General features: G+C 35.3%; 3 protein-coding genes and 1 long non-coding RNA gene across 7 annotated transcripts; all 4 read left to right on the top strand.

Annotated features, from left to right (window-relative positions):
• The first annotated feature begins 5,450 nt into the window (after positions 1–5,450).
• On the top strand, positions 5,451–7,764 carry LOC114319098 (lysophospholipid acyltransferase LPEAT2). Its single transcript, XM_082905616.1, has 2 exons — positions 5,451–6,416; positions 7,511–7,764. Exon 1 carries the CDS (start codon positions 5,587–5,589, stop codon positions 6,319–6,321), a length of 735 nt encoding a protein of 244 aa, XP_082761742.1. The 5' UTR covers positions 5,451–5,586; the 3' UTR covers positions 6,322–6,416; positions 7,511–7,764.
• A 17,265-nt stretch (positions 7,765–25,029) lies between these two features.
• Positions 25,030–41,839, top strand: LOC114319096 (F-box/LRR-repeat protein At4g14103). Of its 4 annotated transcripts, none has more exons than XM_028266099.2 (7): positions 25,030–25,317; positions 32,921–33,085; positions 36,842–36,875; positions 36,973–37,025; positions 39,050–40,033; positions 40,544–40,690; positions 41,376–41,839. In XM_028266099.2, exons 1-7 carry the CDS (start codon positions 25,087–25,089, stop codon positions 41,688–41,690), a joined length of 1,929 nt encoding a protein of 642 aa, XP_028121900.2. In that variant the 5' UTR covers positions 25,030–25,086; the 3' UTR covers positions 41,691–41,839. The 4 variants fall into 4 exon arrangements, with proteins under 4 accessions (XP_028121900.2, XP_028121902.2, XP_028121901.2 ...); XM_028266100.2 differs by having other exon boundaries at positions 25,072–25,317; positions 32,939–33,085; XM_028266101.2 differs by lacking the exon at positions 36,842–36,875 and having other exon boundaries at positions 39,046–40,033.
• A 6,851-nt stretch (positions 41,840–48,690) lies between these two features.
• LOC145807575 (uncharacterized) lies at positions 48,691–50,386 on the top strand. The gene is made up of 2 exons (XM_082906042.1): positions 48,691–49,708; positions 49,809–50,386. The coding sequence occupies exons 1-2, from the start codon at positions 48,729–48,731 to the stop codon at positions 50,248–50,250; spliced, it is 1,422 nt and encodes a 473-aa protein (XP_082762168.1). The 5' UTR covers positions 48,691–48,728; the 3' UTR covers positions 50,251–50,386.
• A 16,868-nt stretch (positions 50,387–67,254) lies between these two features.
• LOC145807530 (uncharacterized) lies at positions 67,255–71,029 on the top strand. The gene is made up of 3 exons (XR_014350673.1): positions 67,255–67,600; positions 68,102–68,564; positions 70,871–71,029. It is a non-coding gene; the product is annotated as an uncharacterized LOC145807530 (long non-coding RNA).
• Positions 71,030–72,089: the final 1,060 nt, after the last annotated feature.

Genomic DNA, 72,089 nt, shown 5'->3' with positions numbered 1-72,089 from the left:
AAAGCTAAAAGATGATTGAAAGAGTAAGGGAAACTTCAACAACACCGGAACCCAACTTTGTTCGGATCAAAACGAAACTCTAGGTGAGCTCTACCTTTTTAACAAAGGGAAAATGGTGGATGTTGTATTTGTAGAGAGAATGTGAGTTTTAGAGAGAAAGAAAGAGTCTCAACTTAGGATTTTGAAATGTTTTAGAGAGAGAGGGAGATGAAAAAGTAATGTAAAATAGCCTGTTTACGAACTGATATACGCACAGTTCGCTCAAGCGTAAGACTTGTTGCTCGAGCAACTAGACACAATAAGTTGTTTCGCTCAAGCACAAGAATCTTCACTTAAGCGTAGAATACAATCTCCCAAAAGTTTTACATACAGAAGACCGTCGCTTGAGCACAAGAAGTCTTGCTCGAGCAAAGAACACTACCTCCCCAGTATCTCTACAAGTCTGCAAAAGCACTGGAAGCTCACAAATCTCGCTCTAGTGCAAGAAGGTTTGCTCGAACGAAGAGGCCAAATTCTAGACAACAACAATTTGAACCAACTAGCAACCAACCTGTCTCAAACACAACCAAGACACTCGAATATCCAAACTCAATGAGAAATAAGGAAAAGCAAGATATGAATATCTAAATAAGATAGATGAAATCCAAATTCAAAACATCAACAGGTCGGGTCTAAACCAGGAACGCTATATAAAAAGTACTTGAATACTATAAGTTAACACCATTATATAATTAATATCATAAATAAATATTATAAGTTGCAAATTTCATTTTGAATCAAATTTGATATTAAAAAAAAAATCTCCAGTGCTCATCTTTTTAATTTTTATTTTTCATCAAATTTTAATCTAATAAAACCATCTCCAATCTCAAATTTATCATCAAATTTGAATTTGATGAAAAATTGTTCCTTCTTTAGCTCCAACGGTTTCATCAAATCAGTATCATATCCAAGATTTCACTTTTCTTTTATCAAACTGAGGACCAATATGTCTTTCATCAAATCACTGTTTATTAGCGTTGGATTTTCACCACCGGATGTCCTCCAAAAATGACCACCTCAAGGCAAAAGTTTGTGAAAAAATTACACTGCCCGGTCGTCCTCCCAGTCGTCTGCCTGGTCGACTCCCCGGATGAGCACCTCAAGAAGAAAAATTGTGAAAAATTTGCACTAGCAGGTCGACCAGCCGAACATCCGCACGGTCGACCAGTGGTTTGACAAAGCCACAAAACCTTCCGTTGGAGCACTTGATATCAAAAAGAATTTTTCTTCAAATTTGGCAAAAAATTTGATACACCGTTGAAGATGCCCCAAGAGATATGATAAATTCTCAATTACATGAAAAAATAATTCTTCCTTAATTTGATGTATATTTAATGAATAGATTATAAACGTTTTTTTTACATTTTTTAGGGTAAATTACATTGACACTGCCCATGCGGTTTAGATTTAATACAGATACTCCCTCCACATTTTTGAAAATTACACTTCACTCCTTGTCAACATTTGTCTACTGTTAAAATTAATAGAAAAAGTAAAAATTACCAAGTTACCCTTCAATACCAAATAAAAAAATAAAATCCTAACCAACTTCTCTAATTCTTCTTCCCTAATTATCTCCATCTTTGTCCTACAAACCATTATTGTAGAATTCAAAATCAAGACCAAAATTGTACAAAGGCATTACAATCCAAAAACACCGAATTCTAGTATAACATGCACAAGAAAGTTACCCCGTGCTTCACTTATTCTATACAAAAGAAGGCTTGTAAATTTATCAAAACTGAATATTTTCACTACAATTTTTTTGGGTAAATGTTGGACAAATGGTATGAGTTTCTCCACCACACACTTCCTTCTCACCGTCGGTAACCCTTGACTCTTCTTTCGCCACTCCCATCCTCATACCTATTTCCTCCCCATGATCTATATATAGCTTTGCTCTGCATCATTAACATTATGATCTTTTTAGTGTCAAATTTGAACTTCTTGGAGAGTTTCGGAAGAGAGAAAGTGAGCTTCGAACTCAAATCTGTGCAATTTCAATAGTTCAAAAATGACTCGATTCATCTAAGAGGGAAACAAAGAAACTAATTTATATATATATATATTGAAACACAACAAAGATCAATAATTGGTTGTTAAGGTGAAAGAAATTAAAGTGAAGATTTGACAGTATTTGAATGTGAGGAAGATGACCTGGTTATTGACAGTCTGAGAGAAATTTAAAAGGGTAAATTTAGGATTTTTGCAAAAAACAATTGATGATAGGGAGCTTCTATTTGCACACACTCTTTCCACTCTTTGCACACACTTAATGATATTTATTTTTATTACAATTTTATCCCTAAGTGAAATTACTATTATGGATATCGCACAAAATTCCAATAAACACAACTTCTCATTGCACATCCATATCCACTTCCATGTTGAAGCTACTGAAGCTCACAAGTCCATGGTAGCTACTCTATTCTTCCATACTCAGTTTGCTAAACCTCCACATTCCATCCTCATCCTTTCAAACCCTTCATTGTTAGTTTCCATTCATTAGTTTACACACACTAAACACCCTCATTCTTGATTCTTAGTTTTTAATTAGTTTACATACTAAACCTCATCCTCATTCATCATTGTTATGGAAGATTTCCCTTCTGAAAATTCAGATTTTCAGAAATAGGTAAATGTTTATGAGAAAGATAGCCAAGGAAATGTGAATTTTGCTATGTAAAAGTCGTTTTTTTTTTTTTGTTTTTCCCCAACGTCTTTCGAATAACCGAGGTCAAAATATATCAATTTATTCGGTAGTCTACTACCAAAATAATTATGTAATTTCAGAATTTTCTATTCGAAATAATTTAAAATTTTCGACATTCAACTTCCGAACCGATAAAAATAATTCGGACAACTACATTTGAACAGTATCATTTTGTTCGATACTATACTTCCGAATGAAGTAAAAAAAAAAAAAATCCATTTTATATTCCAAATTCGTAAATTGCATACTAAATTTGCAGTTTCAAATTACAAATTTGTCTTTATAATACCATTTCAAATTTGTAATGTTATACAAAACATGCAGGAATATGTCTCAACTCAAGGAAGTCAGGTTTGCGCGGATAGTGTGTTGGATTACATTACTCAATTCATAACTGAACCAGTTCACTCTACGAAATTATAATGATTGTGTTTTGAATTGCTCAACAAATGTAAATGTTTTATAATATTTATTTGACTTGTAGGTATTCAAAAGTAAGGATGAATTACTCAATTGGGTACGTGAAGTTGGAAAGAGAAATGGTTTGGTTATTGTAATCAAAACATCAGACTATGGTAGAGGGAAAAAAAGACCTAGGATGTATCTTACTTGTGAGAGGAGTGGCCAATATAGAGTGACAAAGAAGTTAAAACATAATGCAACAATACATCAAGAATAACTGGTACGAAGAAGTGTGGTTGTCCTTTTGATATAAAGGCTCACAGGTTTACCACAAATGATGAATGGACATTGACCGTAGTATGTAGATTGCATAACCATCCACCTGCGGAGCACCTTGAGGGACATTCATATGTGGGGAGGCTATCAAAGGATGAGAAAGCATTATTAAGGGATATGTCAAAGAGCATGGTTAGGCCAAAAGAGATCCTAGTAACCTTGAAACAGCAAGATGCCCTCAATGTAAGCACACTTAAAACCATTTACAATGTATGCCATCGAAACAGGGTGGTAGAAAGAGCTGGAAGATCACAAATGCAACACTTATTAAGTGAATGGGCCAAGTATAATTACATTGAGCGCCATCGATATGAAGAGTCCACGATGACTATGATAGACTTGTTTTGGGTACATCCTACTAGTTTGGACTTATTTTGGTCTTTTCCACATATATTGATTATGGATTGCACATATAAAACCAACAAATATCGTCTTCCTCTTCTTGAAATTGTGGAAGTGACATCAACTGAAATGACTTTCTCAGTAGCTTTCGCATACTTACAGTTTGAGAGAGCCGATAACTATGTGTGGGTGTTAACTACATTGCGTGATGTCATGGATAGTTTTGTTTTGCCAGCGATTATTGTCACTGACAGAGAGCTAGCCTTGATGAATGCCATACAGAAGATATTCCTGAGTGGCAGACATTTATTATGTCGTTGGCATATCAGTAAGAATGTATTGACCAAATACAAGAAAATGTTTGAGACAAAACAGAAATGGGAGAAGTTCAACCACGAGTGGAACTCTTTAGTGTATTCATCTTCTAAAATTCAATACGATGAGCGTCTTAAATCATTATTTAAGGAATTTAATAGTTATCCTGAGGTAGTGAACTACATCATGGGTACTTGGTTGGTTCCTTACAAGGAGAAATTTGTGGCGGCATGGACAGACACGTGTATGCATTGTAGCAATCTTATAACCAACTGGTAAGATTACTTTTGTTCAATAAGTTATTAATAAGTGTCATGTACTTGATTTTTATTTGACTTGCATTGAATTGAACAGGGCTGAGAGTGCACATGCAAAACTTAAAAGACAATTGGGTTCATATCAAGTCTCATTTGAGGCATCATTTGAGAAAATACACAGTTTGCTTGAGTTGCAACATACTGATATCAAGGCTTCGTTTGAGAAAAGTCTAACTGTTATGCAACATCAATTCAAGTCTTCTCAATTTAGGGAGCTAAGAGGTAATGTGTCTATTTCTGCATTAGAGTATTTGCTTGTAGAGAGTAAGAGAGCCAATTTCATTGGTATTGATGCTAAAGCTTATGGATGTATCCTTTACTGTAAAGATTCAATAATAATAATAATAATAATAATAATAATAATAATAAAATAAATAAATAAAATGTGGTGGTGATTGTTTGGCGTGTACGGTATGAGGAAAATGTTTTTGGGTTGGTGGAAAATTATTTGAGAGGGAGGCTAAGAAAAATTTGAATGGGAAGGGTTTTTATAATATATATCTCTCTCTCACTTTGGGAGAGTGGTTACATTCCAGCTGGGACTTGCTCACTTTCGGTGGGAAAATATTTAAATAAAAAAAAAGATTGAGGGGGAGTGAATGATAAAAAAAAAGAAAAAAAAAAAAGAGAAGTGAGTGCTGGAGTGGGGTTCATGAGAAGAAAAAAATATATTTTTGTGTGTGTTAAAGAGAGGCAACCACGTGGGGGGTTGCCCCTCCAATCCTTTCCCCTCATTCCTTTTTCCCTTTTCTTATTCTTTTTGTTTGAAGCATCTACAATGGTCTGAGATCGTGCGCCTCGAAGTTGCGCACCTCAACCGAATTATTTCTTTTCAAATCAGCGAATAGAGGGTTCCATTCAGCAGGCGTGAAGAGGATGGGGGGAGGGCATGGCCATGGCCATGATGAACGATGCTACCTTCATGCAAAACACATGTACAACTTGGTTAGAATGAAACATCATGCTTTCGGCATTGGTGTTACAGTACCTGTTTATGCTGTCATCTTCCAGCAAAAGAAAACTGTTTCTGCTTAGCTCTCTATCTCATCTCTCTCTCTCACTCTCTCTCTCTCTCTCTCTGCATGTGTGTACCTTCCACTCTTCACTTGAGCTTTAACAATGGCGGAACACGACCCCATCACTCCTCTACTACCCAAACACCGCCTCTCTCATCCCTCCGACGAGCCTCAACTGATTATACCCGTGGACGATGATTGGGGTTCCGAAGAAGAACCCCCAAATCAAATTCACAACTACGAAACGGATCCGATTAACAATACCCATTCAGTGATTGAGAACCCATTTGAGTTTCTCGGTGCTGGACCTCTCTCCGTGCCTTCCTCGACCACTATCGATCCCTTTCGCAGCCACACGCCGCAAATTAAAGAGATTTATGAGTGGTTGAAGATCCTGATTTGTGTGCCTATTGCGATTGTTCCGCTCGTGTTATTTGGTTTGTCTTTGTTGATTGGATATGTGGGTACCAAGTTTGCTCTCCATGGTTGGAAGGATAAACATAACCCAATGTCCAAATGGAGGTGTAGACTTGTGTGGATTACTCGAATTTGTGCTCGGTGTATCCTCTTCTCTTTCGGCTACCATTGGATAAAACGTAGAGGAAGACCTACTCCAAGGGAGACCGCTCCTATAGTTGTATCCAATCATGTATCATATATTGATCCTATTTTCTTTTTCTATGAATTATTTCCCACCATTGTTGCTTCCAAGTTCCATGATTCCATACCTTTGATTGGAACCATTATTAGAGCAATGCAGATTGTATATGTTAATAGGTCCTCGCCAACGTCAAGAAAGCATGTTGTCAATGAAATAAAGTTCTTAAGGTCAAATTGAAGAACACTTCAAGAATTTCGTTTTGACCGGTGGAGATTGAATTTCGGCAACGTCGAATTTTGGAGTTTTCATTCATTTTCTCTCCTAAGCTTGAGGTAGGGATTTTCTTTGAGTTATATATATATTTTTGCAAGATCTAGATGATTTTCGAAATCATCCTATGATTTTCGAAATCATCCTTTGATTTGTTTTTTTTTTTTAAATGGATTTTTTTGATTCAAGAAGATGAGTGATTTTGAAAGTGGGTTTACTTTCTTATTTCTTTTAAAATAGAAATTGAGGGTTTTGGACTATGTTGGTAAAAGAAAGATGTTTTTGGTGAGATCTTCTCAAATATTTGAAAACTGTTGGTTTTGGTGAGAAAACCTAAAAATTGGGGATTTTAAAAGAGATTGAAAATCCATGGGTGCCAAAGAGATTGAAAATGGTTGGTTTTGTTATATTTATTTTTGTGTGCCAAAATAAATGATGTTTAGAAAATTTCTTATTTATATTTGTATAAATGATTAATTTTGTGGATTATGAGAATTGCTGTTCATTTTAGAAATGATTATTCAGAATGTTGATATAGTCTTGAAATGACTAAATTGTTAAGAATACTTGAGAAAAGAAAACTGTGTTTATTCCTTGAATGATGAATTAGAATAAAAGCATTTGTATTCATCTTGTGAAATTGGCATATCATTTCATTTTATTACATTAGACTTTGAAGGTTGATTTGAAAACTTGGATTGAGAAAAGAATGTTAAGAAATAAGTTTTCATGAAATGATTTTGGGGTAAATATGTTGGTAAGTCATGATAGGTGGTGTAGATGATATTGAATAAGTTGGCCTGCGGGTCCGGGGTGAAAGACCGAAAAATCCGCGCGGATAGGTGTCGAGCCTTCTGGTTAATATCGGTAAAAAGGACAATTTGGTAGTACTCGTATAGTCTACTTGCAGACACCAGCCTAGGGATTACCAGAGACGTATTTACCACCCTTGAAATAAATTGTTAAGTTTTGAACAATTGAAATTGCATAACATCATTGAGCATGATGGTTTTCAAAAGATGAAATTGTAATTTATCTTCAAAAAGGACATAGCATGGCATGTGCATTTTATCTCTTGAGACTTGTATAAAATGTATATACTTTGTTAAGAATTTTCTACTGGGCTTTATGCTCATCTTACGGGATTTTTGTGTAGGAAAAGATGTGGTGATTCCACCCAACTAGGGGCGTGGAAGTATGTGTGTTGGGAGTACAATGCTCTCATTTTGCGTGACTCTGTTTTGTAAGCCAATGGCTGTATTTGTGTGGGTTTGAATAACCGATTTGTGTAACCGGGCCTTAGCCTTGGAAACTGTTAAACCCATTAGGGTATTTATTTGTTTTATGTTATTTTGATTTGAAGTAAATGTATTATCATTTGTGCATAAAAATTGGGGCGTTACAACTTTACCATACTCATGATTTACCTTGTGCCCATGAGATTGCTGACTACATTAGACAAGATCGTCCTATACCACTTGTTACCATACACTTACAGTGGAGGCAACTTCATATCTCCATATGCAACAAAGAAGAGGAAACAAAAGTGACTTGTCATGCAAAAGTAGAGTTATTTGTGAAAAAGTTCAATGAAAGTGATAGAACCATGCGGTTAGAGCTTTTGAAGAAGTTGAAAGAGATTGTATGTCTGGGAAGCACTTTTCTTGTTGAGTGGGAGATGAAGCCCAAAACACGTCCTTAGGGTTAGAAGAAGATCAATGTTTCTACCCGTCGTGACCTGTGTGCATTTGAGTTGGTGCAATTTGGCATGATTCATTCTCACCTTGGGACACTCAAATCACTACATTAGCTTCTATTCCGGAAACCAAGAAGAATCGACCTGTTAAGGGAAAGGATAAGGTGAATACGAAGGGGAAGGTGTACATTACCAGAACAGTAAAACCTGGTGCATATGTTAATACTTTTGGGTTGAAACCATGCATTAAGTTTGCCAAGGATGTAGCTGCAGATGGGAATTATGGTTTCAGGGCTATAGTTGTTTCAATTGGTCATACAGAAGATGATTGGGCTCAGGTTAGACGTGATCTTTTAGGTGAGCTGCACACACACAAAGCGGAATACATTACACTCTATGGGTCTTACGAAAGGTTTGAAGAATTAACAAGCATATTGTCATACTTTGAAGAGAGTCCTGGCTACTCACATTAGATAGCTATGCAAAACATGGGGCATCTTATTGCATCGTGCTACAATCTTGTGTTATACCACTTGTCATTACAGCAATGTCTCACCTTTTTACCTCTTAGAACAATGCCAGTACCTCAACTTGATAGACGTGAGATCGCCATTGGATTTGTCAACGGAAATCATTTCGTCCAGGTATAAAAGAAACTTATCATTTTGTGCATGTATAGGAAGTTATGAGGTATGACCGCTAACTCAATTGACATTTGGTGTAGGTTTTTTTGCAGCTAGGCCATCTAGTTCCTCTTATAGCTACTAATTGGCAAAAATATCGTCACCCTTACGCTGTCGACTGGGATGATGCATATGTGCGCCACATTCAGCATTTCAAGGACATCATTTATGATACTGTAACTACTCGAGAGATATTTAATGTTGTTGATGTCGAATGACACATGTATGCATTTGACAATGTCAGAACTATGGAAGAAATTAATAGATGTGTTTTTTGATGTTGATGCGTTCTGTGGCATGGATTGAATGTTATCAACCATTGTTACCATTACATTCTAATAAGAAAATATCATTTACAATGTCATCGACCATTGTTACCATTCCATTCTAATAACAAAATATCTTTTATAATGTCATTAAAAGATGTGTATAGCAATGTCATCTTACAAAAACACCACAAAAAATTCATCAACTGACAAATAACATGTCACGAATCATCTGTATGCCTATGACTAGGTCTACGATTGTATGTCAATGTCGGAAATGAAAAGCAACCTCCAGTACAACTAGGTCCAGTACAACTAGGTCCAGCTTCATCAATGTGCTGACCTTTAAGGACTACGCCACAGCCTCGATAGCCTGGTAAAGTCAATGAGGATGTCGAATTCTGTCCTCATAACCAACCTGAATGATAGGATGTGTAATTCTCAGTGCATGTGCAATACGCTACATTTGAAAATAATATCACATTTTAAGGAACATATCAACAAAGCAAAAGTAAGTTACAAATGCATAAAATAGGATAATATATTACATCGGCATGTTGGCTGAAATCACACAGTACGCTGTTGACGATTCACATTCTTCCTAAGTGTTCGAGATTGATTCAAGTTCTCATCGATTAGTTCCCTTAGCCACACGGCTCTATTATTCGGTCGTAAACAATTCATAATCCCCTATAAGGTAATCAAATCAGATAACGACTTTTAATAAGGGTCTCTTCAGATCAAATCAATGAAAGTTCTACCTGGTCATGTCAGATGAAGTTCTACCCAGTCACATCGAGTAAAAGTTCAAAGCATGAGTCATCAAACAAAAGTTCCATCAGTCAAACAAAGGTCTCATCAAACCACAGTTCTATCAAATTAGATCGGGTAAAGGTTCTAGCCTTATTATTTCCAAACGAAGCACATTTGTTCTATAGTTCATACTCCATTCGTTTAAGTGCATAGTCAGTAGTTCTACAGTTGTTCTAAATTCCTCGGTTCTCAAATCACATCAGGGTTATGTATCACAATAGTTCATATCGAAGAGTTCAGGTCATATACAATGTTACATTCTCCAAGTAAGTTCACATGTGAGTGCACAGGTATGTAATTGTTCATATCAAGAAGTAAGCGTCACAGTCAATATAACAATTTCCCAGAGTCATAATCCCAACGGTCAAGTTATCAACAAATAATCACATTAATCATTCTAAGCAAAGGTATAGTCATATATGTACATATCCAGAGTCTAATAACATCCACAAGCATAAGTATGCATATACATAAGTCCAAATATTTCCATAACATAGGTAATTGTTAGCAAAGGTCCACAGTGTCGCACATATAGTTCACATCAAACAGTAGGTCTCAAAGTATTCATTAACCACAGTTCAACCCCATCAATTCTAATAGTATTACAAGCATGAAAACATGCATGCACGTACGAGTCTAAAATCAGTTATTATTTAGGCATTTGTTCGCAGATTCACAAGCAGAAGTTCATTCTTTCAAACTGACATAGGTTCTCAATTTCAGAAATTCCCTACGTGACTGATTCATACATACAATTCGTGATCACGGGTCTAATCATTCGATGATGTCAATCAATATATAACGGTTCAATTCAAGTCATGGTCATACAGATTTTTCCAAGTTAAAGTCAATCATAATGTGTTCCCATGGCCAATAGTTCTAGCATAATTCAAAAGGTCGCACCTAACAGTTCATATTAAAGTTTTGCAATACGGTACGAAGATTTAACTCGGCAATTTCTCATTGTTCATAAGTCCCAATAATTCCCAAAACTTAGGTGATTCATTATAGGGTTTCGAGCATCTCATATAAAGTTAGTAAGTCTTCGAGGCAGTCAATAACTAGGATTCATAATTCTAATAATTCAATTGGTTCAGTTAACATTCCCACAATCTATATGAAGTTAAGAAACGAATGATTCCCACACAAATTCCCATATAGACAATTGCACATAGTTAAGGTAATACCTGCGTCAGTTGTTTTAGTATTCCGAGCATTTTCTGGAACTAGGATGTAAACCCTTCCTTGCCTCTAGGTGTTGTTCGGATGAGCTTGTGAGCAAGATTTAGCTAAGTGTCCTTTCTGTCCACATCTAAAACAGGCTCCTGATAGGTGGCGACAAATGCCCTAATGTTGTTTCCCACATTCTCTACAGATAGGTATATTGTTGATCACGTTGCTCCCCTGACTTTCTTTGTTCACAGTTTTCACCCTAGGTTTTTCATTCGCAGAAGTTGTCGAAGTACTAGTCATTTCGACTTTCTGTTTCTTCTGTTTCATTCTTTCTGATTCAGTTGATGATGTTGGTTTTGATATTTTCAAGGCTGCTATGTGTAGACGTCCCCGAACGTCCCGGGAGGAAATCCCCCTCCCGTTTTGTTCATTGGGCTCATTACAGTTCAGGACTCAATGTCACGGTCCTGTATCTAATCTCGCGGAGTGTAATGCAAGACCGATGAATCATCAAAGAGTCCAAATCCGGCAAATCGTTTTTGAAAACAGATTTTTTGAAAGAAGTGCCAAACATGGACTGCTTTTTCAGATACAGAGTCGCCACCTAAATATTTTATTTTGGGAAATTTAGGAAACCCTGGCTCGTTGCCTAAGGCCACGTGTCCGTCATCACAAAAGTTGCCTCGGCTCGGGAACTTGGGTACGATTGGGGAAGGTCACTTCGTGAGCACCCCCACTCGCCCGATCAAAGATCGGCCTCTACTAACCATGATATCTAGTTTTGAAAACATTATGCGTTCTTATTTCGGTTATTAGCCTAGATTTACTATGTGATGCGCACAGTATACAAGTATAGACTGGGTCGCCTGAATTGGAACAAGACATTTCATGTTTGTTTATTTGAAAACGATTTGATGGTGCTACCCGCAAGTAGGCTAAGATGTGGATTTGCCACCCTCGGGTGGGCTTAGAAAAACATGATTTTGCCACTATCTAGTGGGTTAAAACTCACAATTAATGAATTGTTCCAATTCAAATAATCCAACCTTCACCCACAGGCACTCAGGCAGTTATATCATATAAGCACTTAGCCTCATGGTAAGCATGCTATCATGGCAGTCACTCACACGCATGCAAGGATGCTAAAGCATAAAACTTACCCAGTACTCCAAGCCAAAACAAAAGCTATGTTAGAAATCCATGCATGATCTTAACTATACAGAAATGCCTAATGCAACACATGCAAAATGCAACTACAATATGCTCGGCTATTCTAAACATGGCATATGATGATGCTACAACTAACACGTATTCAATTTGGAATTGAAATACAAACGCAGTTAGTATGGTGCGCCGAGCCCGGTGCATGCAAGACAGATGAATGATGCAAACATGCAAGCATAAGTATGCTAATTGAAACATGCCTTAATCTAACCATCATAAGCAGGTAAATAAAATGGAGAAAGACGTGGGGTTGGAAGACATACATCACATGCACGCACACTTATTACAACATTGCCCTCGCTCGGAGGGTCCGAAAGAATAATACAGTCCGAATAAATAATACAGTCCGAATAAATATACAGTCTGAATAAATACAAAATCCTAATTAATAAACAAATTAATCTAGGAAAGCAGGTAAATTAGCACGCAAATCTATGGACCGCCTCAGCTCTGTTCCAAATGATGAATGATGCATGCTCGAGTTGTCTTGCGCAGAAATCCATTACGATGCCCCAGTTTGCCTCTGTTTGCAATTGTTTTCGGAATATTGCGCAACGCTCCAGAAGGCCGCTGATTTTTGATTTACTGCAACAGAGAGCAACAAAGGGGCATGGCAAAGTATTTCACATATGTATGCATGACTACTCTTCAGGGAGTGTAGTTTTCGATCCTCGTGCCACTAATCACGCATAGCGATGCATGATGGCCGAGGAGTCGAATTGCACGACTCAATATGAAATGAATGCACATGAAAACATAACAAGACCTAAACTCCATCATGGGTAATCCGGAGTGTCGGCGACAGGGAATTGAGACACGTTCCATCACTCGGAGTACGAAACGTCCCTCGTTTCCCGTGCTCGGGCTAACTCCTATCCCAAACACAATGCAAATGAGATGGCATACACAATGCGACTAACATACAACCTAGCATATGCAATGCTATGAAATGACATACACAATGTTCGATGTAACATGGCATACACAAAGCTCTAACACGCAACCTAGCATACGCAATGCTATGAATTGAAAAGGCATACACAATGCATAATGGACTTACACCAACATGAGTGGACCTCAGCCACACTCACATCAGTGGCCATGAGATGAAAATGAGACGACCGAAATGCGTGCACACATGCATGCATACCGAGGACCGAACCCAAGGCATCAAATGCCACTCTACCAAAGCATGGCAAGGGATGAAAGATAGCCTATGAACATGTAATTTCCAGCACTGAAACATGATGCTAAATCGTCCCGAAACATGGAAATATGGCACCCAATTCATGGAATAAGCCTCGAAACTCAAAACTAGGCACATGTATTGAACCACAAGTATACAAAGCAAGCATTATTTGATCATGAAGTCAAAAGACAGAGCCAAGGTAGTCCCAAAACATGCACATTTCTAATTTAGAGCATGGCCAAAAGATGCTAACATGATGGACTAAAATAGCATGCAAATTCGATTAGCAAGCATGGTTTACATGGCATGTATATGAAAAAAATGAGAACTCATCAAACTAGCCAAAAACAGTGAATAAAACATGCCAAAAAATGCCTAAATAATCACTGAAATGCAGCCAATGCATGCAAAAATGAGGGGCTTCTTTGGAGGGCCTTGCAAGGGGTTGTTAAGCACATACAAGATAAACACTTAGCATGGCAAAACCAACTCTGGAAATCAAATATGACAGCCTTAAAACTCACCAAATTGGCTCTAAAATGGGTCTAGGAAACATGCAAAGGAAAGCTCCTTTGAAAGGTCTTGGATGGGATTGCTCTACACATGCATTGTAGACATAAAATATGGCCAAAAAGGCCTTGGACAGCGCCAAGGCAGACCTTAAAACTCATAGAATGAGGCCTGAAACAAGACTTCAATGTATGTTAAATAGGGTCCCTTTGAAAGGCCCAAAAGACCACCAAACAAGACAAGGAGAGAGGTGGTCACCCCCCTCTAATTTTGGCCCTCAAAAATACATCTAAGCCACTGAAAATCCATTGGATTTCAGTGGCTTAGAGGCCAAACCATGGCCAATGCAAGTGCTCTAATGCATGGCCTTAATCATGAAGGGATGAAGCATGCATAGGGGGAAGATGACCCCAAACGGAAATGGGACCTTAACAAAACTTGAAGAGGATATCAAAAAAAGACTTTTTCCAGTTTATAGAAAATCTCGAAAATGCTCACAAGTAAGGCTAAAATAGGATCCAAAAATAGCCCTAAAAGAGAGATAGAGGATAAGGGGAAGTAAATGACCTCAAACAGAAAAGTGCCCTTAAACAAAGTTGAAGAGGGGGTCAAAATAAGACACTTTACAGTTTGGGTTGAAGCCCAAAAATGCTTGAAAATAAGGCTAACCAATCATGCAAAAAAATGTGAGTTTAGGGGAAATAGGCACTTACCCTTGAAGAGCAGATTTCCAGCAGCTTCTGGACCAAGTTGGTGAACCTTCAACCTCTAAAAATCAGCTTCAAGGGGCTGGAATGGATGGTGGAGGTGATAGGCTAGGAGTTGTAGTGTAAAATGGCCAAGAACAAGGATGTTTGGAGGCTTGAAGTGGAAAGATGGAGGTTTGTATGTATATATCTCAGCCCAAAGCCTCTAACCCTTGCAAATGGAGGTGGAGTGTGTTATATGGAGAGAGAAGGATGGGGCTTCTTGGAGAAGCCAAGAGAGGGGTTCAAAGCTTCTAAAGGAAGCTTAACCAAAAGGTCAAGCTTCTTGAAGAAGCTAGACCAAAAAGGGTCAAGCTTCCTCAAGAAGCTTGACCAAAGGGGCCAAACCATCTTTCTCCCTAAGCAAAGGGGTCAAAACCCCCTTTTAAGGACCAAAACAAGGACAAAACCCTCGAACAGTGGGTCAAGTGCAAAACAGTTGGCACAGCTGTGTTGCACTTGAGAAGAGCAAAAAACAGGAAGCTGGCCGACCAGCTAAGGTGGCCGGCCTGCCACTCCCCCTGGTCGGCCGACCAGGGGTCAAAAAGGTCAACAAAAAATTCTGGCCAGCCACCCCAAAAAGGTGGCCTCCCAGATGAGTGCAACACAGCTGTGGTATGAAAAGCCAGAAAAAGTGGCTCAAAAGTGAGAAAAACCAGCTTTCTGTCAGAAAAATCGGCTTTTGGAGAGAGAAAATGAGAAAATTGGTTTTTCAGGAAAAAAGGTGGCTGGCCACCATACTACCCCCTCCCTAACAGTGAAAATAGGTCTCTACCAAAAATGGATCAAAACGGATGCAAAACGAAGGTTCGGGGGCCAAAACGCGCGGTTCGGGCCCCTGAAAATAGGCTGTTAGGCACCGGAAGTGGCGTATGACCACGAAGGTGGTCTCCCGGGCCATAGTGTCCCTCTAAAGGGAGGAAATAAGGTGTGTGCCAAAAACCGGAGCAAACGGAGGTAGTTAAGCGGTCCCGAACCGAGGCACACGGCCGACGGCTCCGAAAACCGGAAACTAGGCTCCAAACGGGAAAAGTGGCCTACGACCACGAAACGTAGCCTACGGCCACTAAGAGATGGTCTACGAGACCTCTTCCTCTCTTCGGGAAGAGAAAACAGAGAAAACAGGACCTGGTTCGCAAACCGAGGCAAAGCACAAAAGAGCCTCGAAGTCCGGAGGCAAGGCTCTCAGCCGAGACTCTGAAACCTCAAGTCGAGCACAATATGCAACATCACCGAACGCTCAACTGGTGACGTCTAAGTCTTAAGGTCAATCAAAAATGGGGTGTCTACACTATGTTTGCCTCGGACATTAAGGCTCTATCAAGAACATCCACGTATTTTGGCAATTTTAAGACGCCAACTCGATCAAACACATCTAAGTTAAGCCCACCTTCAAATTTCCTTGCCTTTTTGTAGTCAGTGTCTATCATGTGAGGTGCATAACAGGCTAACTTAGTAAATTTTGTTTCATATTCAACCACAGTCTGTGACGCCCCAAATTTTTTTGGAACATCAAGGGAAATTAAATAAACAAAATGACTTAATAAACTAAAAAGTTGACATCTTAATAGGACATTCCAACTCTCGTACATAACCAAAAATTCAAATAATATTAAATAAAAACTTAAGATTATCCAAATATAACATCAAATGAAATTATAAGGTCTTTAATAGCTAATTTATAAGATAATAAAGTTATTCGACTTTAGTCATGATTTCAAGTCAGCCAAGGCTCTACGTTAGCGTCAACTCCATTTCAGCTTCAATTGTTTCCTCACCAAAACCTGGCATAAAACGCCAGGGCAACAAAAATATATGCCATGAGTTTTGCAACATAGTAAGAAAACATAACCAACCTACCATTCTTTTTAAGAGAAAAATAATGAGATTATAAACATAAGATAACAATATAATTGTAAGCATAAATTACAACAATTAAAATAATTTCAATAATTTTAATAAATTAGGTGACACTCGAAATCTCACCAAAGAGATTTAACTTACCAACCACTAAGCATAGCAACGGTTAATTTGAAACCCTCCATTGGTCAAATATTCAAGTGTTACCAACCGTAACTACCAGGGATGCCCACGTCCGGAGTTATATACCCAAGTAGTGGCATCCGTGGTCTGCCCCAAGGAAACGGTCTGCCAGGGGTACGTAACCTCCCTGTGTGCCACCAGCACATCCACCCTTATTCCAAAACCAAATACCGAAAATGGTTCAAATAAGTCCCGTGCCATCTTAGAGTTTCGCAACACAATTTACGTGAGAATTCTCAAAACCAGGGCTCACCGTGAACAACCAGTATTAACCGTCAATCCCTTGATTTCATACACTCTTTAAAATCAGAACTCATCCTGAACAACTGGTATTAACCGTCAACCCTTAATTTCGTACACTCTTTAAAACCAAGACTCACTCTGAACAACTAGTATTAACCGTCAATTGTTAACTTTGTATATGCCGTTAATCATTTCAGTTAATTTTGATATTACTCACAAATAATTCCAATTTTTAATCACAATTGATGTTATACCAACTCATTAAAATTCCCAACATAAAATATTACACATGTCATACAATAATAAATAAATATACAGCATTTAAATAAACAATTTATTTAAACCATGGTATGAAATAATAATTTAGATACAGAGAAAATAAACCAAAGTCACACACGTGCATGGATCTTTAATTTACAAGATTAGACTACCACAATATTAAATAAACCACAATACACCCATACATGGATTACTAATTTACTATATTTGATGAATTGGACCAACACAATAACTGATTTTTATCCGAATAAATAATTAAAGTCATGATTTTAAACCTGTCTAGAAATTTTCAGGTTATACCTTAGGTAATAAAAATTATAAATAAATTATTTATACAGTTCTAAAATTCGTGAAAATGTACAGAATATTCAATAAATATGTTTGGGTCATTTTTCAGAAATAAATTCCCAAAACTAAGTTATAAATAATTCTGTAAAATTCCCATAAATTTTATGACACAGATTTATCACATTTTCTTAAATTAATTCCATACTTAAATTTATAATTCAGATCCACAATCTAAAAATTTAGTATGAAATTAGACTTCTTAAATTTCATATTTTAGTTAGAAATTACCAGATTTGGCTTAATATAGAATTTTTAATAAGCTTTTAAACGTATACTAAAATTTGTCTTATAGTAGCAGATTTAATTATAAATTTGTATAAATTCGTACCAAGCTCAATAATTGTTAAGAAAATTCCTGGATGAACTAGACATCATTCTCAACAACTTTGTAGAATAAATCATTTCAAAATTTTGAGCATAAAATTGTCTAAAAATTCGTACAAGTTTCTGGCAGATTGAAGAGTTATATAATCAAACCAAATAAAATCTTTACTCATCTCTTTAATGGCACAAACTACACATGCAAGTCTAAATCCAAGATTATATCATGATTTTAAGGCTACTAATAAAGAAATGACCTTTAAATATTTAACATACCAATCACAAATTTACATACAACTATAAACAAAATTTTATCTAAAGTTTTAGCTATGTTAACATATGAACACAAATCTAAAAATTTAACAATTAAAAAGAATGAGACGGTTATGAGAGTTTTCTTACTATGTTAGGTTGTTAACGATTTATCGTCCGAATTTGATTTATGATTCTGATCGTAAGATATGATCGTCCTAGCTCCATGATCGTCTTGCTGAAATTTCACATCAATCGGACGCGATCTCACCGTTGATCTGCCATTGGATTCTCTTAAAACTTTTAGTTGTTGATCATCATCTTAGACTCAGAATTTGCAAGATCTAACCCCAAAAATGGATTCTACACATCGAAAAACCTAAGGGTGGTCATCCCCAAAGTCATAGGACCACTCGATTAACCTAAAGGTACTAGGGTGCACCGTAGCACCATGGGCCAAGAAACGCTGGATAAAATTTAAGCTCATCTTCTCCAACAGCCGTAGCATTCATGAACAGAAGACCCAGAATTTTAGTTTCAATGTCACCAGTTCACATGCTTGTATCTTCTTCATCGTAACTCCGTTTTGTCTTATTTTTCTGTCATTGGATTCACCTCACGGCTTAGTTTTTGGTTCACTACTCACACGCCTTGTTTCGTCTCTTTTTGCATGCCGTCGGATCTCCAAAATTTGAACAAAAATAAGATTGTTTTCCTACTGTCTCGGACATTTTTTTCGAACCACCTTTCGGACCCCATAACTTTCTTAATTCTTAACGGTTTTACTTCATTCTTTCGCCATTCTCTTCAACTTACTCCGTACTTCATCTTACATGACCTATTTTTCTCAATTCTTCCCGGAATGGATGGTTTTGGCATGCCGAAAGTAAGCCGAAAACCAACTTTTGAAATTCAAAATAAATTTCTCTAACTTTGTTTCTTTCTTCTCCATCTTCTTTCTTTTTCTATTTCTTCACCTACAACACATTTGTGAATGGTGGTTCTAGATGATAATTGAAATAGGTGATGGTGGTGGTGGCGGTCCGACGGTGCGCCAATGGTGGTGAAATTCACGGGTTGGTGTTTCGGATGGTGATAGTATTGGTTGAGGCCATGGCTATGGAGGTCGGGGGAGGAGGAAAAACATAGATAAAGAAGGAGAAAGAGAGTTTTGAGAATGAGAGGTGGAGGGAGAGGGAACCGAGAGAGATGAAACTGGAAGTGAAGAGAAAAATGAGGAAATGTGAGGAAAAGCTAGGCTCAATTTATGATGAAGACAAATTAAAAAGAAGGAAGGTGTATAGCTTGCATGTCCACCACATTTTCTGTAAAATGATTGCACGTGGAAAGTGGGAGGTGAGAAAACATGGGGAGCAAGCCCATGGTTTTTCTTCTTTTTTTTTTGGATTGGATTTTAGTACAGAAAATATTAGGTTTCAGTGTAATTTGATTACAAAAAATATAGGGAAAATATAATAAAAATATCATAAGGTTCAGAAAGTAATATTGAGTAATAATATAAAGTCAAAAAAAATATTTTATTTTATTTTATTTTGAATAAATGGTCAGTATAAAAATATACAGACTATTAAATTCAAAATATTGTGAATAATTATTTAAGAAAATTAAATATATATATATATATATATATATTTTTTATATAAAAATACGGGGTTTCACACAGTCATTTTGCCTTGTTTTAGTTGTTCAAATTCGGATACCTTCCTATCCCGGATGCATTAGGGAAAATATTTTTCGAAGAAAATTTCTTTAAATCTATCCCATGTCACACCCTCATTATCAGTTCGTACTAACATCCACCATCTCCTAGCCTCCTCTTTGAGTGTGAATGTTGCCAACAAAACTTTCTGTGCCTCAATACACGGAAATGCCTCAAATATTTTCTCAGTTTCTAAGACCCAAGTCTCAGCTTTCAACGGTTCAATACCCCCCTGAAATTCCGGTGGTTTCATCTTATTGTATTTCTGTGTCAGTGTTATCATATCATAATTAGCTGGTTCAGGTACGTGTATTTGCCCTTGTTGCTGTTGATTCAGATTTTCGGTTAAGGCTTCGACCATTCTTTCTAACCGGCTAATTCTAGCGTGAGAAGATTCAGATTCGTCTATATTCCTTGTCCTTTCCACTGGTTACACACAAACAAGTTACTTATTAATATAAGGAAAGTTCTCATTGTTCTCACATTTCATTTCATATCAGACACGTTTATACTTTCATTTCAATTCAGATACAGTCACACGATCCTTACTTTCATACGTTCACGTTCACAAGATTCCACATTCGATATTGAAATTAACATTACATGTTATTCCACTTAACTTCTTCGATCATGCACAAAGTTTCGTTTCAATTCATTTTCAATAAGGATGTGTTCAAAATAGTTCACACACTTAAACATGGTAATGGTATGTCCCTATTTCATTTCTAGGACATCCTATAGCTCATATGGACACGTGTGTAGGGTAGAACTCGTGCTCTGATACCGTTCTGTCACGACCCAAACCCACCCCTATAGATTTAGCATCGTAACCGGCCAGTAATCCTTGGATTACCAAAGGCCTCTAAACAGATAAGCATATAATAAGGGGCTAGCGGAAGCAAATACATAAATATAGTTGTCCAATGAGCTGTTCTGACTTATATGAAACAGAATATTTAAAAAATTTATATACAATAACTGGTAGTCAACCATAAATTATATCCACACACATTACAGTATTTTAAGTATAGCCAACGACATCAAATCAAGTCTTAAATAAACAGAAACCACAGAACTTAAACACATGACACTTCGGGAACCTCCACGTGAGGCACAATGGCTGGCTGACAACAGAATACAGATCCAGACAAAGAGTCTCCAGACTTGAACTCCAGAATGCTCACCTATACATATATATATACAAACAGTGAGCTAAAGCCCAGTGAATAACATTAAGGTAAAGAGGTTAGTGAACGAAATCCGAACATATCATAAGCGGAAAACCAATCATAGCATAATCATTCTCATATCATAACATAATAATGGTACATCCCATAGAACACATCACAGAACGTCTTCCGACTAGAGTAATTGGTTCCGGATACCGATTAAACACATATCACCACAATGAAGTGGCTAACGAGATCTCGTAAACTTATATGTCATGGACTCGCATTTTCATGCCGCCCCTATGACGTGGGACTATCTATGGATGCCATAATAGATTTCAAACTGGGGATGTTCGTTCACGTAAAACAGATATCATAACAGAAATCATACCTTATCACATGTCATTTGGAACATAATTTCATATAAACGTATCTTTACGATAACGTTACTCACAGTGGTTCTCGCAAATGGTTAATCAATCTTCAGACGTTGACCTACAATCACAAAAGTACATAACACAACATATCTCATTATTACACGTTCACATAGCCAACACAACTTAACTTTCATTACGTTGGTTCTTATTCATACTTAGCACATTGATTAAAACACACACGCACTTGCAGTCTCGGAACTTGGTACATTCTTTTCTTAGTGTGTTTCTAATCCATAACCTCATTATCAAAGCTTAATTAAGGCTTAGGAATGCCTAAGATGCAATGAGGATGCCAAAACATGAGTTGGAACATTTAGGCAAAATTTCTGAAAATAAGGTCCCAGCTCGAGCGTAGATTTCCTCGCTCGAGCGGACATGCAAAATGAAAGGGGTCCCTCGAGCGCACATTCCTTTGCTCGAGCGATCTGTAAATGACATGAAACTTCTGGGAGCTTGCAATTCACGCTCAAGCGGACTTTTGGTCGCTCGAGCGGAGTGCACGCACTCAGAGTGGTCACTCGAGCGTAAACTCCCACGCTCGAGCGTAGATGCAAATTCTGGAATTTACAGATTTGATCACCAAGCTCAAAACTCGAATTCAACCATCCAAAACACATCTTTTGGGCCCCAAAACTTGAGATAACATAGTAAACTTGTAAAACATGAAGAATTTAGGATCATTTCATAAAATCATGGCCTAAGGGTTTGTTAAAAACTCACAATTTCAACTTGAAATTCAAGAAACAAACATGCATGTAAAATCTTTTCTTCAAACTTCATGAAACTAGTAAATTGAGCTCAAAGGCTCCATGCATGAGGGAAATTCTTTTCAAAACATGGATTTAAGCTTTAAAATATGATGAATTACACATGCATGTGCCAAATAACTCATGATAACAACATAGATGCCCAAAATCAAACTTAACATGTCAAAACTCCATGTATTCATGCATGCATGTATGAATGGTAACTCAAATCTTCATCCTAAGCTCAATATACACATTTAAACTCACAATCTACATGTTAATAACTTAGATTCATAAATTTAGGAGTTGAATTCATACCTATAGTCTTGAATTAGTCTAGCTCTTGCACAAAATTGATGAACTCTAGTAAAATCTTCAACTTCTTCTTTAATCTCTCATTCCCTCTCTCTAGAATTGCATTCTCTCTCTCAAGATGAAATCTCAGATTTTTCCACTCAAGGGAAATGAAGGGAAATGAGCTCAAAAGAGCTAAATGTGATGCATATATAGTTATGATGATATAATGCATTAATTGGGACATTAGGCTAACCAAACACGACCTAATTAATCGTTCTAAATCAATTTTTAATAAAATTTGCCACAAGATTCTAAAAATTCCAAATAACATATTGGTGTAATCAATTTCGGTTTCGAATGCCGATAAGGGTTTCAATTTACATATTAAAGCGGAAAATCCAAACAGGTATTTCTACAGGCAACAGATAGAAAGCCAAATATCATACAAAATACAGAATAAATACATAATTTATTTTAATCCTCTCATTAGCATCATTAATTATGGATTAGTGGCTAATTACAGATCGGGGTTATTACATCTTGCTGCTACTCTTGTCACTGAAGATCGTACATCCCAACAAAAACAACAAATAAGCTCTAGCAGTGCACTGTATAGCCTCCTCAAGCCTGACTGAATTCGTGCTAGCAGTGGAAACCTCGTCATGTGTTACACGTTCAGTAATCTCCAATCCAGAAACCAGTAATGTAACTTCATGAAGATCCGTCACATCTGGTATGCTGATTGATCTGCCTACAATGAGAAGGTTAAGAATAGTGCCAACATCATCCAAGGTCAGGTCATCTCACCAACTGTCATATGAAATGTGTTCGTCTCAGGTTGCCATCTTCCAACAGAACCGGAGATTAGAAGCTTGTTGACGAACCGATAAGGGCAACGAGCTAACTGTAACAGCCCAGACCGCTCAATAATGGCTTTGAATCTGGTGTTGCTGACTACATGGCCATGTAAGGATCTTTGAATCCGAGTGATTATGACACTTTAGGGGCCCTCGTTCCTATAAAACAAATGAATATCTCATTAGAAACTACCATATAACACACAAAAAAATCATATACAAATGAATTTCACTTCTACTCAGGAATGTTTATCTCCCCCTACCAAACAGCTGCCGCAACATGACTATTGAAACTCCGCAGTATTTATGGATTAGTCGGTCCACCTGGAAAAGCATGAGTAAGGTCATTTTCCTGGACAGTAGGTGAGTCGGGTAAAGGGGCATCCTCTACGACAATGTCAGGTATATCTTCACCTTCAACTCGTCTTTGGCTTCGACTCCAACTTTGATCGGCATTGGGGATATCATATTCTACCAAAATTGGATCACGACCCCGGCCTCATCCTCACCCACGCCTACGCCATCGTCTCCGTTCATGGTCAACATCCAATTCACGATGTCGTTTATTTGAAGCAGTAAGTGGGACACATTGTTGACATTCAGAATCCATATTATCTGTAAAAATTAATATATTTAAAGAGTATATAATTGTAAAAAGAATATACAAAAGAGGAGGGAAAAAAAAAACACGAAATCGTTCGAAAGTTGAAAACCGCAAATATCTATTATGTTCGGAAGTTGAAAACTGAAAAACCAAATTCATTTTGGAAGTTGAATGTTGTCCAAATTAAACATATTCGGAAGTTGAATGTCGAAAGAATGAAAAAATTTCAGAATTCTACTGTTGAAATAAATGATAATTTTCGGAATGCTACTTTTGAACAAGTTGTTTATTTTTGGAAAACCAGTTCCGAATGAGGAACAGATTGCTCATTTCAGTGGGTTATGCATTTGTTCGTTTAAAAAACGGTAAAAAAAAACCCTACATTACAAATGAAATAAGAATGAGGATTAAAATAAGTAAACTAACTTAAGTTTTCCAAATGTGAAGAATTCCTTCAATGGTGCAATGAGATGTCTTCAATGCTTTAATGAGATGTCTTCAATGGATGGATGTAGCTTTTGGGAATGAAAGGTAGACTGTGAGAGATGGACGTGTGTGAGAGACGAGACTAATAATGGAATGAGTGTATGCAAAACCGTTTGGAGAGATGTGTTTGGGGGTCTGGGTGTGCATGAAGATATATGTGGAATAAAAGGTATGTGCAGTAAGCAAAATAATTTGGAATTAATTTTTTAGGTGTGTGTAGTGAAAAGGATGTGCAAAGAGTAGAAATGGTGTGTGCAAATAGAAGTTCCTGTGATGGCAGCATAAGACGGTAGTTGACAAATGATAGGTTTAGGAAACAGGCAAATTGTAAAGATATTATATATTTTAGGAAGGAAAATGTAATTTGTATTAAATCTAAATCACAAGGAGTGTCAATGTAATTTATCTTTTTTTTAGGGGACTATATGCATGTAGGAGTTAGGGAAAAAAATTACCAATATACTAAAAGGTGTAAATAATACTTGTACCCCCACAATTTTTTATTTATACTTTACTACAGATACACTTACAGTCTTATATGTCTGTAATTTTTTTCTTTAACTCCCACTGGCATATAATTCTCCTTTTTCTAATTAAAATTTATGGATGAGTACGAAATGAAATGGGTATATGGATTGGTACGAAATCAAATGGGTCGGGTCGGGAGGTTATGTATACAAAGGCTTCAGTACCAGTAACCCTCTGCGATCAATGGTGAGGCGAAGTCCGATGTACCGCCGGCGAAGCTGCTTCGTCGGTGACTTTTCGATTCCGGCGAGGTTTTCGCATCGCGAGCGACGGAGAGGCTTCGATCAATGCGAGGCTCTGATACCAGAATTTGATGAAGATGATGAATTAGAGGTACGCTAAAATCTGTTTTCCTGAAAATTTCATTATGGATTTGTTTCCTATACAGTCTTTATACATTGATTCCTAGAGATGTTCACTTTTGAAATGGATGTGATGGTTGTATATGAGATTGATAGCTAGCCACTACATTCAATTTGGTTTTTTCAATGCAAGTTAGTCTGTTTATATGTCATTGCTGTCTAGCTTATTTACCATCTAAATAAGTAGATCCTAAGCAGAAGGCTCTGTTTGAATCGTGGGTTGAGAAAAGAAAGGAAATGATTCTCAGTATTCTGTTTGGATGAGCAAGAAAGTAAAGTACGTGATGGTAGGGAGGCTTATTATGTGACTTATACTTTTCATTTCAAATGAAAATGTGAGCATTGTGTCATTAGTTTCTGCAGTGTCATTGTAAAGGTCCGAATTAATTAAGTAGAGAATATATATATATATATATATATATTGAATTTTTTAACCAAACTAAATCAAACATTAAGTTCTATCAAATGAAATTGACTATATCAAGTGGGTTGGATTTTTTGTTTTTCTAATTTTCTATTTTGAACTGTTGATGCACGAATCGAAAAAGTTGAAAAATAGTATTATAGCACAAAATATAAATATACTGCTATTTGTGTGTATATATATATATTATATACTAAAAAGTAATTGAGAAGTGACAAGGCAAAAGTTGATTTCCTATTTCAAAGTGTTTATTTAATAAAAAGGTAAACAAATGGAGCAATGGTTGTTTTCCAATAGCACCCAACCCAACAACTTACATACTTTTTTGGTTAATAGACCAAGTGAGGCCAGGAAGCTATTTAGTTTGGTTTCCAAACAGTCAATATATTGACTATAGCAGATTAAGTATTAAGAATTCTTTTATTTTTAGTGTTTATGTCTCTCTTTGATCAACAAAAACATCACGCAGCAGCAGCGAAGTGATCCAAACACATGCAATAGAAAAATGAGTCACTCTCATTTGGCGATGGGTAACTCTTGTTTTAGATTTGGTGACGGGTACTCTGAAATCAACTCCAGATCAACCCCATGAACACTGATTTGGAGATGGGTTTTGGAAAAATAATCATGGCAATTGGTCACGAAAAGCATGGAGATGACAGCCTCTATTTATTTCGATTATTTTATCGGACGATATGAGTAGAATCCTGATACAAGTTGAAATCGAACTATACGATTTTGTATCGAGCGATCCAAGTGCACGTTCGATACAGTATGTGATACGTATTTTTTTCTTACCAATACGAGCCATATCGTATGATATCAACCACATTGGTTACTACAATAATGCGATTTTTTCTATTTTGAGATTGAGTATCGCTATTTACCTCTACATTTTTAGTTTGGACTCCCTATTTCTTTGACCCTCACCTTCTAAAACTGCTCCTCACCTATATTTCTTTGGACCGCTACCATATTCCCAACTTTACCCTCTTTCTTTGCATCCCCGTCCTTCTCACCTCCCTTCTTCGGTAGCCCCCTTCTGTCGCCGTTGTCACCCCCTCTGACGACCCATTTCACCCTTGCCCACCACTCTAGTCCCTCTCCACCACCTCCTTCGCACCTCCTCGCCACCTAAATCGCATCTCTGGTGGTTCTCTTGAACCCTTCATTCGTGAGGACCACCTCCCTTTGCAATATGCCCAAATTTGGTTTGGCAATGTATGACCGAACCACTTCCATTTGTTCAGTGGTAGTATATGTTCGAACACTGCCATTTGTTCGATGACCTACATGGCTCAGATCTAGTTTGGTAGTCTATGATTGAACCACCACCATTTGTTTGGTAATATATGTCCAAACTAACACTGTTTGTTCAACATTGGTTTTCCAAACCAAGCGCAACAATTTCGACCTCTCTCTCTCTATTTGTATCCCTTACGTTGTCAATCTCTCTTTGTTCCAGTCTAAGGTCATAGGGAATGAGTGATTTGATTGCGATGGTTGGGGTTGCGATAGTTGACATAACGATGGGGAGAATCGTTAGTAGGAGAGAATGAGGTGAGGTTGTATTGGTGATGGGGTCGCTAGAAAGTTTAAGGGTTATATTGTGGGAAGAGAGGTTGTCGGAAGGAGAGAACAAGGGATGTCGCCAGAGGGTGTCACTAAAATTTCTTGGTCGGAATGGAGGTGGAGATGGGGGTGGCAGTGGGATTAGGGTTTGAGTTTGGGAAGATAATGATGGGGATAAAATTGGAAATTAATGTTAGGACAAAGTTGTAATAAAAAAATTTGAAAGAGTGGGGGCACCAAAGTAAAAAGTTTGGGGCATTTAGCAACACTCTTTGAGATTGAATTCGTCACTAATGTAGGATAAAAACTTAAAAGACTAAAATCTAACTGTTCATCTTGAGGCATGGAAATATAACATCTTCAATTTTCTTGGCTATTGATGCTATTCATTACTTCGGACCAAAATATGTGAGTTATAGTAAAATCTCTTTAGGTGCAATGATAGATGCTGGTAAAATAATAAAGGGAGACAAGCTCAATTGGAGGATACTAAAATTTTGTGGGTTTCATGAGGTAAAACTTGAAGAGCTGAGGTCACGAATGAAGCTCTAGTTAGAATTGGATCCTTGTTAGATATTCATGGAGACATTGCCAAGTCCAATTAGTCAAACTGTTTCTCCTATACCATCACATCCACTAAGATTTACTGGTAAGCTATGGGTCACATTTTCTTCAATACCTTTGTAATTTCAGAACAAACCTATACAATCCACATAGTACTACTTGTGTTGCTTGATTAAAAACACAAAATGGTGGATGGGTTTCAAATTTTTAGAATAATTAAAACGACTTTACATCTAGGAAGCACGAACACGAACACTTGACAAGATGATGTCAAAAAAATGAGGACACGTACACGATGGGACATGACAATGAAATATTATTTTTCTCTTATTTTATTTGCTATGTAAATTAATATTATATCCACAAACAATCATAATTGACAAAGACTAATAGTAATTCGATATTTAAAAAAGAAAATTCAAATTAACACTTATTGTTGATATCTTTGTTATGGATGATTTATTAAGCATTTAAATCTAAGCAAAAGTAATAATCATCCAACATTCATCAAAAACACTAAAGAAAAGAGGAAAAAAAAATCTAGTTGGCGTGTCCCTGAAGTATCCCTAGTGTGTCCACGACATGCCCTCATTGTCTTCCCTGGAAAAAAGAATTTAAACGACGGGACATGCCAAATGGCGTGTCGCATATGTGTCTCCGTTCGTGTCTGACACTCCTATGGCACTTGTTTTGAAGTGTCAGTGCTCTATAGCTTTACATTTTACAAGGAAAATAGAAAAAAGAAAAAGGGAATAAAATTTCTATAATGAGGAGATCTTTATATTATTAATCAATATCATCTTATTCTGAATCGTGATATCACCACTCATAATTATTGAGATCTTTATGTAACGTTTTCATTCTCCTGTTGATCTGAAGGAAATAATAAATTGAGCTATCCTCATTTGACATCTGACACAAATTAAATATCAACCATGAAAGCTCGCTTGCATTCTCACTTATTTTATTGAACTTACACCAAACATATTGTTAGAATATAATATGTAAAATGTTGCTTTAATAATTAGGTTAGTATAATAATTAGTATGCTTTAATAATGTACCTTTAATAATGTTGTTTGGTTTGTGCTTCTACTTTCGGTTTGTAATTGTTCTCCCTCTCCTCTATAAAGGAGAGAGCTCAACACACCATTAAACATTCAACAATCAATAATACATCAATTTTCACATGGTATCAGAGCAAGGTTAAGCACTTAGTATTTTTCGCTTCACCGGTGGGCGGCAACCTCGCCTTGGCCGCCTGCCGGACCTCAACCTAGTCCGCTAAAATTTTCTACACATACCTTCATCATCATCTTCATCCAGCCCATCCTGAATATGTTTAACTGGTGGCTTTGGTTTGACAGCAACAATCAGCGAATCTTCATTATTCAGTTGGACGAATTCATCTAAACCATTTTTGTTGTCATGCAACACATTCCCTTGCAAAATAAGCCTCAAATTCTCAATAGGTAAATGAGCCTTCCCAGCAATCAATCTTCTCAGATCCTGCACTTTGATGAGGGAGGGGACATTGAGGAGAGAGGGAGGAGAAGGACCGATGGTTTTGAGAGAGATTTGAACCATTGTCTTGTCTTCTCCATTGCCGCCATGATTCTTCTCGATCTCAACCATGGCGTCGTGGCTTGAAGATCTTTCAGCTACACAGATTTTCCAGCAATGGCGTTCCAACTTCCTCAAGTCGGATCTGACTCTCCAGGTACTGGGAAATGCTAAAGGTGCTGTTGCTGTGGTTATCTCCATTCTAATATTTAAGAATCCCATCTCAGCAACAGGGATGCTGGGCTACTTGCTTACTGTCATCGGAGTTGTTCTGTACAGTGAAGCCAAGAAGAGGAGCAAATAAGACACTCTTTTCTTGTAGCTTATTTTTTTCTGAGGTGAACATTTCATTTTACCTCTTTCAGAGCCAAGTGACCTGACGCTCCACGGCGAGATATCCACGGAACGGAAGACTCATTGGGCTCTCTTCTCTTCCTCTCTCTAGCTGGGTCTCTCACGAGACACACCCATCACCTCTCCCTCTCGGCAACTCTCTCTTTCGGAAAACACACAGACAACCTCTCCACCCACTTTTTACACACACCCATACTCCTTTTTTATTTTTAAACCCATCTTCACCTTACTTTTTTCCACCACCACTCATTTCTTTATTTTTTTCTTTTACTCACCCATGTGACCCACGATGCAACCTATACTTTTTCTTTTCATTACACTCTTGTTCCCCACTTTCTTTATTATATATATATATATATATCTCTTTTTATTATATTATATTAAAAAAAAAAAAAAAAAAAAACATCATCATCTCTCCTCCGTTTGATTTCCAACTCCATTCTTTTTATTTATTTTCTCCAAACCACTTTCCTTATTTCCCCCATCTTTCATTTTTGATTTCCAATATATTTTTATTATTTTTTCTTTATTTTTCTTTCACATTCTTTTTAATCTTTTTCCAATTCCCTTCATACCATATAACTTTGCACACCAAACCATATTTTATTCATCTCAGGGATCCACCCCGATCACAATTTTACACAAAAAAAAAAAAAAAAAAAAAACTACAACAACGACAAACCACCACACAACACCAACAGCTTTGTTTTCTTTTCTGCAGCCGGCCACCAACCGACCTCACTTCTTCGCCTATTCCGCCGGTCTTTTCTTCTTGCCTCCGTCCTGGGCGACCCTTGACGGTGCTGCCTCCGTGCTTCCTAATCCACTGAGCACGTTCACTCCCCCCTGCTCCTCCCCTGCAGCATATGGCGGACCTCCAAATCGGAACATCACGGTGGCCTTCCGCTTCAGCTCCTTGTTTTCCGCCTTTAGCACACTTATCTCTGCTCGCACATCCTTATACATGCGCTGGAGCAGAGCCAGTTGGGCGTTTAATTGCTGCACCTCATTTGTCCTACTCTGCAGCCGGTGCGACAGGTTTGTGACCGTCGTCATGGTCTCCACACATGACTTCAAAGTATACTGATTGGTTACAATATCCGTTTGCACTGCCATTTTTTGCTCCACAGACCGCATCGGAAAGTTCAACGGAGCAGAACCAGAGGCGCTTGGTTGAGGTTCACTGGCCACCGCACCAGTTATCTCTCTTGTTGACTCGTTGAGGTCGGGAAAGAGAGTGAGCAGACCACGGGACGAAGAGGCCATATTCTGGGTAGCTGCACGGGAAGACGAGGCCATGTTATGGGTTGCTAAGTGTTTCAGAGAAGGGTTGGTTACAGAGTGCTCCAGCGTATCTCTCTCAAGACAACGAAGAGTTTCTCAGAGGTTTTTAGCCTGTTTTTTGTCTTAGCCTCTGCCTCAGCCTCAGCATCCGTCTTGGTTAAATAGCCAAGGCAGACACGCGCATCGCGCGCTACTTGACGCCAGACGACAAAACGGGCGTGCAAGCCAATGTGGTGACGCGCCTCGCCATCATGTCCGGCACATCTTTTTATGACTTGGGCTCGCCTTTTGATGGCACGCCTTTTTATGGATTGGGCACGCTTTTTGATGGCACGCCTTTTGAAAGATTGGGCACACCTATTGAGGGTGCGACTTTTTAAGGGTCCGATAAGACTATAAACTGTCCCGACATTGATTTCGGTTAGCTCCTTCATGGGTCCGACAAGACTCTGTAAACTGTCCCGACATTGATTCCTGTTAGCTCCTTCTTGGGTCCGACAAGACTCAGTAAACTGTCCCGACATTGATTCCGGTTAGCTCCTTCATGGGTCCGACAAGACTCTGTAAACTGTCCCGACATTGATTCCGGTTAGTTTCTACAAGGGTCCAGCAAGACTCCGTAAACTGTCACAACAACTGTCACAGCATTGTCTGCTACAACGGTCCGACATGACCCCATAAACTGTCTTCTACATCGGTCCAACACGAGCCCGTGTCTTCTACATCGGTTTGCCATAACCATACAGTCTTCTACAACGGTCTGACACGACCATACAATGTCTCCTATCCATTTTTTATTTTTCAGATTATTTTTCTGTTTTGTTACTCTCTCCAAACTCAAGTTGGTTGGTTCCTATCCTCCTTGAGTTTGAGGGGGGCTGTTAGAATATAATATGTAAAATGTTGCTTTAATAATTAGGTTAGTATAATAATTAGTATGCTTTAATAATGTACCTTTAATAATGTTGTTTGGTTTGTGTTTCTACTTTCGGTTTGTAATTGTTCTCCCTCTCCTCTATAAAGGAGAGAGCTCAACACACCATTAAACATTTAACAATCAATAATACATCAATTTTCACACATATTTAACATGGAAAAAGCTAAGCAAACAATTTTTTTTTTTTACAAAAATAACATACAAAATGATTTGCTTGTGATATTTTGAATTACAATGATGAGCTTCTTAGTTTCAAAGGAATGGATTGGAATGAGGGGTTGACATCCAATTTTAAATGATTCATTACCTTTTAAATGGATCATTTTGCCATTAATTTTTATTCAATTTATTAACAGATGTTATCAATTGGACTAAACTGATACACTACGTGAAAAATTAAAAGACAAAATTAATATAATTTAAATTTCAGTGACTAAATTGACACGAGACACATTAGAAGGTCAGTGGGTATAATTTGGCCTTATTTGATTTGTAATATAATTTTGTTTTGGCTTAATATTTCATCTTTTATAAAGGTTCTTGAATTTGCTGATGATCATAAGTTGCCGTTATACCCAAATTTGATTTGTTTGGAGCTGGCTGTTTACAATTGTTATACCTAGAGATGGCTACCAAACTTGCCTGATAGTGTTCGTAAACTGCAAACTCTAGCATTGATGAAGTTAACTTCACATGTAAATTTTTTAAAATTTGTAGCATGTTTTTTGTATCTAAAAAGCTCAGATATGAACACTTGACATAACAAGGACATGTGAAAAATTTCAAAATATGTAGCATACGACACATAGGGAAGACCTAGATTAGAAGTGTCTGTGTTTCTTTGATTTACAGTTTCTGAATTTCTCTTTTTTCTAAGATCCTCCATATGATGAAGATGATGCAAATCATGATTTCGACTGGATTGAAATGCCAAAAACATCTAGTTGTTTGTCTTGCCTTGAAGAAATTAAAGTTTATGGATTTAAAGGGGACGATGATTAGTTGGAAGTATTTTCTGAAAAATGCTGAAGTACTGAATAAGGTAAGAATTAATTCTTTCTAAATGAATTTATTTTTCCATTGAATTTTTTATTGCTTCGTATTAGGAGAGTGCTAATTAGCTATCTTCGCATGATTGATTGCATTTTTATATTGAACTTGGATAAGTCGTCATGTTGGTGTCATGTTAACTTTCCTAATATTGTACTTGTCATCCTCTATAAGTTTGTTTTCGGTGCTTGTTTTTATAGGTTGACAAATTTATTAGGGTTGGTACTAGTTGGTTTTGTTTTTTGTTTTCTTTCCATGGATTCCTAGTAGCTCTTAATTAATAGCATCACTACTACGGCTTGCATGTCATATCAGTAGTAGCCACTAGACAAAAAACTAGTTCAAAAATGCAAGAAAATTGATTTTTGAATGCAGAGCTACAAGAAAACATAAGCTAACCATCTAATGTAAACAATAATATCTCAACCCAAGGAGTAGTTTTCTACAAGAGGAAATAGCAACTATCAATCTATCTGTTGAGATCAATGATTTACAGTCTAAAATTGGCAAGTTGAGGGTTCAGTGGTAGTGATATAGGAGGATTCTTGTTTGTGATTTGATGATGGTGTTGTGCGTAAAAGTTCATTGTTGATGATGAATATATAATGATGATAGTTGCGGTGTTGGAGATGCTGGAATCTTGGTGAAAGCGTGAGGGACAATTAAGTGCAAATGACTCCTGGAGCATGGGAACAAGTGCAAGCTTGCGTTTGATTGAAGTAAAACACACATTTTTAGAAGTTAATGTCCAATAGCAAAGGATTCATAGTATACAATAAAAAAATAAAAATTAAATATTCTTATATTTAGCCTTTTAAACTAAAGTGATTAGAGTCTTGTGCACTTATACAAAGGTTGTAGGTGTAAATTTTACATAGGTTTGTTCATATTTTTAGAAAACAACTATTAATGGATAATATGATAATCAAGAGACCAATAAATCATATGACATTTAATTTCTAAAAAATAAATCATATGGCATTTAATCATAACTTTTACATAATTTCTCTTGTACTATACAAAATATTCACAACCATGATATTTCATAGTCATGATCAAAATGAATTGCACTAGAATGGCAAGTTGTAGCTTCTACGCGTAAAGTAAGCAATGGAATGCAATCTTGAAGTGTATAATCATCAATGTCCCATTCAATACTACTATGATCTAAAAGTTAAAATTAATGAATTATATTTTATTAAAAAAAAAACAGTTTAAGCATATTAAAAAGTGCATAGAAACTGTACTTGAAATGGGCTTTTCTAAATGCGTGTTGAGGATGGAGGCAATATTGGCAAGCTGCCACCATTAATAATACCAATGCTCTTGTTTTCTAATTTTTGTTCTTCTTTTCTTTGAATCTAGTGCATGGGATTTGCAAATAGCAGTTCATTTTTTTTTTTTTTTAAATTTGTAACTCTTTGCTTTTTGGTAACAATTTCAAATCTTGGAATTAGGGAAGATTTCCAAATCTAATATAAGAATTGATCGAAATGAAAAATTTGGCTTTAAGGGGTCTAATCCAAATCTTATCCCTAATTCAATACCAAATCTTTGAACCACGTAATGCCCTAAAGTGTAAGCTTCTAGTATGAGTTCGAATTTTGGTGAAAGCTATGTAACTAAAGCCATTGCCTTCAATTGGCATGTAGAATAATAACTATGTCCTAGCTATTTCCAGCTTTTATTCAATTAAAAAACAAGTGATTTGTATATTGTAGCTGCATATGCATATTTGTGGCAGTGAAGGTTGGGCCAATGGTGGATTAGCAATGTCAGGAGCAACTACGGCAGAAGTAGTGCTGCAAATGTTTTCACTAACACTTGTTGTCATTAATGATGGAGGAAATGCTTGTTTTATGGTTAGCAGCACCAATGTTGTTAGAATCGTACGATTCACGATCGACACAAGTCTCAACCAAAAGGATTCGAATTATGTTGTTGAATCAAAAATTGAGTGAATTGTATGATTCATTTTTTTTTTCTTGCTTTTTTTTCTTTCTTTTCATAATGCATAAAACAAATTCGTTTTTGGCACTATCAAAAAATTAAAAAGAGATCAATTAGTTATATCAATATTTGTGGTTTTATATGTATATACGTATAAGCAATATAATTATATGGATAACTATTTAATTTTAGACACTGCATGTGTATTTTTTATATGTCAATACATATATAAAATTCTATATTATATTAAATTAAACAAATCTCATGACTCATAATTCACTATTTTAACAAAACAATTCACGATTTGACAATAATGTGTAGCACCAAATACCATTGCTTATTAATCATTTCGTTAGATAAGCATTTTCCTCAAAAGCACAAGTTGTTATGAAATGAGTAAAATAATATATGTCCAACTCTCATGCCCTCCCATTTGGGCAATTCTTTATTACACAAGGAGAGGGGCAGAAAATGAATGTGTACACAAATAACATAAGGTGCACAAGAAAAACATACGGTGAATTGGTAACAAATACATGTGAAGAAACTTAAACCCAAGGCCGACAAAAACCAAAACTCTGATACCATATTAGACAACCATTTATTCTTATAGCTTCAAAAAACATGCCATACTCGTATCGGGTACTTACCGGATTTCATATGGTACTTCTACATACGTACCTATACAAAACATATATCTAAATTTTTTCTTCTTAATTTTTGACGTATCCAGACGTACCTAGTATATACCCAAGTTGTACCGTATCTCAGTTGAAACAATAATTTCTTCTACTACAAAGATAAAATTTCTTTAATTAGACTTCTTTTTTATTTTTAGTTTTATGCTTAACATGATTTTAAATTAAGCTGTGGTTTGTAAGTTACTTAATATATTGACATTTAATTTTGATTTTTACCTTTATATTTGCATTAAATGTTAATTGTAGGTTGGATGTTAACAAATTAAACCATTTAATCAATTTTTACATTACTCTAAATTAAAAATAAATATTTTTTTATAAACATACCAAGCCGTATCCGTACCCTACTTTTTTTTGGATTTTACCATATTGACGTATCTGTACCAGTGCTCATACCCGTACCCGTGCTTCATAGGTTGTCACATATGATATTCCTTTATGAATGTTTACTTTGTATTACATATAGTTGTTTTCAATTGGTATTTAAGTTCCATTTTATTTTAACGGAAAAAAGAAAAAATAAAATTGGCAGATTTTTTTCTTTAATTTTAATTTTTAGTGTTTGGTTGCACTTAAAGTTGGATAAAACTTTCTAAGGAAGAATTTTTACACCATCATGTCAAAAAATGACTAAGCAATCCAATTTTGGTAGGCAGTGTTTATTTAAGTCGTGATGCCCTAAATCTTAATGAGAGAGGGAGAGAGAGAGGGTTTGCTCTGAGCTGTCCAACAACAGCTACGATACCACCGGTGCCGCCAACCATTTTCCGATGGCTGTGGTTTTCTTTAACTTCTAGATCGACGCCTTCCTGTTTTAGCTTTATTTTTCATTCAATTTCATGGTTCTAAGCATTGAATTAAACAGGTTGTTTTAAGTTTCTTTGTCTTCAATCAACTATTGGTGGTTTTTGTGATTATTTTCTTTGGATCTTGTTTTATTTGGGTGAGTTCAAGCTAGTGATTTTTGGATCAGGCTCGGGTACTGTCTCTTAGTCTAGACCTAAGTACTTCATTAATTTTTTATGGATTTTTTGATGGATCGCAATCAGATCAAAGCCTAATCTCATTTTGTTTCCATGCAATTTGTGTTGGTTTAGATCGCTCTAACTATCTGCCTCAGATTTGGAAGCTGTAAGTATTCCGCCTTTGTGCATTTAATTTTTGTGTTGGTAAAATGTATCAACTAAAGATCCTTCGTCTTTTTTTGTCATCTGGGTTGATTTTTCAGATTATTGCGGCGCTGAGCAGCCAAGTTGTTGGACTTTTCAAGTTGAAAATTTGGTAAAGACGGACACACTATTTCTGAATCGGTTTTGAGCCTTTTCAACTACTTTTTGTTGTTTTGATGGAATTTTTTTGTTTTTTTTTTTTTTTGTTTTTTGGGGGGGGGGGGTACTGAGTTTAGTTTGTTTTTGTACAGAACATTGCACAAATTTTTATTGGGTACAAATTTACAAATATCAGCCGTTACATGTAGTAGTGGCTGTTGTGTAACGGGATTTTAGTCTTCCAATACCGTTATTCACTGATATATCGGCTAATACTATCTGATATTATTTGATGTCAACCAATATATGACCGTATCATTGATACTAATGCATATCCCTATATCATTTTCTAAAACCATGACTGGGTATGAGTATTTTCAACCTCTTCAATGGTTGGGATTCCATTTTCTATGTGTTGAATCTGATCTGCTATGCAACTTCTAGGTTTTAATTGCTTTTATAATTAGCTGTCAGCCTGTCATATTGTATCCATCCAAACGTAGGATTGATGTGACTTCTAACTTGAAAATTAGCAGCAAGATGGCCAACACTAAGTATCAAGTTTTAATGTGAAATGGGGAAATGATCCTCGTTAATTGTAGTGGGAGATGGTAAAAAATTGCATTATTTGTTTCTTGTGTTTGATCCCTCCCCTCCTTTGGTGACTGTTTGTGATACAGGGTTGGATATCACTTTAAATTTCAACTTGCTGAGATTATTAATATCACTTTGTTTTTGTTTTTTTGATGAGCAAAATCTCCCAAATACCCCACCCAAGTGCCCTTGCCCCTACGGGGGGGCTTCAACCCACAATTTCTCCTATGGAAGTGTTGGGGTGATGCCACTAGGCCACATGGCCATTTGCTATTAATGTCCATTGTTTTTGTAAGAGAAATTTCTGTTTTCAGAAATGCTTGCATAATCAGATGGCTATGGCTTCATTAGTTTGGATTTTGCAGTTGTTTTAATGAATCGTGGTAAATGCGGGATAGGACCCTGCACTCTTTGTTGCAAATGGTCGGTGATATTTTCTTATTGTGATTCTCATTGCTAGCTTTAACATTAGTAGCTTTGTTGTAAAATGAACTTTTATGGCCTTCAGAACAAGTTGCTTTTCAGGAACCAGTGTGAACTTTTTTTGTGACGTTAGTTGAATGGTTAAAATATTTTTACCTGATTAACCATTATATAGCTAACGTACATTACTACACTCAGTCTTTTTGATGTTTGGTTCAATTTTTTTCTGATAAATACATGGCTATGCTTGGGTGAGTGCATAAGCCTTATTGAGCAAGGCAACTTGTAACAGTTGTCTTATTGCATACTCTCAACAATTATATGCTGAAATTTCAGCATGTTTGTGAAATGAAAATTATAAAGTTCACCTTAACCATGTGGGTTTTATGAATAGATATTATTTGATTCGCCAATCTAGATTGTATGAACCAGTCATTACTAGCTTTTATAGATGCTTCTCCATATAGATTGTCTTTTTTTGTTCTGGTTTTCCCTGGTTTCTAACACCATGGTCGGGATCATGGTTTGTGCTATTGAGCAAATATGGGTGTGTCAAGGCAACTGAAACATATTCGCCTTGTTTGGTTTGTTTTTCAGAAAAATTTTTGGAAAAAATTCTCTACAAACAAATTTTCAAGAGTAATCAAACCAAGCAAATTTTTCTAAAAGAAATCTCAAAATTTTGTTTGGTTACCTACTTTCCAAAATTACTGTCTCTCATACACATCAAATCAATCACTTTTTTTAGAACTCTCTCCCCAAAACAATTTTTCAAAACCATTTTTGAAAAAAGGCAAATCAAACAAGTTTTTGTACTTTTTATCTCAAAAACTACTCTACAAACACAAACCAAACACACCTATTATTTTTATTATCAAGGAAAGTGAAACATATTGTGGAAAGTTAAGGTCTTTTGTGATGTTGAAATAGACTGCTGGTTCATAAATTATAATCATAACGTTATGATTCATGAACAATTGTTCTGATGGATAACTGTAATACTCTATTCTGTTTAGGAAGAGAGCCACAGAAACCATGACTTCAATGTCGAAGCATCTGCAACCTTCAAAGAAGGTAAATATTGGAGATGGAGAAGATAGAATCAGCAGCTTGCCAGACTCACTTATCATTTACGTTCTTTCTTTCATTCCAACCAAGTATGCATTCAGAACCACCGTCCTATCTAAAAGATGGAAGGACCTATGGGCATTTGTCCCAAATCTTGACTTTGATGCATCAATGCTTGATGTTCCAAAGCAGACTCCTGATGTTAAAAGTTTCATGAATTTCATAGATTGGGTACTTTTCTTTCACGGTTTGCCATGTATTAGAAGATTCCATCTGAAATGTAGTTGGGGATTTGATGTATCCCGTCTACCTACATGGATAAGTGTTCTTACTGCGCGTGGTGTTGAAGAGCTTGATGTCGAATTGATCACAAACCAGGAGGTTCTTATTTTGCCTCAAAAGCTCTTTTCTTGCAGGACACTGGTGGTCTTAAAGCTAATAAGTGAACTGCATGTCGATTTTCCTGCCTCGTTTTACTTGCCGAATCTCAAGGTCCTTCATGTTTCACTTAGTTATCCACAAAATGGTGTATTGCAGAAGCTCTTCAGTAACTGCCCCCTGCTTGAAGATTTGCACTTCAGTGCAGAGGTAGAGGATGAGTTAGAAATGATTTTTGATGTCTCTTGGCCCGCTCTAAAGAAATTACAGCTCCATTTAACTACATCTCAAGAATTTGCATACTTTAATTGGGAAATCAAGTTTCCCAAGGACATGATTGTCATTGATGCACCAGTTCTTGAACACCTGACTGTTCATGATGATTACTTATCTTGCTACTCGCTGAAGAACCTATCCTCTTTAGTTACAGCATATATAGATGTTGGACACTGCTGTATAGATCTGCTCGCACCGGAAGATCGTGCTAATAATCTGTTCATGCTTCTGGAAGGAATCACTAGTGTCAAGTCTCTATCACTAGATTCAGCAGCCATGGGGGTATGTTTGCTCTATCTTTTCTTAATGAGGTTATTTCATTATTTGACTCTAATTTCTTGTAAGATATTTATACTAATATTTGATTAGGTTAATTATACATCCTTGTAGTTCGTCTCTTGTCAATTTGATCCTTACAGTTCTAATTGTATCAATTTTACCCTTAAATTTTTTATGTTGTGTCAATTTAGTCCAATAGGTAATGCCTCTATATATATTGGACTAAAATCAAGGGGTAAGATAGTCCATTCACTTTTTAAAAATTGATTGAGGTGTCAACATTCAATTTGAAATGATTCGTTTTGGCTTTGATTTCTATTCAATTTGTTAACGGGTGTTATCACTTGAACTAAACTAATACACAACATGAAAAATTAAAAGACAAAATTGGTATAATTAAATTACCGAGACCTAATTGACACAAGACACACTACAAGTACCATGGATAGAATTTTGTCTTATTTGATTTGTAATATAATTTTGTTTTGACTTATTATTTCATCTTTTATAAAGGCTCTTGAATTTGCCGATGATAACAAGTTGCTTCTATACCCAAATTTGACTTATTTGGAGCTGACCGTTCACAATTGCTATACCTGGAGACGGCTATCAGACTTGCTTGATAGTGTTCCTAAACTGGAAACTCTAATATTGACGATGGTGAGTTTAATGTTAAAATTTCTTCTCTTCTTATATGTTATATTTAAATAATTGTTATATGTTATATTATATGTTATATTTAAGAATAAATAATTGTTATATGTCATGTATATGAATATTTAAATCAAAAATAATAATTTTTAAACTATAAAGAAAGAGAATATGTATAATTTTACATAGTTTTTGTTTTATCATTAGATTTTAAATTATTTTATTCAAACTTGTAATGTGTTAAGAGTGTAAATGGTTTAGCTTGGTCAGAATTAAAGGAGAATTTAGCACCAAATCAAACCTTTCAGTTTTGTTAGTTGAGAAATCGAAATAGACTGCATGATACGGTTTGGTTTTAGTGGTTTCGTCGGTTTTATGTGGTGGTGAGATTTAAAGGGTTTTATAAAAATTAGTAAAATCTTACATTGAAAATCAATGAGAAAAAAGTATGAAAGTACTACAAGTATATTATTTGTTACTCATATTTTAATATTTAAAAAATTAAAATATAATATTTTGGTTGATTCGGTTTGTATTGGTATAAAAAATTTTAATATTGAAACAAACAATAAGGTAAGAAAAATAAATTGAAAATTGAAATTTGGGTCAATCTTTGAATGGTCGGTTCAGTATGTCAATTTTTCTTACACTCTCACTGTGGCTTCTGAACTTCTTTTTTCTCCTTTTTTCCTAGGATTTTCCACACGCTGATGATGATGATGTGCCTCATAATTTCGACTGGATTGAACCATCAGAAAGGCCTATTTGTTTGTCTTGCATTAAAGAAATTACAGTTTCTGGATTTAAGGGGGACGATGATGAGTTGAAGCTATTGAAGTATTTTTTTGAAAATGCTGAAGTGTTAAATAATGTGAGAATTGATTCTTGCAATTTTACTCCAGCTGACCAGGAGAAATTTTTCAAGAATTTGGTAAATTTTCGAAGGGCTTCAAAGGTTTGTGAAATTGAATTTTTTGGTAAATCGAAAGAGATGTCGCCAATTTTTTAGCCAATATGTGTCTGCTAAACTTTTATTTGTATTTTCTTTATTGAGAGATGATAGACTTATTTTAAGGTTGTATTTGCACTCTTTGATTGAAAGGTGATAAAACTTACTGTGAAATTCGCTTATTAGTTATCAAAAAAAATTTTGGTTCTATATATTCTTTTTAATTGCATATTTGTCCTCGAAAAAAGAAATTGAACTATTTGTCTTTTGAGTTTCATTTTAATATTTGAATTTTTTTATTAGAGTGCTAGATAGATTTTTGGGTGAAATATTAATAAATTCAAATAGTGATCTTATAAATTATTTGGTCCTCCCATTTTTTCTTATAAGCTCAAAGGTCTCATTTTAGTATGAATTATATCAAAGACTAAGTATAAACACGTATGTTTTAAGTGTTAAGGGACAAATATAGATTTTCTCGTAATGTTGAAATTGCTAAACGTAATACTTCAAAAAAAAATTTATTAGTGTGTTTTTTCTAAATGTAATACTTTAATGTAACACTCTAAAAATGTGGCATACCAATGTAACACATTAAAAAACTCCTTAGTATAACACTCTAATCAATGTAACACGCAAAAATTCTTTAGTATACTTTTTTTAAACGTAACACTCTAATGTAACACACTAAAAAATTCTTTAGTGTACTTTTTTCAAACGTAACAACGTAATATTTTTTAAAAAAATTCTTTGTGTATTTTTCTCAAACGTAATAATCTAATCAATATAACACAAAAATTTCTTAGTGTACTTTTTTTTTAAAAAAACATAGCATTCTGATATAACACTCCAATGTAACACTAGAAAATCACACTAACAGGAATGTAAATTTCCCTACTCGATAACCAGTCAAATCAAATAAATATAACTTTTCAAAAAAAAAAAGGAATTATAAAAAAACTCTTAAAATTAAATAAACGGCCTTCAAACTCTTGACTTTTCAAAACAAAAAGGATTTTTACTGTCGAATTGATAAATTTTCCTAAATTTTTTTATGTGATTTACATTTTAGCATGTGATACATTCTTGTCACGGATGAAATATCATATGGCAACCATTTACTCATTTTATTTATTTATTTATTTATTGTTCCTTTCTTGGTAGGTAATCTCTTGTTAAGTTACAAGAATGTACACTTTCTTTGACTCAACAAAAGGAGCCTTTTCCCAATATAAGTCGTTTTTACATTGTATTTTCAAAACTAGCCTAACTTCTGACGGAATTTCAAAATTAAGCTAAAGCGTCATTACTATTCGCGCTTTTACTGTTAGGAGCGCGAAAGTAGATGAACAGGAAAATCGCTATTACAAATAGCGACTTTGATTAATAAGTCGCTGTTACTAATAGCGCTTATAGCGTTACTTTTTTTCCCAATAAAAACGCTGTTCTTAACAGCGCTTTTTACACAAAATTTTGTTCCCAAAAAACGCTATTGCTAATAGCGATTTTAACAAAAAAATTTTTGCAGAAAAAACGCTATTTATAATAGCGATTTCAGTTAAATGAAAACGCTATTTCTAATAGCGATTTCATTCCTCATATATACGAAGCCCCCCCCTTTGCATACGTTTTTCAGCAGAACACGTTTTTCAGACTTAGGTTTTTCGGCATCTCGCTCTCAGCTCACTCTCCATCTCTCACCCTCCTCCATCTCAGCTCGCTCTCGCTCTCTGCTCTCACTCTCTGTCTCTGCTCTCTCTCTCTCCGTGGTATGACATTAACCCTAATTTTATGTATTTAGTTTTTGTGTTTGTAAATATGTTGTATTTTTCTGTCAATGTTAGGGTTTTACATGTGAATTATTAAATGTGTTAGGGATTTTATCATTGTGGTTATGAAATTAGGGTTTGGAATTTTTTGAAATCAGGGTTAGGGTTTTTCTGTCGATGTTAGGGTTTTTAAATGTATTTGAATTTTTTGGAATCAGGGTTAGTTTTTGAATTTTTTGGAATTATTAAATGTATTTTTCTGTCAATGTTAGGGTTTTTATCATTGTGGTTATGAAATTGAATATGGTTATGAATGTTTATGCTTTGTCAGTGTGGTTGTGGTGATGAAATTAGGGTTCGATATCAGATTGTTCACATTATTAGGATTGTTCAAATTAGGATGTCATTTTAGGGTTCACATTATTAAGGGTTGTAATGCTTTTGAATTTTTATGCTTTTGAATCATAAATCGGGTTTGGAATTTATTTAATTTTTTGAATTTTTTAAATAAATCATAAATATGAGAATTGAGAATTGAGAATTGAGAATTGAGAATTGAGAATTGAGAATTGAGAATTGAGAATTGAAATTTGGAATGATGAAATTCGTAAATCATCAATTTATATAATTGATAATTGTTAATGTCATATTATGAAATTCATATAATTGAGAATTGAGAATTGAGAATTGAAATTTGGAATGATGAAATTCGTAAATCATCAATTCATATAATTGATAATTGTTAATGTCATATTATGAAATTCATATAATTGAGAATTGAGAATTGAGAATTGAAATGACGAAATGTTTATATTTTTAAATTTGAAATCAGGAATTAGAATTTTGAAATTATGCTTGTGAATCAAAATGTCTATATTTTGAATATTGAATAAACCAACGTACATTTGTTGAATTGGAATTTTTTTTTTTTGCTTGTGAAGAGGAATTAAAAGGAAATTAGGGTTTTAAAAATAATTTTTTTTAATTAAGAATTGCGATTAAAAAATCCGAAATTCATATAATTGATAATTGTTAATGTCATATTATGAAATTCATGTATTTGAGAATTGTTGATTTCAAATTATGAAATGTGTATATTTTGAAATTTGAAATTTGAAATCCGAAAATGGAATTTTGAAATGATGCTTGTGAGTTTTTTTTTTTTTTTTGCTTGTTAACAGGAATTAAAAGGAAATTAGGGTTTCAAATTATGGTTTTAAAAGTAATTTTGTTTAATTAAGAATAAAAATAGTAAAAATTGTAATTCATATAATTCGTAATTGTTAATGTCATATTACGAAATTCATGTAATTGAGAATTGTTGAATTGGAATTATGAAATGTCTATATTTTGAAATTTGAAATCAGAAATTGGAATTTTCAAATTATGCTTGTGAATCAAAATGTCTACATTTGTTGAATCAAATTATGGTTCAGAAATTGTTAATGTCTAATTTCTACAAAATATAATTATTAAACAAAAAAATATTTAATTTTGAATGTATCATGTATTAAAAAAATATTTAATTTTCTCTCCACGAAAAGATCATGTTCTCTCAAATAAAAGATCATGTTCTCTGAAATATTTAATTTTGACTCTATTTGATTAAAAAGAAATATTTTTATTGGTTTCTCAAAATATTTAATTTTGACTCTATTTGATTAAAAAAAAATATTTTTATTGGTTTATCAAAATATTTAATTTTGACTCTATTTTATTGAAAAGAAATATTTTTATTGGTTTCTCAAAATATTTAAATTTGACTCTATTTGATTTTAAAAAAAAAATTTGGTTTAATTTCGTTTGGTTTATTTCACTATATTTGGGGTCAGACAGCCAAAATATGATTAAAACATTTAATGAGCTGAATTTGTAATACATATAATAGTATTCTAGTACAAATTAAAATTTTCTGAGAAAATTGAAGAAAATTTGAAAAAGTTTTTGAAATGGGTATTGAACGAACTGACTTATCGTCTTTTTCACTTTGTGATTGTCCACTACCATTGAAAAGGAAAATCTAAACATTATGTTTTAATAATGTTTATTCATGTTTGTATAATATATGCATGAAAAGAGTAATAAATTTAGAGTAGTTACAATATATGCATGAAAAGAGTAATAAATTATTTTAATTAATAGTCCATAGCAATTTCGTACGTAAGAAGGGAAAAAAAAAAATTGGCACTTTGATGGGTAAGCATGTGTTTTGTAATACCAAATAATTGGTACGGATGGCCCGATAGATTCACATGGATAACTATCCAAAATGTAGTCCATACATTTAACCACCAACTTCAATTTAATTATTTCTAATTTTTGGCCATTATAAATTATCTCTATAATTATTTTTTTGTTTTTGTATGTGTAAGAAAAAAAAGGAGTAAATAAATTTAATTTTTTTCTTACTTTTCAGAACAATCCAAAATGATCCAAAATCAGGTTTTCTTACTTTTCAGAACGATCCAAAATGATCCAAAATGATCCAACATGGAAACACTTCAAATAATTTTTCAGTTTCTAGCATCAAAGGATTCAATCACATCATCACTTCTTGTTCTCTCCATTTGCTATAGGTAAATAGAGCACTAATAAACATAGGCAAATAGCTCGTTTATAGTTTTGACAATACTCAATTTCATTTCATGTCTAATTGTTTCAGACATGTCGTGTAATTTCACATACACTAACACATCCTAATTCTTTCTAGGACATCTTGTAGCTTATATGGACTCATGTGTACGGTATAACTCGTGCTCTGATACCACTCTATGACGACCCAAACCCGCTACTATAGGTATGACCGGCCAGTAATCCTAAGATTACCGAAGGCCAGTTAAATAGATTTACAAAATTAGGGGTTGGAGGAAGCAAATATCATAATTATTCTGTCCATAGAGGTGTGCAGACATATATGCATGAAAAAAGTAATAAATTATTTTAATTAATAGTCCATAGCAATTTCGTACGTAAGAAGGGGAAAAAAAAAATTGGCACTTTGATGGGTAAGCATGTGTTTTGTAATACCAAATAATTGGTACGGATGGCCCGATAGATTCACATGGATAACTATCCAAAATGTAGTCCATACATTTAACCACCAACTTCAATTTAATTATCTCTAATTTTTTGCCATTATAAATTATCTCTGTAATTATTTTTTTGTTTTTGTATGTGTAAGAAAAAAAAGGAGTAAATAAATTTAATTTTTTTCTTACTTTTCAGAACAATCCAAAATGATCCAAAATCAGTTTGTTGTTTTAATTTTATAAGAAAGCCTCTATGCCCTCTACAAAATGGACGAGGGTTACTAGTTCACATAGGAAATAACTTTGTCATTAAGGTCCGTAATGGCACAAGTTGGAGCAAATCAAATTAACTTATATTTTTCATAAATCTGAACAATTACATCACCAGGTTAAAAAAATCTTTCTCAATGTTTGCACCCTGTATTTTATATTGTCCAAATCAATCGTGTCACCCTCTACTAAATATCTCTCAACCTATTTTATTTTTCGCCACTAATTCGAAAGAATTAAGACAACAAGTATACTTCTTCTTATGTGTTTTTTAGATTAAGACAATAGAGCAATGACAACAAAGAACATTCACGTTGAAAAGATAAGAGTCTTCACATAGGAAGTAAATGAGACACAATCTATAACTCCACGTATAGATGAAATCTCAGCTGTTCTGTTATACGAATAAAAATAAGTGAAAAAAATGAGAATATAAACAGTAATAATCCAGTTGAGACACAAATATATAGTTGACAAAATACAAATTGAATTAATGTTTCACCTCTACAGTTCCTTCAACCCTGGAAAATATAAATTGATAAAAAATTAGAGGGTTGCTTTTATTTGTGGCTTATGCAAATTTTAATGTTTATTTTACAAGTACAATTCGATATATGTATATTGTTGATATTTTAATATTTATTGTTTCATTGAAGCAAGTATATGGCAACTGTTCCAATTATCTTTTACTGGGGGGGAAACATAATTCGGGATCCCAATGAAGGTGTGTCATATGATGCTGAGCCGAAAGGGATATATATGGTGCAACTTGGCACCACACTTGGCAATTTGGAGGAGATGTTTATGTCCAAGGTCGCAAGTTACGGAGAAACAGTCCGATTGATCTTCAAATGTAGATATCCTTATCGCCAGTAGCAAGCAACCAGCAAATACAAAATATTACCGATAAATGACGATGAGGCGTTGAACACCGTTTTAAGTATCGGTGGAAATTTCGAACCACCAAATTGTTTGGAAGTGTACATTCAGAAAGAGGTTTTACAGAATCTTCCGAATATAACACAGATGGATTCGCATCCGTTCACTACATTGCAGACACATGGGGTTGACACGACAGCATTTCAGTCTCCTATGTATGAATCAAATGAATGTTATGCAGCTGGCTACACACAACAGACATTTCATGGCCATGGTGGAGAATCAAGTTCACATGGTGGATATGAGACTGAATTTCACAATAACACCCAAGATGTGCCCACCTATAGCCATCATACGACTCTAGTTGAAGTTGCTGGTAATATGGCTGAAACGGTTAATTTTGTGCAGTTTGCTGACAGTGACATGTACGGTCCTGATGTCGCCCTAGACAATGATGAGAATGAAATGTGTGATGAAGAAAATTTATTGGGCGGATCAGATGATGATGATGATGATGATGAAGAAGATGATGTCGACGCTCCCGTTAATATTCAAAATGCCCCCATTCCACCTAGACCTGAAATCCCTTTCTTTGAAAACATTCACATGGGTGGTGATTTTGACATTAGTAACCGCGATGTCGTTCCCCGTAACCGAATCTGGAATGCTGAAAATCCAGAGTTGGACAAAGGGATGGTTTTCGTTGATAAGAAGCAACTCGTACATGCTGTGAAATTGTACCATGCAACAAATAATCGAGAGTACAAAGTCGTAACCTCCAAGCGAGACGTTTGGGTGTGTGCTTGCAAGCACGACTGTAGATGGTGGTTGCGTGCATCTCTTAGTAAGAGACATGGGCTTTTTGAAATAAAGTAGTATAGGGGTCCTCACCATTGTTTATACCCACGAACGAATAGGGACCACACAAATATTAGCTCCAGTTACATTGCTTCTCATCTTTTGGGACAAGTTGCGGTGAGTATACAAAATAAATGTTTACATTTATATACACATTGTTTATTTAAAGTGTTCACACCAAAATTGTGTCTTTAAAGTGTTCACACCAAAATAATCTGACTCATAGGTATTGTTGTATGCAGAACGAATCTGATATGCCCATTAAGAATGTCATCGAAGACATAAAAAAGTCCATGAACTATACTATACATTACAAGAAGGCGTGGCATGCAAGGGCAAAGGCAATTAGAATGGTATTCGGAGATTGGGATGAATCATATATGATGTTGCCTAAATTCATGTATGCATTACAAACATCTAATCCTGGCACCATCGTGCAATGGAAGCATAGATATACCGGAAATACAACCATTATGCCCGTCTTCCACTTTGTTTTTTGGTCTTTCAAACCCGTCATCGATGGATTCAGACATTGTAGGCCTGTTATAACCATAGATGGTACATTCTTATACAGGAAATACACTGGTGTATTGCTTGTAGCAACGATTGTCACCGCCAATGGCAAAGTACTACCGTTTGCATTTGCTGTTGTCGACAAGGAGAGTTTGGAGTCTTGGTCGTTCTTCATTTCAAATATCAAGGAACATATTGTCATGGACCGACAGGGAGTGACTTTGATATCCGATCGAGCTGAGAGTATTTTAGCTGCTGTGAGGCGGCATTGGTTGAATCCCTCGCTCCAATTTGTTGGATATCATCGGCACTGCCTTCGACATGTTTGTAGTAACTTTAACACTACGTTCAGAAATAAGGAGCTGAAACAACTTCTATGGAAAGCAGGAAGTGCTCATCAACGACGAAAGTGTAATGGTTACTTACAACAAATACAGGCTATTGACCAAGAAGCCATCACTTGGGTTTACAAGATGAATCCTGAGGAGTGGGCCCTTTCGTATGACGGTGGACATCGCTGGGGGGTATTGACTAGCAATGATGCAGAGTGCTTCAATAGCGTCTTGAAAGGTGCAAGGAACTTACCTATCTCAGCTATGGTTGAATTTACATTTCGGCGGCTTGTAAAATATTTTGACGAGATGGGAGCCCAAGCTGAACTAGATGTACGAAATGAGTTCCAATACCCTAGACAGATGCAAAAAACTATTGAGGATGGCATCGCAAGGGCAAATACTTTCAAGTTGATATCATATGACAGGTTAGTTTGTAATATAAATTAAATTATTGTTATTATGTTGTCAATTTAACTACACCTAAAAACATGAACTTCATTAGTTTCTATTACAATTTTTTTATAGGCCACGCCGCGTGTTTGAGGTGCAAACATCTTTTCGCCATGGACGAGGTCGCAATACACAAATTGTGCGGATGAATCAACCCACGTGCAGTTGTGGAAAATATGAGATACGACACTATCCATGTTCTCATATGCTCGCTGTAATGTCTGAATGCGGTGACAATCCATTCGAGTACGTTGATCTAGTATATAGGCTTCCTGTATACATGAGGGTTTGGGAAACTAAATTCAATCCAATACCGCATCAAGATTATTGGGCTGATCCGCAGTGGACTTTAATGCCTAATGTACTGCGTCTGCGACAAGTGAAACGGGGTCGTGCATCTATGTCTCGTATTCCGAATGAGATGGACATATCAGATAGGCGTTTGACCGCTCGTTGCAGTGAGTGCCAGCAGACAGGTCATGACAGGCGAACATGTCCAGCGCGACTTGGTCGATGAAGACTATGTAATACTTACATATTGTAATAGATCTTTTTGTAATTCTTTATTTGTAATAGATCATTTACTTTTCTTTTGTAATTCATTATTTGTAAACGGGGTCATACATTTAATAGAACATTTTTTATTTGTAATAGATCATTTCTGTTGCTTAATTCTTTATATATTGTAATTGTTTTATTTGCTTGACAAAATTTACAACTATCATAGTTTTTATTCTCTACTTCATTCAAAATGTTTATTACAGAATTTTATTTAAAATCACATAGTTCTTCTTTCATTTTAAGATTTTAATATTTCGACTGATTCAAGCATTTTGTACATTTAGAATTTATGAATTATATGTACGTAATTTACAAATTTTTTACTTTATTGCAAAACAAAAATTACAAAATCAATAATGAAGTTGTCGAATATGCCATAAATGTAACGAATTTTGTCAAATATGTCAAAATCAATAATGAGGTTATGTCAAATATGCCAAAATCAATAATGAAGTTTTGAAAAAAAAATGATCATTCCATTTTGTTTGTAAATATTGACATACAAAAACTATCCACATGTTATTGGTCATTATTAAGCTTATGTAACTGAGATCGTAAAATGACTTTGTAAAAGATTTTTATATTAGTCCGAAGCATAGATAACGATAGGTTATGTTGAATTGCTTATCATATTTAATGGCACATAATATGCAAAATTTTGATTTTAGTTAATTGCTTCCATGTTAATGGCACACAAATTTATACTTTTAAAATAATCGACCACATTTATTTTCCAAGTCGTCATGTACATAATAATTTGAGCTTAATTGATATAGTTAAATTACATGCTCACCAATACAGTTTTTCAAAATGTATTTGTTTTTCAACTGTACAGGCTTCATGGCACATCTACCTGATGAGGTCCCCCTTTTGAGTCATCCACATCGGGCTGACAGTATATGGGAGGACCCGGTATGCAATAACGTTTGTTGGACTTTACGCGTACAATGGAAATACACTGCATTTTGTTTTTCATTTCCTTGATTATGCTATAATTTAAAATACTCATTCTGTTATGCAGGACCAGTCACGCACCGTGGTGGCATGCCGACGGGGAGATTCCGGCCTGTGGGATCGTCCATTGGACCATAGAGTCTTGCAGTGTCTACTACGCGCGGGATTCTATGGTGTATATCGTATAGGCCATATCAGACTGGACCACCCACTCATTACTGCTCTCGTCGAGAGATGGCGCACAGAGACTCATACATTTCATTTCCCGACCGGTGAGGCCACCGTCACATTGCAGGACGTATTTGTCCTATACGGTCTACGGATTGATGGGCGAGCAGTTACTGGACTTGACCCATCATTGACGACGGAGCAGTGGATAGCGCTATGTGCTGAGCTATTGGGAGTAGCACCTACACCTGCAGACTTACAGGCAGGTAGAGTGAGGGTGAGGTGGCTGTCGGAGCATTTTCAGGGTGATTTTCCAGATGATGCTGCAGATGAGTTAGTACAGCAGCATGCGCGAGCATATATTCTTTGGCTTATTGGGGGGGTACTTCTCCCTGATAAGTCACAGAACCTGCTCAAGCTGATGTATTTACCACTGTTGAGAGACATTGACGTCATCGGCCAGTACAGCTGGGGCGCCGCGGCTTTGGCATGCTTGTATAGGATGTTATGTCGAGCCACTCAGGTGGGTGTGACTCAGATCGGAGGACCCCTTGTCTTGCTACAGGTTAGTAATAATTTTATTACATGTCAATTCATATTGTATGGCATATTTCAGTATTGTAATTGCGTTCAAACTATTGCAGATTTGGGCGTGGGAGAGATTGATTCGCATTGCCCCGTCTAGGCAGCAACTAGTTGGTCCTGGTGAGGTTCCCATCGGGCAGGGAGACATGCAGATGCCGGCCGGACCTCGAGGTAGCCGGTGGAGGGTTGACATGAGCCACGAGGTCGTATCGACCCACGTAGTGGTGGTGTATAGAGACCAGCTTGACCGGATGATAGACGGCGAGGTATCAAATTTAAATACCTAAATTTTAATTGTCATATGGACTGTATATGTTTATGAGCGATTTTTAATAGACTTGTCGTTATTGTAGTTTATCTGGCAGCCTTATGCTGATGTCCTCCACACGCTCCCAGACTACTGCCGCCTAGGTGAGGATATATGGATGGCGAGAGTACCACTCATTTGTTTTGACGTGGTTGAGTGGCATCTCCCTGATCGTGTCCTCCGACAGTTTGGTCGGGTCTAGGCCGTGCCGGATCGGTGTGACACCGAGTGGCGGTTGCATGCGACGGATAGACGTGGCCGAGCCAGCACTGACTGGAGTCAGCATCATATGCGATACATACAGTTGTGGGATGCCCGTCGTGACACTATTGTACAGGCTGACTGGAGCGATGGGGTCCTCCCATCTCCCGACCCTTACATGTTGTGGTATCGGCGACATACACACCTACTTGTCGGTAATCCGAGCCACCTGTCCGAGGCCGGATATCAGGGAGTTGGGCCTTCTCTCGAGTCATTGGTGAGTAGCGTACTATATCTCCGATAATTGTTAATATCATAATTGATTATTTTCAGTCAATTATAGCCTAATATATCTGATTTTTTTTACAGGTGGTTCGAGCTGGGAGGTCATATCACTTGGCTGAGGACGCCATTTTCAGACGTGATGGACAGCTTGGTCTGCAGGCCCTTGTAGAGATCAGAGAGTTATTGTACGAGGGGATCCAGCATGCCCATCGGGTAGATCGTCTGCATTTTGGAGACTACGGTGTACACACTGCAGCAGCTGCTCCAGACACATCAGTCCCGTCCACGTCAGTGCCTTCCAGTTCAGCACCAGCCACAGCAGGTCCTTCGACTTCAGTCACCCCACCACATGATACCCCATACATTTCTCCATATTCCCCACACGTACATCTTACCCAGCATGCTGACCCTGACCCTGATTGGTCACCGCCCTGCTTCATGCATGATGTTATTACCCCACCCACCCAGTTACATCCTACTTTTCTGGGGAGTACTTCGACCGCGCCCCGGTTCATGCATGATGTTGCTACCCCACCCACCCAGTTACCACCTGCTTTTATGGGGACTACTTCGACCGCGCCCAGGAGTACACATGATGCAGTTCTCACTGACATCTCACACATTGATGATGAGGGCCATATTGAGCCCCCCCTAGAGCGCGAGGGAGAGGTTATGGTCGTGGGGGACGTCGCGGCCGAGGTCGGGGTGCGGGCAGAGGCAGAGGTCGGGGTCCAGCTGCAGATCGTGATACAGTTGCACCAGACGAGGGAGTGGGAGTTTCACAGCTCACAGCAGTATCTGATCTACAGGCACAAGCAGGATCAGGGGCATCAGATGCAGGAGAGGGGGGGGTCACACTCACACTCACAGGCTCCACAGGTAGTCAGTGGAGGGCCGCATACAGGGGAGAGAGTGCCAGATATTCAGAGAGTCTACCGTAGGAGACCGAGGAGGGAGATCTACGGTCGGGGTTGTGGGACTGGGGGCAGGTTAGGGCATTAGCGGTTGCGATATGGACTATATAGGTTTTTTTTTTTTCTTTTTTTTGGTTGTATGTGTCAAACTTGTACAGCTGATGTAAGTGTCATACTTATTTATTCGCAATTATAATTTCACAATTTTTTATTCTTATTTATATTGATGAATCACACAAATCTATTTCACATCTCTACCCCTCTCTCATTATCCGTAATTTAGGAGAACATAAATTACAAATGCGTTTGGTTTGAACAAAACGTGTAAAGAAGCTATAAAAAATATGTTTGTTCAAGCCTAAAAATAATTAAAATATCTCGCTTCATTGATAAGTCGTGGATAAGCATTACAAATTGCATGCATTACAGAAATGCCCTGGGTGTTCATCCAAACAATTTCATTCATTATCATCATCATCTGACATCTCAATATCAGATTCATACATAACATCCATGCTCAAGGCGTAGTACTGGTGTGCATCATCCATTAACCCATCTTCGGCACGCTCATTTGCGGTCTTCATTAGTCCGGACCTCTGCAAACGTTGGGTCATGCGATTAACCTCGTCGCGGATACGATGCAATGCCCTTTGCAACAACTGTGGAGTGTCAGTTGGCATACGCATGGCTAACCGGCGAGGAAATTTAAGATTAACTTCACGACATAGCTCAATGAGAACGTTTGCTCGAGTTTTGCGAAATTCCCACTCAGCTCTCATGGTATTGACGGTGGCACGTGAGTAACGCAAATTTGGATTTAATGGGTATTGAAATTCATCTCCATCTGCAACCCAATAGCGACCCATTGCTGAATATAGATCAACCACCGTATATGTCATGATGATATCGGTAGAAATGGCTGTAAAACTTTTGTTGTGGTATGCTACGATATTTATACCATATATACACATGGTAGCTGTATGTATGCAATTTCCTGTTCGATCACATGCATGCCACTGACCTTATCCAGTGCATACGGCTGTCAGGACTCGACTTTGTGCAGTCATGAACGAATCAACGGCCTGTAGCATCGACTATTGTGCCGCAGATGCAGTGATGCCTGTGACTTTGTGCATAATTGCAATGGGCACAGTACGTAGGAGGTATGTGACTTTGTGCAGCGATGCAGGGATGCATCTGACTTTGTGCAGTGATACAGTGATGCGTGTGACTTTGTGCATCGCTGCATCACTGCATGTGACTTTGTGCAGTGATGCAATGCTGCATGTCACTTTATGCAGTGATGCAGTAATGCATGTGACTTTCTTACTTTGCCATGCTTGTATACGTTGTGACTTTTTTCTTGACATTACGTGATGCATGTGACTTCTGCAGTGCAACTTACATGCTTTGTTTTTTCCGCACATTTCAGAATTCATCTAAGTCACATTATTACGACTGTGAAAAAAAGCAGAAAATGCTATTATGTTGGTAAAAAAATATGATGGACGATTGTGTAATGACAATAAAAATCGGATGACTGTGAAGTTCATTAACTGGAAATAAGATAAAATATAGGCACCAAAGTTCCAATCGTGTTTACCTAGCAGGTGACCATTTTATTATGTTGGTGAGAAAAACAATGATAGTTTATGAACAATATTACTTTAATACAAAGAAAATTTCATTTTTCGATTTAATTTATAATTTCTCGAAAACACTTATACGTACTGAAATCGTCAATTCCAAGTGAGTACTTATTGTATTACAAAAGTAAGCATGACAAAATAGTTTCATGTGCCGATGTGACAACTCACTGCATTTTGTTTTATTTGACAACGCACTGCTCGAATATGAAGGGATAGCATTGTGATTCTATGGCCTACAATTATTATTTTATCTTACAACCACGTCCGTGACTACATCACAGGTACACAAAGTCACGGGTAATCAAAATTACATGAAATGAATAACATCAAATAATATCACGTGTATCACTTATTCCATAGTGCCCTACCACCACTATCATGTCTATAAATACCCCAGTATGATGTTTGTTGAAGGCATAACAATAGTAATAGATATACAATTACTATTATTATTATTTTTTTTAATTTTATTAACAATGTCTTCAAGAGGTGCAGGAAGTTCACACCGGCAAAGAAATCCGAAAGTGTGGCTGCTACCTCCATTTATGTATGACTACAAGAGCGAAAAGTACTCAAGTCCGAAGGATTATTATGCTGGTATCCGAGCAGAATGGGCGTTCAGGGTAACGGAGCAAGAAGGATTGTATAATGATCTACGTAACTTTGGGGCACCGGTACCTCATCGTCGTTCATTGACCATGGCTAGACGAAATGTGAGTGACTATGAAAAAGCAGTTAGCAAAATTAAGAAGGAGAACAACAGGATGTTGATGCGGAGATGTCGACATTTCATGCTTCAGCTAGCCACTGAAATGGCAGAAGCAAGCAACAGAGATTTGACAATGGTTGAGCGAAATAATGTCTTCAACAATGAAAAATATCTCTCTGACTACTACATGTCAGATGACGAATAAGAAATCAAACACCGTTATCTTTCATATGTTCGTTCCTGGAGTGTAAGACAACGTTGTTGTTGGTGTAACGTACGGATGTATTTCAAGTATTTTTGTTATGAACCTGAAGTTTATGAAATACCTACATTTATAAGTACACATTTATGAGTTCATGACTTTCTTTATTGAATTGCAATTTGTTAATGAATGTTCTGGATTAATTAATGGATTAATGTATGTTCAATTATGTGAATACTTAAAACACATAAAATAGATCAGGCAACTCGGAGAAAAGGTTCCCTTAACTGGGGCTACTGAAATAGGGATGAAATTACAACGAATTTCAATCTCCATCAGGAAAGAAGAAAGAGTCACCTTCCAATTCTTGAAAGTCCAGTAAAAATTATGACTCCGGTAATGAATGAGGGGTTGACAAAAAACTAAACTCGGTGAATCGAACTACCGCCTTCAACAACACATAAAACATAACAGGTAGGTCGGTGAATAGCTTCCCAAATGACAAGAACAATTCAAATAGTCATACTTTTCAATGAAATACAAATAGCGGGTCGTAAGCTTCATAAGCTTCATTTTTTCACACATTGAGTAGTCAAATCGTGGAGAGACTTGTCAGTATATGCAGATAGATTGTGAAGTCATGTGACCTGGTGCACAGTCTTCGGTTTTATTGATTTGTTTATTACAGTGACAACTCATCTCTTATTTACATATGTGGGATTCTCAACTCAGAAAGTCACATGGCAACAGTGAATTCACTGATTTACCTTACTGTCAGCCTGCCTTTATTTTGTCTGTATATGCAGATGGATTGTGAAGTCATGTGACTTGGTGCAGAGGCTTTGGTTTTCTCGATTTTTTGCTCGATTTTTTTTATTACAACTCATCTGTTATTGATATATGTGGGATTCTCAACTCAGAAAGTCACATGGCAACAGTGAATTCACTGATTTACCTTAACAACATCATGCCTTTATTTTGTCCTTATATGCAGATGAATGGTCAAGTCATGTGAATTGGTGCACAGGCTTTGGTTTCCTCGATTTGTTGCTCAATTTTTTTTATTACAGTGACAACTCATCTGTTATTGATATATGTGGGATTCTCAACTTAGAAAGTCACATGGCAACAGTGAATTCACTGAATTATCTTACAGTCACCATGCCCTTATTTTGTTCGTATATGCAGATGGATTGTGAAGTCATGTGACTTGGTGCACATGCTTTGGTTTTCTCCATTTTTTGCTCGACTTTTTTGTTACAGTGACAACTCATCTCGTATTGATATATATGGGATTCTCAATTTAGAAAGTCACATGGCAACAGTGAATCTACTGATTTACCTTACAGTCAGCATGCATTTACCTTACAGTCAGCATGCATATATGTGGTATTCTCATTTATCCGTTCATAATCAACTATATAAACGAGTAAAGGTGAAGACACAACCTTACAACTCAAGGTGAAGACACAACCTTACAACTCATTTCGCCCTACGAAATTATTATTCATTTGTTTTAAAAAATTAGCATGGCTACATGGTTCATAGGAGGGAGTGGGGGTCGCAGAGGTGGTAGGAACTTGCAAAGGGGTGAAAGTTCACGACGAGGAGGGGGAAGGGGAAGTGGCGATGCTGAAGATGAAACACCATTTCCTTTCTTGGATGCCTCTTGTGCTTATCATGATAGGTTTGGGAAGCGACATTTTGTCATGCCCAAGTACTATCGAGATCCATGTGGTTTGGTGGAGGATCCATTAGAAAATCAAACAGGATATGGTTATGCAAAGGCTAGACTTCTTAAGTGGCCCGCACTATTTATAGAGCGAGTGCAAAACGAAAGATTATGTCGGGAAAGAGGACTGAAGGTGCCAAAAGCACGTTCTGTTGAGATCCAAAAGGAAGATCCTGATAATGTTGATCGACTATGTCAAACACTAGAACGTGAGATTTCTCAAATGGGTCGTAGATTGGCCCGCGATATGCAGCTACTTATACTTAAGAAGGATGCCCAGAAGAACAAAACAGAACCAAATGTTGCGGCTATCAAGGCTATCATGGAGGATCCTGAACTTGTCTCTGACGCTGAGCTTTCGGATTGTTCAGACTCTGAGCCACCTGCCGATTTAAGCGCGAATTAGGTGTTAATGTCTACACTTCGGCAATATAACAACTTGCATTAATATGTAATGTCTGTGTTAGAGTAAGTATAACTGTTATGTTATGTTATGTTATGTTTATGTTTAAGTTTATGTTTATGTATTGTGTCTGTCAAATGTTACGGCTATTAATATGCAATATTAGATCATGAATTAGGTGTTTCTCTATCTAACTGTTATGTTTATGTATTGTGTGTTCAGTTAAGAGTGTCCAGGATGTATGTAATGTGTGTTCAGTTCATGGTGTCCATAATGTATTTTTGTGGGAGAATTATGTCTGTACTACCTACGTAACTGAAAACTATTACATTTGCAACTTCAGTTATGTTGTTTTCATACCCGTATGAGTATTTTGTAAAGTACTGACTTCGTATATTATGTATTAAGTATTATTACAAAAATGTTGAGAAAATTTATTTTAGGAGCTCTCGCTGTGGCCTTTGTCTTCTTGGCCTACTCCGCGGTGGTCTTCGCGTCTCACCCTTCGTCGTTGCTCGTCGAGTTGCACAATGTGTGGGTGTGCTTCGAACTGTACAGCATGCATATCACATTCTAACCCATAACAAAGACCATACAAAAAAATAAATTTTATAAATGAAAACGGGTACAAAACGGTTACTAAACTAGTTTACTAAACTGATTTTCTGAATTACATTCTCACCTTCTAACCCAAAACAAAAGAATAAATATATATTTATGTTTAAATGAAAACGGCTTTCGTAAAGCCAAAATAATTTTCTAAATAGCACCTTCCAACCCAAAACAAAGACAAAAGAAAAAAAAAATACATGAAAACGACTTTAGTAAAGCGAAAAAAAAAATAATTAATTACACAAAACAATAAGCAAAAAAAATATTTACATGAAAACAACTTTAGTGAAGACGAAAAAAAAAATTTAATTACATTTTCTAAATCAAAACAAAGACAAAAGAAAAAATGAAAAATGTAACATGACAACGGCTTTAGTAAAGCCAAATAAATGAACGTGATTAGCTTAATAATATCTACATGAATATGATTTTGAAATTATATATATGAAAAATAGTATGTAAAATTAATATATGAAAAGAGGTTTTTTTTTCATATTATGTAAAATTTATGAATTACACATTCTAAACAAAAACAAAAGAAAAAAAAAACATATTTTAACATGATAATTGCTTTAGTAAAGCCAAGTATTAAAATATACAGTGTAAATATATTTTTTAAAATATGTTTTATATTTTTTTCTTTTGTTTTATCTTGAAAATAGCGTTTTATTCCAACAAAGTTTATGTTAAAAACGCTGGGTGGGAAAAAAATTTCTGTTAAAATCGCTATTAGAAATAGCGTTTTTTTGGCAACAAAATTTGAACTGAAATCGCTATTATAAATAGCGTTTTTTCTGCAAAATTTTTTTTGTTAAAATCGCTATTATAAATAGCGTTTTTTTGGCAAATTTTTTTTTGTTAAAATCGCTATTAGCAATAGCGTTTTTTTGGCAACAAAATTTTGTGTGAAAAGCGCTGTTAAGAACAGCGTTTTTATTGGGAAAAAAAGTAACGCTATAAGCGCTATTCGTAACAGCGACTTATTAATCAAAGTCGCTATTTGTAATAGCGATTTTTCTGTTCATCTACTTTTGCGCTCCTAACAGTAAAAGCACGAATAGTAATAGCGCTTTAGCTTAGTTTTGGAATTCCGTCAGAAGTTGGCCTAATTTTGGAAATACAATGTAAAAACGGCTTATATTGGGAAAAGACCCGAAATAGCCATTCTAGAAAAAATTGATGGATAAATTGTTGGAAAATATACCTGATATGTGGCTTCAGTTCCTCATTGCAAGTAACCTTGACGGGGTTGTGGTAGGCTTTTTTTTTTTTTTTTTTTTTTTTTTTTGAGTATAGTGTTAGATATTTGAGGGATCATGCATTTTATTTATTTTCTTGTGTGTTTGAATCTAAGGCCAGGTCTTGTTAATAATCTCGTTTTTTATTTTTTTTATTTTATTTTTTCTTTCTTTCTTTCTTAACCTGAAAGTGAAAATTTGTTTCATTTGTTTCATTTTCAAAAAATGGAAATTATTCAAAAAATTACCAAAATTTTGAAAATGGAAAAAAGTTGTTTTTTAAAATAAGTTTTCATTTTTTCCTTCCTCCGCTTACACTCACCACTACTAACAACCATCCAACAAGCTCTAGTCGTTTTTGGGAAGTTCTGAATATTGAACGGTTACCGCAAATGTCTCCAACTATGTTTTGACAGCCCTTTGACCATCCCATGACCTCCTATAGCACTCAAGCCACCAACTTTAGTCACCCCTGCAACCGACTACCACATCCAGCGACCATCAACTGTTGGCCACCCTCAACTATTGGTCACTACCAAATATACCTCTACTATTAGCGTTCCATTCGAGATGTCGTGAGCAAATTACATGTCAAATTTTTATTTATTTTAAAGATAGATTCTTAAGAAAATATTTATATTGATATAAATTTATAATTTAAAGTGACAAAATGTATTATTTTTTAATTAAAAAGTGACATTAAATGATGGTTCAATAGGGTAAATTATTTTATTTCATTATCGCTCGTCTCACATACTTGTGCTTACTGGTTAGTATTGCGTTTGTTAGTTGAAATTCCTTAGCTTATAAGTTTATTTTAGGGTCAGTTCTCCCTAAAGTTTCACCCATTTTTTATTTTGGCCCTTTAAATTTAATTTTTTTTTTTATTTTGACCCTTCATGTTTGCAATTTTTTTTACTTTACTCCTAAACTAATTTTCATCCAAAAAATAACAAAATCTGCTACATTACCAATATATCAACTCCATGTATGATGTAAAAAATTCACTAAAAATGTAAAAAATAAAAAAATAGAAAACAAAAAAATTAGATTTTTTTTTAATCTTTAGTAAACTTTTTCTCAAATTTATTCATAAACATTATTACATTATAGATGCATCTAGATTAAATGCACCTAAAAAAATAAAAACAAATTTAACTAAAAAAATAAAAAAGTTTACTAAAGATGAAAAAAACGATAGTAAACTTTTTATTTTAGAATTGACAATACAAATGTTTGAGTCAGTATATTTTTATTTTTTTCATCTTCAGTAAACTTTTTTTTTTCTTTTTTTAGTTAAATTTGATTTTATTTTTTTTAGGTGCATCTAATCTAGATGCATCTATAATGTAATAATGTTTATAAATAAATTTGCAAAAAAGATTCAGTCTAAAACAAAATTCCAATTTTTTTGTTTTCTATTTTTCATTTTTTGCATCTTTAGTGAATTTTTTACAACACACATGGAGTTTATGTGTTAGTGATGCCATAGATTCTGTTAGTTTTTTGGATGAAAGTTAGTCTAAGAGTAAAGTGGAAATGATTACAAACATAAAGGGTCAAAGTGGGAAGAATTGCAAATATAAAGAGCTAAAATAGAAAAAATCAAACTTAAATGATCAAAGTGGAAAATGAGTGAAATTTTAGGGAGGTAAAATGTAATTTACTCTTTATTTTATCAGTGTTTTCTTGTCTTTAAAGATTATTTTGATACCAATGTTAGTCTTGAAGAGAAATGTAACAAAATTATTAAATTGAACATGCATTAAGAAAATAAAAGGGTAAATTATACTAAACTTTTTTGATATTTGAAAAAAATACATTGATTTCTATAAATTTATGATAATTACAAGTTTCTTTATAATTTTAATTTACATAATACTTTATTTATTTTTTTTATCAAAAATTCGTTAGTTGTATAGATTAAGAAAATAATATTGCCATTTATTTTATAATGAAGCATAGTCTTTCTTTGTTTATAGTTGTATCGTATCTACACATCATCTGTATTAGTTTCAATAATTTAAACCTTTCTAAGAAAAGAATTCAGTATAATTATTTTAAATTTGTGAATCTTTTATTAATTTGTTTGGTTTTTAGTTCTCAAAAATAGTTTTTGAATTTTTTATTTTTCATATTTTTTTTCTATTTTTTTGGGGTATTTTAGTCATTTTTTAGATGCATCTAATCTAAATGTACTTAACAAATAAAATATTTACAATTTTTTAAAATAATATAATAAATACAAAAAAATTAAAATAAAAAAGTACTGATGTTTTATATAAAAAAAAAAATCACAAAATTTGTACTTTTTGTTGTATATAAATTAAGTTGATTTAAAAGGTCAGAAAAATTAACATATTCAAAAAATCACCACAAAAAAAGAAAAAAAAAGGGTAAATTACTCTGTGCACCTGCACTTTGGACCAAATTTCACTTTAGTGAAATTGTAACAATTAATTCCTTGTATTTTTGGTCAAGTGTCAGTGTCCCTTTTCTGTTATTCCATCGTTTAAGTCTTATTTAATCTAGTCATGTGACAAACATGTAGCTATGAATAAGAGTAAGAGAGAAAAACCATCCTCATTTTTTACTAACACACACTTTGTCCCACATAATAAGCATATGAGAGTTGCATAATACAATATATATATATATATATATATGTGTGTATGTGTGTGTGTGTGTGTGTTCATATGTTGAAAATATGAAGGAAGAGGCAACAAAAGTAGAGTTTTTGAAATAAACAAATGCAACAAAGAAATCAAAAAGAAATGAAGAGAAATAGACGGAAGATTATATTACTATAGAAAACAGAGATAAATGATTCTAATTTCTGCAAAATCCTAATTCATCTTTTTAATCGTTCACAATTTGCGTTTTGTTTGAAACGAATACAGTCATAATTTGATATAAATTTTGAGATGAAATGTGTATAAGCAAGAAATTAGCGTTATTTTTCTTCTTTGCTGTCTTTTCGTAGTCATATGCTTGCTAATAACTTCTATAGAAACTTTATGTGGTAGAGTAATAAAAGGGAGACATTGACACTTGCCACTACAAGAAAAAGCATTTTTGCCGACCACTTTTAGCTACCAAAACGAATTTAGTCGCCAAAAGTCACGGAATTGGCTACCAAAAATAATATTAGTCGGCAAAAGTCAACTTTTTAGCTACTAATTTTTTTTAGTAGGGGAATGTTGATTATTGGTTACTAAAAAAAATTTAGTAGCTAAAGATATTACAATTGGCGACTAAAACAATTTTTAGTAGCTAAACATATGACAATTGGCGACTAAATAAAAATTTAGTAGCCGTAGAGGTACCTTTAGCTACTAAATTATTTGGTAGCCGAATGAAAATAAAAAAATTAATTTTTAATCTTTCCCGACCAAACATTTGGTCGCCAAATGCCATGTTTCGGCGACAAAATTTTTTTTAGTCGCTGTATACCTACTTTCGGCTACTAAATTGTTTGGTAGCCAAATGAAAATAAAAAAATTAATTTTTAATCTTTCCCGACCAAACATTTGGTCGCCAAATGCCATATTTCGGCGACAAAATTTTTTTTAGTCGCTGTATACCTACTTTCGGCTACTAAATTGTTTGGTAGCCGAATGAAAATAAAAAAATTAATTTTTAATCTTTCCCGACCAAACATTTGGTCGCCAAATGCCCTGTTTCGGCGACAAAATTTTTTTTAGTCGCTGTATACCTACTTTCGGCTACTAAATTGTTTGGTAGCCGAATGAAAATAAAAAAATTAATTTTTAATCTTTCCCGACCAAACTTTTGGTCGCCAAATGCCATGTTTCGGCGACAAACTTTTTTTTAGTCGCTGTATACCTACTTTTGGCTACTAATTGTTTGGTAGCCGAATGAAAATAAGAAAATTATTATTTTTATTTTTATTTTTATTAAGAGGTTGTACACCCACCATCCAAAAATATTAATATCTTATTTTTTTTTATTATCTCAAAATATTAATTTTTTTTAAAAATTAATTATTAAAATAATATGAATTTCTGATTTTGTCCTTTTTTTAAATACATTAATAATACAAAAAGTACAATTATGACAATTGATATGTCTAAAAAAATATACTATCAAACGGTAATTTTGAAAAATTAATATTTTTAAAATGTAATAATTGTATTATAAAAAGAAATTAAATTCTGAAAATAGATTATTATTTTTAGATGGAAGAAGTAGTCGGCTTTCATTTGATGGTTGAACACATCTTATAATAATTGGGCCCTCACGCGAAAGGTATGCTAAAATGGGCAACTTGTTATTGGCTGTTTGTCGATAGTTTTACATTGCAAAAATTTAAAGGTATAGTTACAGGTCAGTCTGATGAATTTAATTTTTAATAATAAATTTATTATTTTTAAAAAGTACAATTAAACTATTTATACTTTTTACATCATCATATTTCAATAACACTAATAAATTAAGAATAAATCAAAATTCACAAATAAAAGACAAAATATCCCAATTATTTATCATTTTAATAAATTTTTCAATATTATTACCAGTAAACTTGTTATTGGCTGTTTGTCGTTCATCTCTCTTCTCTTTATGTCTCTCTCGCTCATCTCTCTTCTCTCTGTCTCTCTGTCTCTCTCGTCCATCTCTCTTCTCTCTGTCTCTCTGTCTCTCTCGTCCATCTCTCTTCTCTCTATGTCTCTTTTCTGTCTCTCACTCTCACTCTTTATCTCTTTCTTTCTCTCTCTCTCTCTCTTTCTCTCTCTTCTATCTGTCTCTCACTCATTTCTGTCTCTCACCATCCATCTCTAGTACCACCTTCACCACTACTACAAACGCCATTCCACCCCCACCACTACTTCCACTATCGCCACTTCACCTCTACGACTACTATTACTACTATCATCACCACCACTCCACTACCACCACTACTACCATTACCTCTCTTTCACCCCTGCCACTCCATTTACACTACCACTACCACAACTTCACCACTAATCTCTTTCGCGAGGGCTAAGTGTGTAAAAAAAATTCACACTTTTTGCGAGGGCTAAGTGTATAAAAAAAATTCACTCATCATGGCTTATGAGTAAATAATACATATTTGTAAGACTTATTGATATTATTTCAGATTTTAAAATTTTTCTTAATTTTTTAATAATTAATTTTTTCAACTTTTTAAAATATTTAAAGCAAATTTGTTTATTTTTTAGATTCACTTAATTATTTTTTAGATTCACTTAATTTAGATATATATATTTTTTCAATTTGAGGGATTTATAAAAGTAATTGACGATTTAATGCTAATTGAACTAAAGGCCTAAGCTGGGGCTGTGCGTATATATTTTTTAGTTGTACGTTAATGATTTTGACTGCTAAGATATGCTTGAGAAAATGATTTTGACTGCTAGTTACAACTGAATAATAAATTAATTAAATCCACTTGACACATGATTTCTTCATCTGTCTTTATCTATGAGAAAATATACATATTGCATGTTCTAAAATTATAAAATATTGATTAGTGCCTAGTTAGTCATGCAGGAGTCCCAAAAAAAAAAAAAACAAGGGTTGAGTTGGCTCATAATTTTTTGGAGAAAAAATTTTCCTTCTTTTTTTTTTAATTTTCTTTCTTTCTTTTCTTTCTTATTATATATATATATATATATATATCTATATAATAAGGGAGGAAGGTTTTTGAAAATATGTTAAAATGTATAAGAGATACATTTCATTTGAATGGTTGGGATGATTCCTAATCAATATCTAAGGGTGCAGATTAAATTTTTTCCCGCCCAAACACTCTCTACCCTCTCTCTCGCCCACGTCTGCCAAACACGTCTCTTAGAACTCTATCTCTCCACGTTCTCTCTCACGTTGGTGGATCTCGGTCAATGTGTTGTAGTACAGAGAAAGAAAGAGATGGGTGTTGTTGTGTTCACACACACTCTCTCTCTGTCTCTGGCTCTCTCATATCTCTCCGCTTTTTATCTCTCTTGTTCATCTTTCTTCTCTCTCTCTCTATGTCTCTTTCTCTATCTCTTGTTCATTTCTTTTTGTTGTCTTTCTCTCTCTATCTCTCTTTCTCTGTGTCTATCTCTCGCTCATCTTGTTTCTCTCTCTCTTTTTTTCCCTCTCTCTGTCATTTATCACTCTTCTCGCTGGCTCTCTCTATCTCTCTTGCTTATCTTTATTCTCCCTCTCACTCTCTCTATATCTCTTGTTCATCTCTTTTTGCTGTCTTTCTCTCTCTCTCTCTCTTTGTCTATCTCTCGCTCATCTTGTTTATCTTTCTCTTTTTTTCTTTCTCTCTGTCTCTCTCTCTCTCTCTCACTCATTTCTCTTCTCTCTCAATCGTTCATTTCTCTCAATCACACTCATCTCTTTCTCTGAGCCCATTATTATTGAAAGAGGAAAAAGTCAAAAAATGAAATGGGTCTCTCTTTCTCTCTGTCTCTTACTCTCTATGTCTCTTACTCATTTCTCTTCTCTCTCTTTCACTCATCTCTCTTACTCATTTCTCTTCTCTATCTCTCTCATCTCTTTTCAAATATATATTTTTTCAAATATTTTTTTTCAATTATAATGTGTATAATTCCATCGTCATAAATAATACAAAAAATAAATATAAATATTTTAGGCCTAAACAAACATGCTTTTTAGTTTATGTTTTTAATTTTTTTTAAACATTTTGTTCAAACCAAACGCGTTTGTAATTTATATTTTTCTAAAAATAAACAAAAACCAATTTATAAAATTTATGGAAATTATTTTTCATTAAAATATTACTCCTACTTCTACCAAAGTAAAAAATAAGAATAATTTTTTATTCATTAAAATAAAAATGAAACAAATAAATTTTCAACCTTTATAACTGGAAAAAATAAAGAAGCAAAAAAAATAAATTCATTAACTATAAAAAAAAATTATTTTAACAAAAAATAATTTTTTTTTTAAAAAGAATCATTTTGCTGTTTAAATATTACCAAAAAAACAAAAAAAATTTCCCGCTCGATTTTCCACCCCCTTTTTTCCATTCCCGCTCGGCTTCCCCCCTCCCCATCTCTTGAACCAAAATACCCAATCTGAAAAATTCACAGATTTTTCTCTCGCTTTCTGTCACTCTCGGTCTCTCTCTCTCTATTTTTTCATTTCTCACACTTGCTAGGGTTTTATATGTCCCCAATTGTCCTTCCTATATATCTGCCCCAAATAAATAAATATATATTGATCGCATTCAGTCACGCATTTCGTGACCAACCCAAATCGAGTTTCCCCAGTTTTCGAGTTCCCTTCGGAGCAATTACTGCGATTTCTGGTGGAATCTCGTATTACTACTACTTTTCTTCACCGAATTTGGTAATTTCTAATCTCAATTTCATTTGGGTTTGATTTTAACTTTATGGAAATGAAGTGTGTCGTTTTCTGAAAATGAATTCTTTGCAATTAGATGTTTGTATTGAGGGCTTTGAATGTTGGGTTTTGCTCAAAGTATGTGGATTGAAATATGTTGATGATTGTGGACTTGGGTTTTTTAGTAGTGTTAATATTGAAAAAATATTCATCATAAGTCATCAAACCTGAGTATGTATATAGAATTTAAGAATTATGTATTAGGGGTATTAAAAGTGTTCGAATTTACCTGATTGAAGTGCGTAGTTTGAATTATGTTGGTACATTTGGATGTGAACATGTGTATAATCATCAGTTAAAGGCTTATGGCAATATGGAATTTGAGTGTAATTGCATTTGGAAATTAGACTTTTGGATATTCTGAATAATGCTATAGTTATTATGGAAATTGACATTGGAATTTGGTAATTTTCTAATCTCAATATCACATGGGTTTGATTTCCCCAGCCCTCAATCCAAATAAGTGGCTTGAGTTTAAGCTGCAAGACAGAGCAAAGGTCAGCCACAATACTCACTTATTCAGGTCATCCTCTTGTCACCATTATTCTTCAGATGTATTTTGGTTTTAAATTACTTGCATACTTGTTGATCAATGAAACCATGTTATATTTAAAGTAGTCTTGTCATATTTTCAGCTGCACTATCAGCTGCCTATTTAATCTGTAAATTTCAGTGATGCTTTTAGTCAGCTGATCATGGCTATATGATTATTAAAACAGAAGGGTGAACACACTGTAAGTTGAATCCAGATGTAATTCATGGGAAGAGTGCAATCTTGTGTCATTACTTTGTGGTGTGGTTACCTAACCGATTTGTTTATTTTATTTTTGTTACATAGGATACTGAGAAATTGCTTAATTACTGGCCCAATCCCAGATTACATTGGTGAATTGTCTGATCTCAAAATTTTGTAAGTTCATTCTAATTGGCTTTCTTACAGAGATTCATGGTCTCTTGATTTTAAGTTAATATTGATTTGATATCTCTAAACATAGAAATGCTTTATTTGTGTTCTTATTCTTCAATTAAGTAGTTTTGATATTTATTTAATTTGACATGTTATATTATATCTGAAGATTCCTTGTTTGTTATGTTAGTTTTATTTTCTGTTTTTTAAGAAAACTAAAAACTCTATAACCACCTTGATACTTCAAAGAATCAGCTAGCCATTTACTAATCATGGAGATGAATAAGACCTTTAAATTTCATATATGTTCAATGTCTACTGTTATTCATCTATACCTCTTACCCCTTTTGTGCATACCAAAATTATTCTTCGGATTTTATGAAACAAACTTTCTTTAAGATTTGTTGTGTAGGATCTGTTTGAGTCCTAGAAATTATTGGGGAGCAAAGTGGATGTAAATTAGATCGCATTAAAGTCATCTGCGAGGTGTGGGCATGATGCTGTACATGAATTTGATAGGACATAGGCACATATTAAGTCACATCTTAAAAAAGAGAAATTGGGACATGACAGGGACAGGTATATGTGAAACAATATTCAGTAATATGCTTGCAACAGTTGTTGAAGGGTATGTTCTAAGATTTTTTTTTTTGTTTTGTTTATTTATAATATATGTTTTTAAATAAAATAATAAAATTGAATACTTCCATACAGAGGAAAGGAAATATTCATGTAGTAGGTTAAATGAATGCTTTATTGTTTATTACAAAAATAGATATGCTTTCTGCCTTGATAAAAGACATTACAAGGCCTGGTGCATGATTACATGTCAATGAATTTGATGTAAGAAGTTCATGTAACCAAGTTAAAAAAGAACGATATTTAAATTGATTTTTTTTACGTCTTGGGAATAAATAAATGAACTTCAATTATTATGGCAGCAAAAAAGAAAAAAAAAAAAGAGAACAAACTCTTCACGTGCAAAGTATAAAAGTGAATCCCCCTTTTCCCCCTTTATATCTTGAATAAGGTACCACACCCAAAAGGTTCAAAGAATAAAAATAAACAGGGAATGATTACTTTTTTTTTTTTTTTGATCGGTGAAAGTTAGTTGTTAGTTGTTAGATTAGTACCTACAGGAGTTGGTCTCCCCACCCATTGTAAAGCACCCCCTAGAGAGAGTTGAACCCATGACCTCCCCCTAGAGACCAAGCCCTTAGGAAAGTCGTAGTGGCCAACTAGGTTACACCTAGTTAATTAATAGGGAATGATTCCTTAAGCCACACAAATAGACTTTCAAGAGCCATGGGGCATCCCTTTGGGCTAGAAATCTGAAGCTCCTTCCCCTCAAAAAGATCTCTCTCTCTCTCAACACACCACATATCACACAAAATAACATAACCTTCCATTCCCTCCTCTCACTTATACACTAGTATTTGATGACGTTATTTTTAATTCTTTTTTTTTTTCTTCTAAAGAAGACCTTTTCCAATTTATAATTTTATAACCCCTTGTATTTGCATAATGATAGCTATATATATATGCATTGTTAATGCTATGAAAAAAAAAAAAAACTCATTCTATTTGTAATAATGATAGCTATATTCATTGTTAATGCTATGAAAAATCCTTATTCCTAATTTCTAACTACTTATTGAACCATCTCTCTTTTTTCTTTTTAATTTGTTAAATAAGCTCTTTTAATATAGTTTCTAACATCAAGTTGTTCGAGAAACACCATACATTTTTTTACATGCACAGAGTCTGCTTTGTCCCCTGCTATGCTATCTTGAATGCTTGGAAGTTTTGGCCTGTCAAGGTGTTCATGCTTTATAGTATGCATGTATGCAAATGTTCATATTGTTAATCTGGTGCTTTCAATTAGAACCACTACATCACTCATCACTTCCATCGGTGTGGATGCCCTTAGAATAATTCAAATATTGTACACATTTGAAGATATAAGCCTTTAAAATTTTTAGTTACATGCAGTTTGAAGATATTAGATATGGACTAAAATGTTGCTGCTCTTTAGTTAGTTAGTATGAAATTTGGGTAATATAAATTGTTCCTGTTTTACTAGGTTGTCTTTTGTCATTTAATTGAGGCTACCATGTACTGAAACTAACAATTATCATTCTCTAATATCTGCCTGGTAGAAATCCAAATGTATTTCTTTTCTTCTGAGAAATGTGAAAGATGAAGTTTTTCTTAATGAGTTTCTGTAGTTCTTAGTTATGGATAATCCTGTTGCCAACAGCAGGGAAGAAATGTTAATTTGGATTTGTCTTGTCTTGAGTTATTTGCAGAATCCAAACAAGAATTTAATGGCAATTACTCAGTTCAGGTGTATACTGTGCAAGCTTGCATTCCAAAGTACCCAGCAGCACTTTGGAATGCTGAATTTGTGCAGGCAGAAGAACTCTTGAGGCAGCCTTCCACAATTGATAATTGCTTGTGAGATAACAGGTATAGAGAGTTCTAGATGAGAGTGAGCAGCATGTCCAGGGCAAGGGCGAAGTAGCAAGCACCAGCAGCAACAGCGGATACAGATCATATCGAGATGTGGTGGCTCGGTATGCTTCTGCGTGACGAGGGCGTCACGGGATTGGGTGGGGGAGAGTGTCACGCCCCCAGAATTCTGTGACACAAGGAGCAGCATTTGAGGGATGCTGGAAGGTTCCAGAAGGCTTGAGAACGGACTAGAGTATGCTGGAAGACTCTAGAATGTGGTGGAAGGGTCCCGGGTGGCCTAGAAGATTCTGGAACGTGGAAGAACCTTGAAGTGTCCAGAGAAGCCTGGATGTGTCTGGAACATCCTAGAATATCCTGGAGAAGCCTACCATGTACTACACTAGTCTAAGAGAGTTCTAGAATGTAGTAGATAGGGTAGTTGTCCTAGATAGTTCTATGGAGAGTTCTAGATGAGAGTTTGTAGCCCTTGGATCAAAATGATCCTAGCCATCCATTAGGGAGGAGGATGGCTATATAAGGGGGAAGGGTCTCATTTGTAGAAACAACAAAAGGAGTGGAGATCCAAGAGAGCACTTGTAAGTGTGAGTGTGAGAGCCTTATAAAGCTTTGTACACAACTATACTTGTAAAGTTATCTTGTATAGTGAAGGCATTCTTCCACCTAAATCTTGTGTGTCCTAGTGTGGTTGAGTGGGTAAGGCTGACTTAGGTGCAACCAAGAGGGTTGGAGACATCTAAGGCCGCACGGAAGGCTTGCGAAGTCTAAGTCCGCGACAGTTAGTGACCACCCATAAAGGCAGGTTAATGGTGCATTAATGACCAGCCATAAAGGCTGGAGGCTCCCCTTCTCTCCCCTATACATGTATAAATTGAGACCCTCCTGTCTAGTCTCAACACAAAATTTTTTGTTTCCATGTTACAAGTCAGTTTGCTAGAAAGTTCCTATAGTGAGAGAGTGTTGCCACGGTTTTTGTTCGCTAAGCTAGATAGAGAGTGCTTCTGCCGTAATTAGTTTTGACCGTCGTATCTTGGGAGATAGACGCTGTAATTCCTC

The sequence above is a fragment of the Camellia sinensis genome, chromosome 14 (genome assembly GCF_055761805.1).
Source record: "Camellia sinensis isolate YWXY chromosome 14, ASM5576180v1, whole genome shotgun sequence".
NCBI lineage: Eukaryota > Viridiplantae > Streptophyta > Magnoliopsida > Ericales > Theaceae > Camellia > Camellia sinensis.
The sequence above is the reverse complement of the archived record's forward strand: the minus strand, read 5'-3'. Positions and strand labels throughout refer to the sequence as shown.

Bases quoted from the DNA above. Each gene is read 5' to 3' on its own strand.
- LOC114319096 (XM_028266099.2), top strand. From the start codon at position 25,087: ATGGATTGGTACGAAATCAAATGGGTCGGGTCGGGAGGTTATGTATAC. The intron at 25,318-32,920 runs GTACGCTAAAAT...CTTTTTTCTAAG, and splicing joins ATGAAGATGATGAATTAGAG to ATCCTCCATATGATGAAGAT. The intron at 40,691-41,375 runs GTGAGTTTAATG...CTTTTTTCCTAG, and splicing joins AAACTCTAATATTGACGATG to GATTTTCCACACGCTGATGA.
- LOC114319098 (XM_082905616.1), top strand. From the start codon at position 5,587: ATGGCGGAACACGACCCCATCACTCCTCTACTACCCAAACACCGCCTC.
- LOC145807575 (XM_082906042.1), top strand. From the start codon at position 48,729: ATGAACTATACTATACATTACAAGAAGGCGTGGCATGCAAGGGCAAAG. The intron at 49,709-49,808 runs GTTAGTTTGTAA...ATTTTTTTATAG, and splicing joins AAGTTGATATCATATGACAG to GCCACGCCGCGTGTTTGAGG.